The sequence below is a fragment of the Humulus lupulus genome, chromosome 1 (assembly GCF_963169125.1).
Source record: "Humulus lupulus chromosome 1, drHumLupu1.1, whole genome shotgun sequence".
Classification (NCBI taxonomy): Eukaryota; Viridiplantae; Streptophyta; class Magnoliopsida; order Rosales; family Cannabaceae; genus Humulus; species Humulus lupulus.
The window spans coordinates 131,037,554-131,109,642 of record NC_084793.1 but is presented as its reverse complement, the minus strand read 5'-3'; the positions used below and the strand labels follow the sequence as shown (position 1 = coordinate 131,109,642).

General features: G+C 40.5%; 5 protein-coding genes across 7 annotated transcripts; 2 read left to right on the top strand and 3 right to left on the bottom strand.

Moving 5' to 3' along the window:
• The first annotated feature begins 46,635 nt into the window (after positions 1–46,635).
• On the top strand, positions 46,636–48,308 carry LOC133821979 (uncharacterized). Its single transcript, XM_062254168.1, has 2 exons — positions 46,636–47,650; positions 47,745–48,308. The coding sequence occupies exons 1-2, from the start codon at positions 46,754–46,756 to the stop codon at positions 48,306–48,308; spliced, it is 1,461 nt and encodes a 486-aa protein (XP_062110152.1). The 5' UTR covers positions 46,636–46,753.
• Positions 48,309–49,610: 1,302 nt separating this feature from the next.
• LOC133821967 (uncharacterized) lies at positions 49,611–50,084 on the bottom strand. Its single transcript, XM_062254156.1, has one exon. The coding sequence runs from the start codon at positions 50,082–50,084 to the stop codon at positions 49,611–49,613; it is 474 nt and encodes a 157-aa protein (XP_062110140.1).
• Positions 50,085–50,284: 200 nt separating this feature from the next.
• Positions 50,285–53,224, bottom strand: LOC133797902 (uncharacterized). The gene is made up of 2 exons (XM_062236006.1): positions 53,115–53,224; positions 50,285–52,212 (listed from the first exon to the last, which is right to left on the bottom strand). Exons 1-2 carry the CDS (start codon positions 53,116–53,118, stop codon positions 50,315–50,317), a joined length of 1,902 nt encoding a protein of 633 aa, XP_062091990.1. The 5' UTR covers positions 53,119–53,224; the 3' UTR covers positions 50,285–50,314.
• Positions 53,225–53,397: 173 nt separating this feature from the next.
• On the top strand, positions 53,398–57,526 carry LOC133797883 (pentatricopeptide repeat-containing protein At5g39710). 3 transcript variants are annotated; one of them, XM_062235998.1, is made up of 4 exons: positions 53,398–55,925; positions 56,024–56,062; positions 56,477–56,714; positions 56,989–57,526. In XM_062235998.1, exon 1 carries the CDS (start codon positions 53,587–53,589, stop codon positions 55,846–55,848), a length of 2,262 nt encoding a protein of 753 aa, XP_062091982.1. In that variant the 5' UTR covers positions 53,398–53,586; the 3' UTR covers positions 55,849–55,925; positions 56,024–56,062; positions 56,477–56,714; positions 56,989–57,526. The 3 variants fall into 3 exon arrangements, with proteins under 3 accessions (XP_062091982.1, XP_062091973.1, XP_062091965.1); XM_062235989.1 differs by having other exon boundaries at positions 53,398–55,930; XM_062235981.1 differs by having other exon boundaries at positions 53,398–56,062.
• Positions 57,527–58,981: 1,455 nt separating this feature from the next.
• On the bottom strand, positions 58,982–60,977 carry LOC133797876 (protein ANTAGONIST OF LIKE HETEROCHROMATIN PROTEIN 1). Its single transcript, XM_062235968.1, has one exon. It carries the CDS (start codon positions 60,724–60,726, stop codon positions 59,359–59,361), a length of 1,368 nt encoding a protein of 455 aa, XP_062091952.1. The 5' UTR covers positions 60,727–60,977; the 3' UTR covers positions 58,982–59,358.
• Positions 60,978–72,089: the final 11,112 nt, after the last annotated feature.

The following is a 72,089-nucleotide window of genomic DNA, read 5'->3' as shown; positions in this document are numbered from 1 at the left end:
TGAGAAATAGCTTTGGAATTGAAAATGAGTGATGTGTCGAACCATGAAATGAGCCATGAACACATATTGATGCAAAAACTCTTTACATAGCTCCTACTACTGCCACTTGTGTACAACTCCAAGAAAGCCCACTACTGCCACGTATGTACAACTCAAAGAAAATTAGTTGTATTTTTCTCCCTAATATATAAATAAAATGGGTTTTTTCAAAAATATATATTTTTTTGGTGTTTTTTACTTTTGTACGGTCCCTGATTTTTTTTCTTCAAAAATACTACCTTAAGTTTTTAGAAAATACATTTTTAAAGTTTTATATTTATAAAAAAATACGGTATCAATGAAACAACTAAAAAACAACAATAAGACAATAACTAAACATTAACCCTGTTTCTAAAAAAAATTAAAATATATTTGCAAACAACTAAACAACGACACAATAACTATAAATAAACGTCAACAACTAAAAACCAACATGAAAACAACTATACATAAAATCTAAACAGTACAAAAACAACAATAAGACAACAACTAAACATTAACTCACTGCATACTGCACACATTTAAAAATAACAAATGAAGAACAACTAAAAGTCAACCCATTACATACTAACATATTTTTTTTATAAAAAAATATCAAAATATATATGAAACAACTAAACAACAATTAGACATCAACACAACAACAGAACAACTATATATAAACTTAAAACAACTAAAAATCAATGTAAAAACAATTATACATAAATCTAAATAACTAAAAAATAACGTGAAAACAATTATACATAAATTTAAACAACTAAAAAAACACCACAAAAACAACTAACAAACAACCCAATATATATTAAATATAAACTAAAAGTAAAAGTATACTTAAAAAAATTTAAATTAAATTAATAGCATATATACTAAAAACTAAAATAAAAAAAAGTTGATAATATGTCTTATTACTAAATTAACCAACCATGAAAATACTACCAAACATAAGGATTTAGTCAATCACAAGTTACTGTTTCTAGACTATTCTCATACACTCATTCAAGAAGGTGACATTTAGTCAATCACAAGCATCCATAAATTAAAACAGATGAGGCGTGCATGCACGGAACCAATTTAGGCTTTATGATGACAAACTATCCTTATTGGTGAAAGACCATTATTATATAACATATGGACATATTTATTTTATGTACTTTTACATGTAAAAATTATATAATAATAATATACCTATTAAGTAGGAAGAGGCAATTGTTTTTGTTAGCATGCATATATTTTTGTCACATATGGAAAATTATTATTGTGACAACTAATGCATGCATATATCTCACCAAAATATATTTCTACAAGTGTAACCAAATTTTGTTTCTACACGTGTAACAGAGGTTTGCTCCAACTATTATATTTATAAAAAAATCTTCACTTTCATTTCTAGAATAGTAAAATAAAAACTATATGATGTGTAGACAAAACTATATATGACAAGGATGTAGTTGTGGAGACTTATAGACCAAACAATATATGAGAAATTAAAAAAATAAAGAAATTGTATAAATAAAAAGAGGATGTCGTATAAAAGTTAAAATTACCGTGTAAAAGTAAAATTGAAATAGTAAGGCCAAAATTGATATTTTGTGTAAATGTTCCTAAATAAAATTACATATGATACAGTGTATGGTTTAACAGTTTTTTTATTCATGTATATAGGTTTAAAAATAATCTTTTGTGTTTTTTAGTAATTATTTCAGATTGATTTGTAGTTATTTTTATTTTTAGTATATGTGTAGTTATTTTATGGCATTTTTGGGTTATTATCTAGTTGATTTATAATTGAGTATATTTTTTGGGTATATTTTTAATTTATCTTGGATATATCTTGTGTATATATGTAGCCTATATTTTTAGGAAAAAAATTCAAGTTAATTATTAGTTATTTTTTAGTCGATTTTAGGTAGATGTCTAGTTGATTTTAAATTATTTTTCCAATAGTGTATCGTTGCGAGGTTGATGTCTAGTTGATTTTAAGTTGTTTTTTTAACATTGTATTGTTGTGGGGTTAATGTCTAGTTGATTTGTAGTAGTTTTTTTAATTGTATTACAGTTAATAAATATCTAGTTGATTTTCAATTATTTTTTAGTTGATTTAGGGGTTATGTTCAGCTGTTTTGGTGTATGTTTTTAGTTTATTTTTTTATACATTTTAAAATGCAGTGATAAGTTTTTCGAGGTTGTTCTTTTTAGTTTATTTTAGATTGATGCAATGTGTTCGTGTCAAGTTGATTTGCAGTTGATGTCTAGTTATGTTACATCCAAAATTTGAGAATAAATAAATGACCTCGAAATGTAGGCTCGAAAATAGTGAGCTCAAAAATAACAAGTATTAGCAGCATACTTGTATCTACAAGTGTTAGCAGTACACTTATAGGAATTGTCAAGTGGTAATAAATTTGTTATTAGCACTTGAGAATGAGTCGTATTGTTCGAGCCTGAGTTCTAGGCTTGAAGACACCAACCTTCTCTAAGGAATGAGTTCGGTCGAATCACTGGATGAGGAGGAGGCTATAACGAGAACGACATGCTCAAAGTCAGGTCAATCTCAAAAGTGCATCAGCGCAACGATCGCGCTCAGTGACGCGCTTTGCACACAGAAAGACTATTAGGAAATCCCTATTGTCATGGTATATTATGTAATTAATGCATTTATTATATTTATTTCAAATTTATTTGATTGATTGTAACTTCCCTGAATTAGATGAATATATTCTCATAACCAGGTCTATAAATAGCATGGAGCAATTCATTTGTGGACACGCACAAAATTGTACTAGAGAATACTCTGCAAAATTGCTTTCCTTTAAAGCTATGAAAGAGTACTGAGAATAATAGTGACTCGTGGAGTAGGCAGATTTTAAATGTTGAACCACGTAAAAAAACCTCTGAATCCTTCTACTTTTTCTATATTTTTGTTTAGTGCTCTTCCTATTTAAGTTGACGAAAAACGACGTCAATAGTTTGGTGCTCTCGTTGAGAGCATTAAGCAAATCTATGTATTGTTTAATCAAAAACCTCCTGCATACCATCAATGGCCGCCACGAACAACCCTGTAACTAGTGGGCGACCATTGCCACAAATCCCCAAGGAGTGAAATCCTCAGACTAAGAACTAGCCACGGAGGCCTGGGAAGCGGCCCATGGTAGATCAGAGCCCTGATGAGCGAAGTGCATCATCAGGCTCCAGGGGCAACTTGCTCCAACCCCCAGACCCTACAAGGATCTACACTATAATCTTGAAACGTACGTGCCCATCGTGGAATTGGAGAATCGCAGATTACGTAAATAGCTAGCCGAAGCTACACGATGAAACGAGGAATTGGCTAGGGAATTCACTGAAGTACAGGCACCGCCTCAGAGGCCCAGAGGATGGCCCCATGGGAGTATGGCTGCCAGAATGGCTGAGCAAAGGGCCTAACAGGCCCAACTGAGGCCCGGGACAAATACCTACAATGGTCGTCCTGAGGAAATGCTCAAAACGCTGCTAAGGGAAACCCTACGGTAAGTGTAACTGCTGGAATGGGGAATAATCGAGCTCCTCCCGTAGCTCGGAATGATAACCCTGATCCTATCAGGAACAACCCGGAGCCTGTCCGAGCCATTTGCGGACCTTCCAGACCCAATAATGGAAGGCCCCTGCCATCACCAATAAGGCATCCTCCATCGCCAATAAGACACCCCTCTCCAGCTCGAGAGGAACCTTAGCTAGCTCCCAATGGGAACCGGATGGGGGAGCGGGCACCCCAGAGACCTTCTCGAAGTGGGAGCCGAGATAGAAATCATAGGGTTCAACCTAGACCACGGGGTGAACGAGAGGCTCACCGAGGACATAGGGCATCCCAACCAATGAGAATTCATATGTCGAGGTCACAAATGACTAGGGTGACGAGGCAAGCAAAAAACCCACCTCGTAACCATCGAGCCACACAAACAACAACATGAGAGGAATGTCAGCTTCTTTAGTGGAAGTACGAACCTCAACAAATCGGTGAGTGTATAGAACAACGATCCTAGGAATACTGGGAATTATGAGAATGATTATCCTGATCTTCGAGAGCACTTGAATCAAAACCGGGGGCAGGCTAACCGGTCAAACCCAGATTTATGAACACATTTAAATAACCAGAAAATGCCCATGCAGCCAGTACACGAGAATCTGTATAACCCTGTACTGGGGCAGGGAGCTGGAGTTTTCACAAACAATAACCAGCTTCCCCAAATGCAAGCTCAACCTCCAGTGGACTTGGTCCAAGAAAGAATCAACCAACTTGAAAGAGCATTCATTCTCCTTCAAGAAGAAAGAAATAAGGACAAGGCTGGCGACTCCGATGAGGAGCTCGAGCCTTTCGCTCCACACATATCAAACACTCCATTCCCTTAAGAATTCAAGATACCCCACATGGCACCCTTTGACGGGACCTCAGACCCATATATCCATCTGAGTACATTTAACACAATAATAAGTCCTAGCAATGTTGGATACGAGCTTAGGTGCATGCTCTTTCCAACCACACTGACGGGACTAGGAAAAAATTGGTTCGACAAGTTCCGAAGGCACTCGATCTCATCTTGGGAACAACTGGCTAAGGAATTCAAGAAGCAATTCAAGGTCATGGTAGGTGTCAGGTCCGAGGCCTCGGCCTTGACTAATGTTAGACAATAGACGTGAGAGTCATTAAAAAGCTACCTAGAAAGACTTAACATAAAGATGGCATGAGCCTGAAATTTTGATGACAGTGGTCATCTCATGGCAGTACGAGCTGGAGTACTGCCAGGGAGTCCCCTTTGGGGTGACATGCAAAGGAAACCCGTGAGGATAATAACCGAGTTCAATAACAGGGCTCAGAGATTCATCAATGTAGAAGAGGTGAGGTCAGCATTAAAACTGACCCCTCGGCCTATTATAGCCACAACGATGAACGTTAACTAAACCTTAACCTCAGATACGCCCTCAACATCGCGACCCTCAGGAGACAACCTTCAAAAAGGAAGAAAAATGAAGGGAATAACTTAGAGGTGGACGGAAACAAAAAGAAAAAGGGAGATAAATACATATCCATTTACACAGCTTATAGCGAGCTTACAAATACTCGAGAGAACATTTTTATCACAAACGAGAACCAGGTCTCGTTTAGGCAACCTGATCCGATGCAAAATCAAAAGTCGAAAAGGGATACCAATAAATTTTGCAGATTCCATAGGGACATCGATCATACCATCGATGAATGCAAACAACTGAAGGACGAGATCGAAGGTTTGATCTCGAGAGGATATTTTGGGTAGTATGTTAGAAACAAGAATCTGGCCCAAGCTTCAGCTAGACAAAGGGTAGCTCCTACACAGCCTGCCCAATAGAATAAGGCCCCACACGCAAGGGAGGATGACCAACCTCCCCCGATAGATGGGGAGGATGTGGTAACCATTGTCGGAGGACCGCATATAGTTGGGTTGGGCAGAAATGCCCATAAAAGATATGTCAACGAGCTAAAGACGAAGGATGGATCTCCTTAGGAACCTGAACCCCAAGCTCCAAAACAACAGAGGGTTGAAACTCAACTCATTACTTTCATAGAAGAAGAAGCCTCGCATGTCCAATTTCCCCACAATGACCCTTTGGTCATCACATTCCAGCTCGCCAATAAAAGGGTGTGCCAGATCCTGATAGATAACGGGAACTCGGTTAACATCCTTTATAAGGCCACCTTGGAAAAGATGGGACTCTCAATTCAAGACTTGAAAGCCTGTTCGATGAAGTTGTACGGATTTTTAGGAGAAGGAATAGCCAGCATTGGATCTATCGAGCTCTCGGTGACCTTAGGGGACTATCCAGTCTCAATAACCAAGATAATGGACTTCATATTGGTGGACACCTCCTCGCCCTACAATGTACTGCTCGGGAGACCAGCCCTGATTGGGTTGGGGGCAGTTTCGACAATGAGACACTTGGCCATCAAGTTCCCAAAACCTAGCTGCATTGGGACATTGAGGGGAGACCAGCTGGCCACCCAAGAGTGCTATAACATCTCCATGAGAGGGAAGGGCCAAACAAGTGCACAAGCACTTGTTGTCATACGAGAAATAAGTAGGATAGTCTTCGAAGTCAAAGAAGAGATAGACCACATAATAGAAGAGGACAGGGCAGATCTCGGACCAATCGAGGAGCTAAAGGATGTAGAGCTCGATGAAAAGGATACCACTAGGGTGATAAAAATAGGGAAGAACCTCCCAAAGGATGCGAGATCGCAATTAATCCGCTTCCTGAGGGAAAATTAAGATGTGTTCGCATGGTCGCATTCAGACATGATTGGGATCAGCCCAAACATTATAAGCCATGCACCCAACATAGATAAGGGATTCCCTCCAAAGCAACAAAAAAGAAGACTCCTGGACGACGAAAGAAAGAAAGCCTTGAAAGAAGAGGTTGAAAGGCTTAAGGCAAATCGGTTTATCTGAGATGCTTTCTATCCCAATTGGATATCCAATCCAGTGTTAGTTCCAAAGCTCGATTGCAATGATGAACTTGCATTGATTATTCGGACCTCAACAAGGCATGTCCAAATGATTGCTTTCCCCAACCTCGAATTGATCAGCTCATAGATGCTATCGCAGGTCATGACATCATGTCATTCATGGACGCATATTCTGAATATAACCAGATAGCCATGCTTGCACCTCACCATGAACATATGAGATTCATGACCGATAAGGGTTTGTACTGCTACAATGTGATGTCTTTTGGACTCAAGAACGCAAGGGCCACATACCAGAGATTGGTGAATAGGATGTTTGTCGAGAAAATAGGGACAACATGGAGGTTTATATGGATGACATGCTGGTCAAGTCCAAGCATAACTGTAACCATGTTGATGATCTCGTGGAATTCTTTGCTATACTCGGGAAATACAACATGATACTTAACCCACAAAAAAGCTCATTCGGAGTATCCTCGAGAAAGTTTCTCGGATTGATAGTAAATGTTTGAGGCATAAAGGAAAACCCAGATAAGATCAAGGCATTAATTGATATGCCCTCACCTAGAAAACATAAAGATGTCCAGAGTTTGATTGGACGAATGGCAGCCTCAAGTAGGTTCATATTGAAATCTATAGACAGATGTCTTCCATTCTTTAATCTTTCGAGAGGGGGCAAGAAATTTGAATGGTCAGACGAGTGTGAGCTCACATTTCAAGATCTTAAAAAGCACCTTACTGAACCACCAATCTTATCCAAACCAATCATAGGGGAAGTATTGTACTTATATCTCACCAAAACCGAGCACGCCATCAGCGCAGTACTTGTTTGAGAGGATAAGAAAGTACAAAAACCCGCTTACTATGTTAGTAAAAGGTTACTGGGGACAGAGTCAAGATTTCCATTAATGGAGAAGTTGGCCTTGTGCTTGATACATGCATCTCGAAAGCTCCGACCTTACTTCCAGACACATCATGTACACGTGTTGACTAACCAACCATTAAGACAGGTGTTGTCAAAACTTGAGGCGTCTGGAAGACTACTAAATTGGGCGGTCAAACTTAGACAATTCGAGATCACTTATCACCCAAGGACAATAATAAAAAGACAAGCCTTAGCAGATTTCATAGTTGAATGTACGAGAATCACTAACAAGGAAGTCATTACCCCAACCTCCGAGCTGTGGAGACTTTACATCGATGGGTCTTCAAATGAGAACGGATCGGGGGTAGGAATTATTTTGATCACCTCGACTGGGAATCGTTTTCATTCAGCCTTACAGTTTGGCTTCAAGGCCTCGAATAACGAGGTTGAATACGAAGCACTATTAGCATGACTTAGGATAGCTTTTGAGTCAAAGCGAAGGCCATTCACTATTATAGTGATTCCCAATTGGTCGTTAACCAAGTCTTAGGAGAATATCAGGCTCATGGCATTAAAATGGCAACTTACATGGAAAAATTCAAGGAAACATTCGGGAAATTCGAGTTCCATGCCATTGAACAAGTTCCACAAGAGCAAAACTCAAATGCGGATGTTATAGCTAGGCTCGCCACAACCAAAGAAGCTGATGCACTCAATGTGGTGCCAATCGACTTCTTACCAGTCCCAAGCATAGCCAAGCCTGAAGAAGAAGACGTCAACATGATTGACTCGCAACCTACCTGGAAGACCCCCATTAATGACTACCTCAAAACTGGGAGCCTCCCATCAGACCGGAATGAGGCTTGGAAACTTATGTACAAGATACCAAGATACACTATCTTGGAAGGGAAGTTACACAAAAGAGGGTATTTTATGCCACTGCTAAGGTGTGTAACTCCACCCGAAGCCAAAAAAATTTAAGAAGAAATCCATGAAGGATTTTGCGAAGACCACACTGTGGGGCATAGTCTATCAAAAAAGGTGAATAGGCAAGGATACTTCTAGCTTACAGTTAAAGCAGACTCATTCGAATACGTCAAGCCCTGTGACAAGTGTCAACAGTTCGCTTCAATCCCACGGCTCCACCTACTAAGCTCACCATGATGAGCTCTTCGTGGCCATTCGCACTATAGGGAATTGACCTCATAGGATCTTTACCAACAAGAAAAGGGGGAGTGAAATATGTCGTAGTCATTTTTAATTACTTCATAAAGTGGACCGAGGCTAGACCTCTAGCTACTATCACCTCTAAGAAAGTTTTGGATTTCCTGGTGAAAAATATAATTTGTAGATATGAGGTACCAAGGAAAATAGTTTCAGATAACGAGACCTAGTTCGATAGCGAACTGTTTACACAATTTTGTGAAAAGAACGGGATAATCAAAAGTTTTTCCTCCTTAGCTCATCCACAAGCAAATGGCCAGGTCGAAGTAGTTAACAAAACTCTGAAGATTTCTATTAAGAAAAGGCTCGAAGAGGCTAAAGGAAAATGGCCAGAAGAATTACCACAAGTCCTATGGGCATACAGAACGATGGCCCGGACCTCAACAGGACATACCCCCTTCTCCTTAGCTTACGGTTGTGAAGCTATGCTACCTATTGAGGTTGAAATCCCAACAATCAGATACGAGGCATATGACCAGACCTTAAACCAATCTCGGCTCGAAGAAACACTAGATCTAATTGAAGAAAAAGGAGACGAAGCCCAACTTAAGAACGTTGCATACCAGCAAAGGGCTACAAGATACTTCAACAAGAGGGTTCGAGACAGAAAATTTGGATTGGGAGATTTGGTGCTAAGATGCATGTTTTTGGCCACACGAGACCAATCGGCAGGCATGCTCGAGCCTAATTAGGAAGGAGCATACCAAATCGAATTCATTATTCGACCTGTTGTTTATAAATTAGCGAGATTGAATGGAGAATTGGTACCACGAGCTTGGAATGGTGAACATCTATAACCTTATTATCAGTAATGTAGGAATGATGTTTATTCATTTGTAACCAAGATTGTACTTAATTTATGTCAATAAAGCACTGATTTTTATTCAAATTTTGTGTATTTTTATTGTTGTACTTGTTGCAAGCTCTGAAAATTCAATAACCTAAGATTGCAATCATAGGATATTAAGGGGCATAAGTGGTATACAATAATACCATAGGCTCGAAAGTATAATATCAATAAAAATGAAATAAAATTAAACAATTGCAATCAGAGGTCACATCCTGTACATAGCCTGATCGGTAGCCCAATCTTTCTTGGCCTTAAATTCCTCAAGCATGTGTTTATTCTCATCCTTGAGGATCTCGTAAGCGGCACTCTTTTCCTCCTTCAAGTGATCAATCTCAGCCTTAGCAGCGCTCATTTTCGCCTTCAGGCAATTGATCTTAGCCTTAGCGGCATCAAAATTAGCTGTCCTGGTGTCGATCTTGGCCTTCAAGATGTTAACATCAGCCTTGGAAGAAGCGAGCTTGGTCTGGGAAGCTTTGAGGGCATCCTCGGCTTTGACTTGGGCCTCCCAAGCCTCTTGGAGAGATGTCTCAGTGCGGGCTTAGGCCTTCGTGGTTTCCTTGAGCAAACTCTCGGCTTTAGCCTGGGCTCCCTTGTCCCCTTCAGGTCATCCTCGGCATGGATTTGAGCCTGATGGGCATCGTGAACCAAGGCCTCGGCAGCAGCTATTTTCGAGGAAAGAAGGGAGCTTTGGCGTATGACACCAAGAAGGGTCTGAAACACAAAACTGTAATATTTAGAAAAAAAAAAAACAATTGACCAAGAAAGTAAAAGTCAAGTAATGCAGACTTACAAAAACCCTGAGCTCCATAATCTGATCAAAGATAAGTGTGGTGTTCTCTCCCCTCAGAAATTGCCACACATTGGCATCGAGATTGCTACACGATTGGCCTACCCGGGATAGCAAGTCCAAGCATTGGTCGGCTCCTAGGCTCCCAGCCACGTTTTCCAAGAGGTACTCGAGCATATGTGGCTCAACAATGAACTGTTGGACCATGGTCGGAGCCAGGGCACTCACAGGTTTCGGGGCTGAAGGGTTGACAACCTTTTTTCCTTTATCCCCAGCAGGGACTAGGCGAGAAGGAGGAGGAAGGGTAATCTATCCCTGGGGAGATGGCATGGTAATTGGAGGCTTGTTTATGATTGCCTTCGAGGTCACAGGAGTAATGTCCTCGGCCACCTTTGTTGTGTGAGGAGTCTGAGGCTTAGGCTCATTAGAGACAACCTTCGGGGTCGCTAGGGGAGGGTCCTCAGCAACCTTCGCGGCCTTCGATGGAGGGCCACCCTTCTTCGAGGGGGCGCGACCTTGCTTGCTACCTTGGGCCTTAGGAGGCATCCCCAGGATGTTGTCCAAGTCAGAATCCATCTCACCTAAAATGAAAAAAGAACATCAGTTATGTTGAGAAAATAGAAATTATACAAGTTTAATGTTGAAAATGACTAAGTATTAGGAACCTAACTGGAGGACTCATTTGAGCTCGAGCTCAGGGACCACAAAATTCCCCTATCTTCTGATGAGGCTAATGGAGTCCCCTCCCTAAAAGTAGGGGACATACTCGAGAGGTCCTTATAATCATTGGTCCCATATTGGATGGCTACCCCATCCGAAACCTCATTTAAACTATATATCATTTGGTACTTCCTTAACCAGCTATCAAATCTATGAACCTTAAGGTCTACCCCTGACCAGACCATAAAATTGTTCTGGGGATTATTAAATAAAACCATGGTATTTTGTTCATGTCTAAGCAAAGTGGAATACCATTTGGACAGGCCAAGCATGACTTTACCTCCCTCAGTTGAGCTTATTGAGGCCTCGTCTTGTGCTTCATTGCCCGAGTACAAAGGTCTGACGAGCTAAGGTACAGAGTCGCACGAGCTCGAACCCACACGTTTACCTCTGGAGGGGAGCTTGGTCATTGGCACTGGACTTCTTCCCACTTTGCATACATGTGGATTCAAGAGTTGTCTATAGACTCGCCTTCACCAAGGAGGCCACAAAGCCGGAGCTTGTCCTCATGAAGAAGGTAGTTAAGGGATCGCTGACCAAAAGGGAGCTTGAGGATTGCTTCCCTGTGGTCCTTCATGGCCTTTGTAGGCTGGGGCCGATGATCATTGGCTACAAGAAAAGATTGGCTGAGCATTGTGAGCTTGAAATAAAAGAAGAAACCAACGAACCATGACAGGATACTTATGAATCCGGTGGAATGAGTAAAAATGGGAGGGAGCGAAACCATCAGTCCAAAACAAGAAGGTCTTGAAATTTGAAGGAAGGTTGGGATATCCTCGAATAAGTGTCTCTCTGATAACTCAATTTTAGTGTCCCTTTAGGATGTGTTTTTGTGCTAATCTTGAGTCTTTTTTGTTTGTTTTATGCAAGATTACGCTTGTGCTTGTCTTTGTTGTAGGTAGGTGCTATGAATCATGAGCTAAATGTGAAAATAAGAAGAAATGCTGGGAAAATGGAGCTTTTGGTGGTGGTTTGACTCAAATGGTGTTAAGGGTGAGTTACAATAAGTTTTTGATGAAGGAAGGATTTTAAAAGGTCAAAATCTGAAAAAATAGAACAAGAGTTGTGGCATGAGCTTAAGGGTGGTGACTCTAGTAAAGTCAGAGGCTGCATAACCTGTTGATAAGGATTAGGGCCACTACTTGGTCAAGAGAGTCGCGATGCTAGAAGAGTCAGAGGCAAATCCAAAAGGCGCATCAAGACGCGGGCTACGACCTGGGTGAAGAGGGCCTCAACACCTGAAGACCTAACCAGATTCTAAAATGCCTTAAAAAAAGACACGGGTCGCGACCTAAGAAAGGCCAAGTCACGGCCCGCTTTGCCAACAAAGAAGAATTCGGTTTTTTTTTATATAAATTCAAACTTTATGTTTTAAGGAAAATTAGGTCAGATTTTTTTATTACAAATTAGAGAGCAATTCTGATTACCATACTGTTACGGGGATACATTTAAGTATTCGTCCTCCTACTGTAGAGGCGAATAATTTTGAGATAAAACCTTCGATCATTCAGATGGTACAGAATTGTGTACAATTTGGGTGATTACCAAATGAGGATCCGAACCTCCACATCACCAATTTTTTAGAGCTGTGTGCAACATTCAAAATGAACGGGGTGAGTAACGATGCTGTCAGATTATTATTATTCTGTTTTCTTTAAGAGACCGAGCTAAGAGTTGGTTGAATTCATTACAAGCTAACTCTATAGCCACGTGGGAAGACTTGGCTCAGAAATTCCTTTGTAAATATTTTCCTCCTGTGAAGTCAGCCCGATATAGAGGAGAGATTAATAACTTCCATCAGCTGGATGGGAAGTCTTTATACGATGCATGGGAAGAGTTGCAAAGGAAATGCCCACATCATGGAATAGAGAAGTGGTTGTTGGTGCACATGTTTTACAATGGTTTGGGGGGAAATACAAGGACAATTATTGATGCAGCATCGGGAGGAGCATTTATGAGAAAAAGCGCTAATGAAGATTATGAATTACTGGAAGAGATGGCCATGAATAACTACCATTGGCCCCTGAGTGAGAATAAGAAGGTGGCAGGAGGCTTAGAGGTCGATCCTATTGCTTTATTGACTCCTCAAGTGGCATCTCTAACCAAGCAATTACAATAGAAAAGCCTCGCCGCTCAAGTAATGCAAGTACGGAATGTAATGAGTTGTGAGATTTGTGGGGGTCCGCATTCTTATGAGCAATGCCTAAGCACTGCTAGTTGCTCAATAGACATGAACATTTTGCCTTTGGAACAGACACAGGCTATTGGTAACTTTCCAAGACCTGCACACAACACTTACTCAAATACATATACTTCTCCATGGAAGAATCACCCCAACTTGTCTTGGAAAAATAACAAAGGTTTACAACCACGGTATCCATAGTTCCCACCTCAACACCCACCTCATCAACCGACTTATGGACTACACCTCTAGGCCTTATTATGATCCAAACCCACGCCCATCTCATCCACTACCACATCCTCCAATGAACTCACCAACAACTCCACCTGATCAGTTAAATCAATTCATGACAGAGACAAGATCTTCAATCAGGAATTTGGAGACACAAATGGGTCAGTTTGCTAAACTACTTTCTAGTAGATTGCAAGGGAATTTTCCTAGTTCCACAAAGGTCAATCCCAAAGAGCAATGTCAAGTTGTCACTTTGAGGAGTGTGACTAAGTACGATGGGCCTACAGTGGATGACAAGGGAAAGAAGACAGAGGATCAACATACCACTAGTCCAGCACAAGAGGAGGTTGCTGAAGACCTTCCAAAGAAAGAGAAGTTGAATTACACCAAGCCTACACTAAAGATTCCTTATCCTCAATGGTTCCGAAAGGCCAATCTTGACAAAAAATTCTCCAAATTTCTTGAAGTATTTAAGAAACTTCACGTTAACATTCCCTTTGCTGAGGATCTTGAACAAATGCCCAGTTGTGTGAAGTTTATGAAAGAGATATTGTCTAATAAGAGAAAAATGGAGGATTATGAAATTGTGGCATTGACAGAAGAGTGCAATGCAATTATCCAAAAGAAAATTCCTCAAAAGTTAAGAAATCCGGGTAGATTCACTATACCTTGCACCATTGGGAGCTTTCATTGTGAGAAGGCTTTATGTGATTTGGGTGCAAGCATTAATTTAATGTCGTTGTCCATATTTAGAAGACTTGGTTTGGGGGAAGCTAGACCTACTACTATTACTCTTCAATTAGTTGATAGTTCATTAACACATCCCCGAGGTATTATTGAAGACGTTCTTGTCAAAGTGGACGAGTTCATATTTCCTGCTAATTTTATAGTTCTTGATATGGAGGAAGATGAATGAAGCGTCCCAAATTTGCTAATAGGGCTTAGGGCCTTGATTAGCGTGCCTGGAGGGCAATAAGTGATTTATTATTTAAATATGTGAATTTGATGATTATGTGATTAGAAATGCATGTTTAGGTGAAGTAAATATGCACATGGGCCCCATTTGGTTATTAGGGGCATGCTTGTAATTTTAGCCTATTGAGGGCATAAATACAATATTTGTGTATATTGTGATTGTCACCACGTGTGAGTGGTGATATATTTGAGATGCACGATCTGAGACAGTCCTAGGGAGCGGTTTAGCTAGGAAGTCACAACGGGACCCGAAACCCGACTAGAGGCGAGTCGAGGGGTATTCTAGGCATTATACATGTTATTGGGTTATCGGGTCATGAAAATAAATAATTGGAGATATATTTGAAGTTAGAACGTTTAGGAGGGAATATCAGGGATATTTACCATTTTGCCCTCGAGGACATTTTTGGTACCTCGAGCCTTGAAGGTAACTTAAGTGACCTAGGATAAGTAAAACAAAACTTAGGAAACACTCCGAACTTGGTAAATCGACCCAAACACCCTTTTCTCTCTCTCTTATTTTCTCTAAACCTTAGCAAGGGAAACATTGAAGATTAAGCAAGGAAGTTGGGCTCTAAACTTGGGGACTAGCTCAGTTTCAACTTGTGGATTCAAGCAGAGGATAAGGTAAGCTTTGAACTGTGATTTTAGCCTTTAGATTTTGTAATTATTGGCTGAGTTTTTAGCTTTCTTAAGTCTTTGAAGTTGAAGATTGAATTTGGGATTTGATGAGGTTTTAAGCTAGCTTTTTGTTAGGTTGTGTTGATGGGACTATTCTAGAACTACTGTGGTGATTAAATTGAGTTGTTAGATTGATTTTGGGGTAAATTGGCTTGGTTTTAGTTGTGAAAATGGCAGATTTTTCTGGGTTCGAAGGGTCGGGCCACGGCATTTTTCTTGGTGAGTCGCGACCCTCTAGAACGTTTGGGAGGCCAGGAAGAGGGGCGGGTCGCGGCACCCTATAGGTTGGGTCGCGATGCACATAGGCAAAAATGGAGGCTGGGTTTCTGGTTGAGGCGTGCCGCGACATAGGACCTTGGGGCCGCGGTGCTTAGTGGGTTTGTGGACCCCGAGAAGGTTTTAGGCTTGGGATTCTAAAAGTTAAGGCTCGAGATGGATTCTATTACCCAGATTGATAGAATTCAAGGTCCCGGAGATTAGAATTATAACCCAAAGTTATTTAATGGATTAGAACTTGATGAATGGATGTTGTTGATATGTTGTGACTAGGTTTTCAGCGAGGATCAGACTAGAGGATTGTGCTCGGGATACCGAAACTCATGAAGCTTGGGATGCAAGTAAGAAAATTGTTGTACCCATAGAGCAGGGCACGGCCCTATGTGATTGTTTTGTAGAGCATAGCCCTATTAATTATGTTTGTATTTGCTTAAGTATTTGTTAAGCTTATGTTATGTGTTGCATATCTGTAAATGTACGACAAGGGCCGGGAATGGCGAAGGCCGAGTACGGCAAGGGGCCGGGAGCAGCATTAAGCAAGCAGAGTGCAAGTTTCCAGGGTGAGACCCCTATTGGATACCTAGGATATCCTCATGGTGTAGACCGTGAACCCAGGGCCTGGTAAAGCACCTGGGACGGCATGGTCGTTATGTGTTTAGCCTGTTGGAAAATTTGTTATATGCTAAGTGATAGTTATCCATATGTTGATTGCTTGTGTGGAGTTTTCTTGATGGGCTTCGACTCATGGGTGCTCTATGGTGCAGGTAAGGGCAAGGGAAAGGTCGATCAACCATGAGTACGGAGAGCGTGAAGCAGCGTGTACATGTTCGGCCTGCCTGGCTGCCACGACCAGGGGTATTTTTGGGAGATGATGTGTATTAAACCAAAAATTTTCGTTTAGTCGTCTTTAATCTTATTTTGACTTGTAAATATTTTTAAACAGTATTTTGGGATCCCAAATATATAACGCTTTATAATTTCAATGAATGATTACATTTTCAAATTATATGACTTTTATTACAATTTAGCTACACTTTAAACCTAAAACCTCGATTAGCGATGTGTGATGTCTCAAGAAACATTTCAGAGATGTGTGATGTCTATCTTCTTAGACATGGTGGAAAATGGTATAGAGATCTTCATGGATGACTTTTCAGTCTTTGGGGCCTCTTTTGATGGATGTTTGGCTAATTTGGAGAGGGTTTTGAAAAGATGTGAGGAGTCAAATTTAATATTAAATTGGGAGAAATGTCACTTTATGGTGACAAAAGGAATAGTCATGGCCCACAAAATTTCACGCCATGGTATTTAGGTAGATAGGGCCAAGATATCTACAATTGAAAACTTACCTCCACTGGTGTCTGTTAAGGGGGTTCGTAGTTTTTTGGGCCACGCTGGATTTTATAGGAGGTTTATAAAGGACTTTTTGAAGATTTCGAAGCCCGTGTCTACTCTACTTATGAATTGTGTGGTGTTTGACTTTGATGTTGAATGTGTAAGGGCATTTAACATGTTGAAGGATAAATTGGTATCTACTCCTATTGTTGTGTCACCAAATTGGGAACTTCCTTTTGAATTGATGTGCGATGCGAGCGATTATGCAATAGGAGTGCTTATGGGACAGCGAGTTGACAAGGTATTCTGAACGATTTATTATGCTTGTCGAACCTTGAATGACACTCAGTTAAATTATGCAACTACTGAGAAGGAATTACTTGCAATTATATTTGCGTTCGATAAATTCAGGCCATATTTAATTGGTAATAAGATAATTGTTTACACAGATCATTCTGCTATTAAGTACCTTATGACCAAGAAGGATGCTAAACCCTGCTTGATTCGATGGGTCCTATTATTGCAAGAGTTTGATATGGAAATTCGTGACAAAAAGGGGACAGAAAATCTAGTTGCAGATCATTTATCTAGATTGGAAAAAGGAGAAGAGCCTAATGAGAAAGTGGAACAAATTGATGAAAACTTTTCGGATGAACAGTTATTTTCCATTGAAAGTGAAGAAAAGCTACCATGGTTTGCTAATTATGTCAATTTTTTGGTAGCTAAAGTTGCGCCTTCGGACATGTGAAGGCAGCAACTTAAAAAGTTCTATTTGGAAGTCAAGCATTATTATTGGGATGAGCCCATTCTCTTTCGTCATTGTGCAAATCAAGTAATTAGAAGATGTGTCCTGGAAGAGCAGATGATTTCCATTCTTACTCATTGCCATACTTTAGATTGTGGCGGTCACATTGGAGGAACAAGGACAGCAGCAAAGTTTTGCAAAGTGGGTTTTATTGGCCTACGTTATTTATTGATGTTAGTGCCTTTGTCAAGAGTTGTGATCGTTGCCAAAGGACTGGTAACATATCAAGAAGAGATCAAATGTCGATGACTGGAATTCTTGATGTTGAGTTGTTCGATGTGTGGAGAATAGATTTTATGGGGCCTTTCCCGTCATCTTATAATAATAAGTACATTTTGCTTGTAGTAGACTATATTTCTAAATGGGTGGAAGCTGCAGCAACTTCTACCTGTGATGGTAAAGAGGTACTTAAATTCCTTCATAAAAATATTTTTACCCAATTCGGTACTCCAAGAGCAATTATTAGTGATAGAGGAAGTCATTTCTGCAACAAGTCATTCACTGCTATATGTGCTCATTATGGAGTTCATCATCGAAAGGCTTTGTTCTATCATCCACTTGCCAATGGTCAAGCAGAAGTGTCAAATCGGGAGATAAAATGTATTTTGGAGAAGACTGTAAATACATAAAGGAAGAATTGGTCAAAAAAGCTTGATGATTCACTGTGGTCATATCACACAGCCTTCAAGACTTCGATTGGTATGTCACCGCATCGACTGGTGTTTGGAAAGGCATGTCATTTACCAGTGGAACTTGAGCACAGAGCTTACTGGGCAGTAAAAAAGTTAAACATGGATATCTTTATGGGGGGACAGAATAGGCTTCTGGAGTTGAACGAGCTCGATGAATTTCAGAATGAAGCCTATGAGAATGCAAAGATATATAAAGAAAAGTCTAAGGTATTTCATGATAAAAGGATACTTAGGAAGGATTTCCAACCGGGTGACAAGGTGTTATTATTTAATTCTCGATTGAAGCTTTTTCTGAGAAAATTAAAGTTGAGATGGTCAGGACCATACACCGTTGTTGTCTCATTGCCTTATGGAGCGGTGCAAATTCATAGAGAGAAGACGAGACACTTTAAGGTGAATGGTCAGAGATTGAAACACTATTTGGAAGGACCGGTGGAAAAATGCAAGTCTGTGTTGCTTTTGGAACCCCTTTGAATTGGGTGTTCAGCGTCTAGCTAAATGATGTTAACAACAGCGCTGTAGAAGGCATTCCTATAAAAAATAATTTGTTTTTGTTTTAATTCTTAATTAGTTTAACAATTTTATTTAATTTTGTTTTGGATTTGCAAAGATTCATTTTTTTATTATTTATTTAGTTTTTGACTGATATGTATGTAGAAACTATGCAATTCGTGAAAAGGTAGTTTTCAAATTCTTCTGGCAGTCAAGTCGCGGCTTACTCTTATAAGTCGCGACCCTATACAAAGTCAGAGAACTCAAAAAACAAAGGAGGAGGCAGGCCTCGACTTGATTTTATAATTTACGGCCCTAAACAAAGTTAGAGAACTCTGAAAACAAAGGAGGAGGCGAGCCGCGACTTGATCTTATAAGTCGCAGCCCTAAATGAAGTCAATGAGCATGCGGGTTCTGGTAGAAGAGGCAGGCTGCGACTTGCTATTGCTGAGTCACGGTGCCTGCATAGCAGAAATTTGAGATAAAACGAGGTGGGCCGCGACTTTCTATTGCTGAGTCGCGGCACGCCTCCATCAGAATGGGAAAATTCAGTATAAACTCATTTTTTCTCAAGCCATAACCCACATTTCGAATTTTTCCTCCTTCAAACCCAATTTTTTTTTAGAATTTCTCTCATTCTCCCATCTTCATCCTTCTTAAAACCACCATAAAGCCAAACCCACAACTTCATAGAATCATATTCCCTTCTTTCCTTCTTCTAATCCAAACCCTAAATAGTTTTATTTGTGGCATTGAAGACAGGAGGAGTATTTGAAGAGTGGGCAACCTCAACAACTCAAAGGCACGTAAATCTCTAATTTTCTATGTTCTTCAATATCTGGGTTGAAGTAATTTTGTGCTAGATAGACAAGAGATTTTATTGAAATTTTGGGATTAATTATTAGTATATATTGTGTTCTTTGAGTTGGTATTATTGGGGTGTTATTCAGTTGAGGGAAGTAAGAAAAATTAGCATAAGTGCTGCAGAATTTTTGTAGTAGTATTTGGTGCATTGTGTTATTATGGGACCAAGAAAACAACCCGCTAGGGCTGCTTCATCTAAAAATGCAAATCACCCTTCCACATCCCACACACAGCCACCACAACCACAGCCAGCCCCACCACCACCACCACCCCTTCCTCAAGAGTTTGATCATGCTCAATTCATCAGTAAAGATGCATTTGACCATTATCAGAGGTTGTCTCAACGTCAAGTCATTCAAGAACGGGGAATGGAATATGAAGACGAACCATATTCTCAAGAAACATATGAGATAATTCGAGCCGAAATTAAAGGTCGCAATTGGCAAAGTTTTGTCGACCATCAAATGACCAAGGCCAATTGCTACATGGTTTATGAATTTTATGCTAATTTTCCAGTAGCGGTAAATAGGAAGGTCTTTGTGAGAGGGGTATGCGTGGAGTGTCATATTGATAATATTGATGCATTATATGGATTACCGATGTTGTCCCCGGAGGAGGATGAATATTATTAGATGGCCTATTATAGTTAGATCGATTAGACTGATGTGGCTGAAACATTGGGATTCTCGGAGCTAGTTTTGTAATGCAAGATGGACAACCAAAGAATTTAAGAAGGTTTCAAATGAATAAGGTGGCAAAGACTTAGACTCTTTTTGTGAGTGCGAGGCATATGCCCAACACTCACCTATCTGAAGTGGGGACTGATCGGTGTCTTCTTGTCTATGCTATTATGAATGGACTCTCCATGGATATTGGATGAGTAATACACACTAGTATCCATGACTTATGCCAAATTACTACCATTGCTGGTTTGGAGCATGGTTCAATGATTATCAATTTATGTGAGGTGTAGGAGGTGCCTACATATCCCAGTGATATTTATAGGAAAGCAATGGGACCCCTTTCTCGAGCTTCTATGTTTAAATTTAATGCACCATCTTTGGAGCCTCATGCACCACAACCCTGCCAAGTGAGAGTTGAAGAAGAGGGAGATCCTGCTAATGAACCCGCCCATGCCAATGTTACACAAGAAGAACCAAGGCAAGAAAAGGAGGAGAGGAGAGGAGCTTATCCTCAATTTTTAACAATTGAGGCACCACCGGATCCGCACTTGGCCAGATTGGATTACATTATCTGGCAAAACCAACATACCCATAATTATTTGGAGGAGCTTCACGATTATCATTGAGCCCAAGCAGACTGACAAAATGAATTGGTTTACCGATGGTCTAACTAGGAGGAGGACAAGCATTATTTTCCTTATCCACCACCATGACATCCTTTCCAAGACCCACCACCTTTTTGACATAATTTGTAGCAGGTAAGTTTTCTTTCTTTAATTGTTTTTAAACATTTGGGACCATGTTTAGCTTGGTTTGGGAGAGGGAGCGTAATTTCCGCTCATTTTGTTCGTGTTGTTTTGTTGTGTGTTTGTGTGTCTAGTTTCTGTCAACTGTTTGGTTTAGAGCTTTGTATTTGTGTGTAGTGAGACCAACATGAATGATGGTTGACAACAAGTGCCAATGAGAACAAAGTGATTATTATGAGTATAATCCAAAGAAAATGAAATCTGAAAAATCTGTGTGCTCAACTGAACACTCTGTTAGTTCAGTTTAGTTTAGCCAACATTTGATTAATATCTTGTCATGATGTTTTTGATATTGAGTATGTTTTTTGGAATTGGTTGGTGGATTGATGAATGGGAAATGGAAATTATTTTCTACAATTCTAGAACTTGCTTACTGGTTATTGAGGCAAAATAATGTATCATTGTTTAGGAATATGATTTAGGATATCATTTGGACCGTTTGAGCTTTTGTGGCCGACCTAAAATTAATTGATCCTTTGATTAACCCTTTTGAGCTTAACATTGTATCTTTTTGTTCTAAGCCACTATTTAAGCTTAATATTTTAAACTTGGTTAGATATCCGTCCCTAATATACTATGAGCACATGATTGAAAAAAGTTATGGGGATTGATTTGTAATGGGGTTTATTTGTGAATATAGTGGGATTAGAAAATGAAAAGTGCAAAAGATTAGAGAGAGTATATATATATATATAAAGTTCAATAAAAACTACACTCCCAATATGAATATCTAAAAGAAACAAGTTTGGGGGAGTGTAGGTATCATATGCAAAAGAAGAAAAAAAATTATATCTCTCTAAATAAAATCAAGCAAGGGGATTATGGGATTATATATACTATGGGAGTAAAGTCAGTGATTTTTGGTCATGTGCTTAGAGTATAGTGAGCTTAAAAATTAATTTCTCAAATACCTTTACCTAAGCCATCATTGCAAGCCTATATAAGTCCTATTGATTATTATTCATATCATGATTTATATTAGTGGAGAATAGCAAGTAAGTGAGCTTATGGAATTGTTTAGTTTCAATGGACTGATTGGAAAGAATTTGGCTAGCATAACTGATTTTAAATATGTTTATTTAATGATCACGACTTGGTAATCCAAAATGTTAGTAGACTAGTGTGTTGATGGAGTGTGTTGATCAAAATTCTGGATTGCATAAACTGTTGAGTAGTTTTTTGAGAATTATATGATTAGCATTCATGATTTTGAGGCATAAGTGTTGTTGTTGGTATGATTCATGTTGTGTGTGTTGACTGGTGTTGTCTTTGTTGTTAGAGTCTAGGTTTGTTTTGAGTCATTTGTTCGAGGGCAAGCAAAGAGTAAGTTTAGGGGAGTTTGATAACTCCATTTTAGTGTCATTTTAGGATGTGTTTTTGTCGTAATCTTGAGTCTTTTCTGTTTGGTTTGTGCAAGAGTACGCTTGTGTTTGTGTTTGTTGTAGGTAGGTGCTATGAATCATGAGCTAAACGTGAAAATAAGAAGAAATGGTGGGAAATGGAGCTTTTGGTGGTGGTTCGACTCAAATTGGTGTTAAGGATGAGTTACAATAATTTTTTGATGAAGGAAGGATTTCAAAAGGTCAAATTTTGAAAAAATAGAATTAGAGTCGTGGCATGGGCTTAAGGGCTGCGACTCTAGTAAAGTCAGAGGCTGCATAACCTGCTGAGAGAGATTAGGGTCGTGACTTGGTCAAGAGAGTCGCAGCACTAGAAGAGTCAGAGGCAAATCCAGGAGGCGCATCAAGACGCGAGCCGCAACCTGGGTGAAGAGGGTCGCGACGCCTGAAGACCTAACTGGATTCTGAAATGCCTTAAAAAAAGACACGAGCTCCGACCTAAGAAAGGCCAAGTCGCCGCCCGCTTTTCCAACAAAGAACAATTCTTTTATATATATATAAATTTAGACTTTTGGTTTTAAGGATAATTAGGTCAGATTTTTTTATTACGAATTTGGAGAGCAATTCTAATTCCGAGACTTTTTTTCTACAATTTCATATTTTTATTTCTTCTTCAAGCTTTTGGATTTTATGTTTCTGAATAATTATTTTGTTGTTTTAGTCATGTCTGATATGAACTAAGTCCTCTATTTAGCGGTTAATGTAGTCACCTGGATTTCTATTTAATTTTATTATGATGTTCTATTGATTCTTCTTCTTTATTCTAATCTGTATAATGTTTGCCTAATGCTAGTAAATACTTGATCAATATTTGCTTGATTTATGATTTTGATTCAAAATTCGAAACATGCGAATTGAATATGTTATCATTTTATAGACATAGGTTACATATTGGACGAGAGTATCTGTATGACTTGTGTAGCAATTAGGTTTCTCTGCTTAATGTCTGTTGTGTTTAAGTTTATCACAGAGATGTAGAAAATATGCATATAGGTTGAGATCTTATATCTTGAAAAAGAATAAGAATCGATTTTTGTTAACGTGCTATTAGAATAGGAAGAAGAGATTTAGAATTGATTAGTAAAATTAATAGAATGAAAAGTTGATGAAGTTAATACCCTAGATTTTTAATTATTGAATCAATCTTTATTATTGCAAAGTTTATTTCAATTTTAAGTTTTAGTTTAAAAATCACTCTATTTTCGACAATCAAATAGAAATTTAAAAGCAATTATTGGTAATTGGTTGACAGTCCATGTGGGAACAATACTTTACTTACTATTTTATTACTTGAATCGATTGTGTATACTTGGCCATCATATTTTATCGATCAAGTTTTTGGCGTCGTTGCCGAGGACTAATATCCAATATCAAAATTAATTATTTTTTTTTTTTGTTATACTTGTGTTTTTACTTTAAGTACTCATTTGCATTGTGACTATTTTGTGTTTCGAGAATTATTGGTATATGCAAGGAAGTAGACAAAAGGAACTCATACCGATAGATCTTGAAATTGAGAGAACATGCAGACAAAACTGTCTCTCCTTGGGGTATCTCGACAGATAGTAAAACTCGTCTCCACCATGAGCTCGGGAGGGGTTTCTCTTGATGTAGAAGAGATATAGAATCTCCCGTGCCGAAGGCCCATCCCACTTCAGCTCATGGTATAAAGATCTAAGGGTGGCCAAGACCCTATATGAATTAGTCTAGACCTAGAATGGGGCGATGCCAACATAGTCCGTGAAGTTTTGGAAGTAGTCCTTCAGGGGCAGCAAGGCCCCAGCTCGCATATGCTCGCGACTCCAAGCTACGAGCTTAACTTTCCTCTCAGGATTGTTTTTGCTAGGGGCGAAGCAGCTCCTCTCGCCAGAGCTGGCAGGCCGGCACACCAACTTGCTGGATAGCTTTAACCTAGGACAGGATAATAACTCTGAAATATGTCAGGTTGAGATGATGGAACTCTGGTAATGTTCGGCCTCAAAGAAAGAACTCTCTAAGGCCGAGATGGAAAGAGATTTGGGGGTTGTGGACGATTGATCTGATGAACCCTCTATGAGGCTGAATGAGAGTGTGTCGGGGGCTAGGCTATGGTGACTGTAAGCTTAGGATCTAGTGGGATTGGCCGAATCTCAGGGTCCAGATCGGGATACAATGCAACTTGAAGCCTCTTTCTCTTCCTCTCTTCAACCTCATTGATCTGACGTCAAAAATAGGCTTGGATATCCTCTCGCTCGAGCTGTTCCTTGTGCTCATGAATTAGTCGTTAATTTTGCGTGAATGATGATTCAGGTTGAGGAGATGGTGGGTGGTAAGGAATGGCAAGCTCGGGCCCCCACCGATCCTCTGAAGAATGCGACAACTAACAAGAAAGAAAAATTTGAGGGACCATTATAAAAAAGGAAGTGGAAAAGATTAAGATCTTGATAACTCAAGTTCGCAAACTCGAGATAACGAGATCGCCTTAATTGAGCCTAAAGGCTCGAAATGGCAAGATTAACTCAAATGCCAACACCGAACTATTATAAAGTTTGGGACGTCGAGAGTGTACCCATGCGAGAGTGGGGCGGTTACTATTAGTTTAAGAGTATTGTGAATTTCTAGGAAAAAGTGGGTAGTTACCCCAAAACAGAGATATTATCAGGATACGTGCATTAAAATCCAAATCTATAACCCTTTTTCTTAAGCTACACGAAACCTATAGCCTATACCCCATAACATAAAAAGGTTTCATTTTTATCCGTTTCACTGAAATTTTCTGCCTAAAACATGTTTCTGATCCATACAAGCCTATACAATAAAAAACTATCTAGTGCAAAAGAGATGTCAGGAATCTGGTAGAAACCAAAATAACGTTCTTACACACAGAGGAAATGCATAATATATATATATGAAGATCAGAGAACATACACAATGTGGACAGTGGGTGCGAAGAAATCGTCGATTGGAGAAGGGGTAGCAGGAACGATCCCACGGAGCCGAAGGTGGTAAGAGTACTTTGCTTCTTTGGTTTGGTAAACATGCAAAGAGGTCTATAGTTCGTGTTTCTTTTTCTGAAAGCTAAAGATGCAAAGGTGAATAAAGTGAGGAATAAGAAAGAGTATATATAGGCCAGAGGAATTGTAAACGACAAACAAACCTGAGCCCTTGATCTGAGCTAAATGTGATCCAAGGGACCACGTTTGACTCCATAAAGTTGGCAGAAAAAAGGTAATATGAAAGGACGTGTGTAGGTAAAAGGTACTCAAGTACTCTCGATAAGCAATCCCCCAATGACACGTGTCCACACTCGAGTGTGGTAGGTGGGCACGTTTTCTGAAAGTGAATTTCAAAAGTTTCCTTCTCAGAAGATTCGAACCAACACTTTTGTGGGGGCAAAATGTTAAATCCAATTTCGAGAATAAATAAATGACCTCGAAATGTAGGCTTGAAAAGAGTGAGCTCAAAAATAACAAGTATTAGCAGTTGTTATCCCTGTTTTCCACCCGTGACACGTGGCATGACCCAATGGGTCCGTGGACCCTCTTAAGAGGTCCGGGTCCATCCTGAACCTAGTAAATGGGGAAGGATGAAACCCCAGATAGTCCAAGCACCATCAAGCCCAACAACATGCAATGGGCGCAAGCATAACAAAGGAATTGGGACTAAAATGTAGTTCTGACTCCTCTTCCTAGTCCCGAAGAACCTACATCCTCCGGGATGCCAATTGAGGTGGCAAACTAATCGGTCGATGGAGATAGACCTTATCAAGAATCCAGGGGAGATACTCAGTGTCACGATGTCCATCTTGACAAATGAACCCGAGTCCAGGTGAACGAACCAGGATTCTGGTAACTGAACCGGCACACTAGTAAATGAACCCAGACCAGACTTCTGGATAGGGCATGCCTAGCTTCCCCAATGCTAACCTGTCCCTGTGAAATCCGGCAGTTGGTCTCCTTAACTAACCTGTAGAAGAGGGTGTGCACGGAACGTACACTGTTCCTAGGAAACACTACTGCCACTACTCTGACAGATCCTGTCCCCGGGATCCTCTTGGAAGCCCATGCGGATCAGTCCGTGTGGACGTAGAATGGGTAGTTGTAAGGCTTGGCCGCACCTGAGCCAGCCCAATGAGCCCAGATTAACTACATCTTATTATGTAACATTCTTTGTATTATGGCTCCATTAGCGAGCAAACTATAATTACATCCTTATTGGGCCTGGATTAATCCGACCCAAGCCCACTGTGCTTGACTACCTATAAATAGGGCTAGTTGTGCACTATAGCAAGGATCCCAGATTTTTCTCTTGTAAGAAAATACTCTGCTAAAACATGTAGAAAACTCCATTGTCATAACTTTCTAAAGCCTAATATTATTGACTCGTGGACTAAGGCTCATTAACGCCCCAACCACGTAAAAATTCTTATTGTTTATCCCTAATTCTTTCTTTTCAGCTTTTACTTCTTAATATCTCTCTAGTTTCCAAAAAACTCGGTAAACATTTTAGTGCTTTCATTGAGAGCTGAAGGAAGCTTGAATCAATCTCGATCATCTGTGAAAATGGTGAACACTAGGCATACCGTGTTTGATCCTGCTCACCAGCAACAACAAGACAATGGAGAACCATTGCCCAACCAACCGTTTCCTCAAGACCAACCCGAGGAGACGCCTTATTAGGGGCCTCTGCCCAACGATTCCCAGAACTTCAGAGATGGGGGTAACTACGACGAAGGCTATTACGAGGAAGATGAAAGAGAATATGAGGATCACAAGGCCGAAAAACCTCGTTGATCCTAACGAGTAGATTGTGGATCCTGAACAGGAGGATCCAGAGGTGGTCCGCCTAAGACAACAGGTCCTGGATCAAGAAGCCAGGATAGCTGAACAAAAAGAAGCCACCCACCAAATGCAAGAGTCCCTCCAGGCTCTTCAGGCCTTTATTGCTGCCCAAGGATTGGTAGCCAATCCTTCAGTCGTTCCTCCTCTAGGAACGCAACCGCCTGTCCCACCTATCAGGACTGACATACCCAATGACGCTAGCCCTATTCCTCCTCCGAGACCATCCCTGCATCCCAGAGTCGACCCATTGAATCCTGCTCATGGGAAAGGAAAAGCCAAAATGGTCGATCCTATTGGAAAAACAAATCCTAGAAGAAAGGTCATCCCATTCCAAGAACTGGGGATAACCGAGGGCAATTCCCTAGGAAAGAAACGATGAATCATGTCCCAAGACGGGATCATTCAAATGATCTGGAGAGGAAGCGCTTGGAGGGTATTAAGCCTCAGAACGTCCCTAGACAAGACGAACGGGAGCGACACTTTTATCCCAGCACCTTCGTGAACAATGATCACGGAGGGTGAAAATGCAGAGAAGAGCCAGAAGCAATCAATTCGGGAGATGATACTTCCCAAGTAGACTTGCGTGATGGCCTCAATGCCCAAAAGGAGAGGGCCCACAAGGAAAAGATTCACCCCCCGAGGAGACGACTTGAGGAATAACCTCAATGGCAGGAGGAATGAGAGAGTCCCCCTAGACGATGGAATGGTTAGACAGGTCATGGAACAGTTGGTTGCTCTTAAAAAATTCACGGACCGCTTGGTTCGGAAACAAGAAGGCGGAGGTTTCGATTCCGAAGAAGAAGAAAAGGATCCATGCGCCAAGCACATACTGGATGTTGTGCTACCAAAGGGGTTCAAGAGGTCGGACCTACCTGCCCATATCGGGAACACGGACCCTAGAGATCACTTGTCCCGCTACCATCACCTAATGATTGTAGCTCACGACTGTGCCAATGGCAAGTGCCTATGTTTCTCAATCACTCTAGCAGGACCCGCAGAAGAGTGGTGGAAAAGACTTAAGGCGGGAATAATCTAGTCTTGTTCCGGATTGCAGTCAGCATTCCGTAAATAGTTCGTGGCTGCAATAAAGTTGGACATGCAAGTTAGTGCGCTAGCTAATGTCAAGCAACATCCCACAGAAACCCTTAGGGCTTACATCCAATGCTTTACGGAGGAAGCCTCAAAAACTAAGGTGGATGGAGGATAGCGCCTGGTGGCTCTCCAGTCCGAGATTAGAGCTGGGTCCCCACTTTAGGACTACATACAGCGCAGCAAGGCGGCCGCTGGGACCCTTGGGATGCCATTCATGACCCCAACAGTCTATGGGCCCACTTAAACGGGGTATGCTCCAACTTCATCAGCCCCATTTTCTGGGTATGAAGTGGCACCCACTGGGTACAGTGCCCAACCGCCTCAAGCCGGAGGAGCTATGGCAAGCGTAAACCCTTCCCGGGGAAAGAGATTATGCAAGAGTAAGAACCAATCCAAGCCATCAAAGAAGGGAAAAAAGGGGTACGAGCCCCAATACATGGAATATACCAACCTGGTGGACACCCGAGAAAAAATCTACCTGGCAACAGGCAACGTAGTCCATTACCGGAAACCAGCCCCCATGTTTAAAGGGGGAAAGAATTTGAGGGACACCAACAAAAGGTGCACTTACCACACAGACGTGGGCCACACGACCGAAGAATGCCATCAGCTGAAGGATGAGATCGAGAATCTGATCAGATTGAGGCATCTCAACCAATGTGTCAGAATGCCAACAGGGGTTCCGGGACTGCCAGCAGCTCTTGGACAACCTATGGCCCCATGTGCACCTGGATCGTATGGACCTCCTCAAGGAGGGTACGCTACAGGTTTAGGAGCACAGGCCCCCCAGGGGGCCCCAATAGTGCAAGCACCTGGACCTGGAATGCCATATCCTCCTGGAACCGTGCCTCCATGGGTAGATGGCCACGTGGCCACCATATCAAAAGGCCTGCATCTAGGAGGGCCATCCCGGAATGATCAGGAAAGATGCCTTAACAAGCTTGATCACGACCATGAGGTATGCGCCTTGGTCCAAACTTCAGCCCAACACCCGAAGTTGATGAACCTGCCCATCATGTTCACGGAAGAGGATGCCCAAAACGTTCATTTCCCGCATCATGACCCCTTGGTCATTGTTGCCCAAATCGCCAACAAAAGGGTATCCCGAGTGTTGGTAGATGATGGGAGCTCTGTCAATGTACTGTTCAAGCGGGCCTTCACAGTGATTGGATTGACAAAGGCAGATCTGGCTTCATGCCCAACATAGATCTACAACTTCAATGGGGATTCATTGCTCCCGATGGGTAAGATTCAACTACCCATGATGTTGTAGAACGAGATTCAGGGCTCGTTCAAAAATTGCACTTTCGTAGTGGTGGACTGTCCAACTGCATACAATGTATTTTTTGGTTGTCCCGCTTTAGTCGATTTCAGCGCCATCACCTCCATCCGCCATCTCTGCATGAATTTCCAATGCGATAATGGAGGAGTGGAAACTGTGCGGGGAGATCAAAAAAGCGCCCGAAAGTGCTATCACGTCTCCGAATAGCCTTTGAAGAGGAAAATGTTGATCCAATCCCACCACCCCAACCAACACGGAGGGTGGTATGGGAGGAGGATGAATTGGATCTACGGATAGAAGCGGATGGGGCATTAGAACCCATGGAGGAGGTGTGCATTGATGACACCGACCCGACCAAAGTAATCTGAGTCAGAAGAAACCTGAACTCGTAGGTCAGGGCTGCCATAATCGCCCAAGTGAAAGAGAACCAGGATGTCCTGGCCTGGTCTCATTCAGATATGATCGGGATCGACCGCAACGTCATATGTCACTCCCTAAACATTGACAAAAATGCAACTCCAATCTGGCAGAAGCTGAGACCCCTAGGGGCAGAGAGGACAGAAGCCCTCATGTTAGAAGTCGAGAAGTTGTCCTCGATCAACTTCATTCGGAGGCACTGTATCTTGTCTGGCTTTCTAATCCGGTGTTTGTACCGAAGCCAAACGGGACGTGGATGACTTGCATCAACTTCACCAATCTTAACAAGGCCTGCCCGAAAGATTGCTTCCCTCTACCCCTGATTGACCGGATGGTAGATGCTACATCCAGGTACGAGTTGTTTAGTTTCATGGATGCCTACTCTGGCTACAACCAGATCTCAATGCATGTAGTAGACCAGGAATACACCAGCTTCCAGATGGACAAAGGAGTATATTGCTACATCGTCATGCCCTTCGGGCTTAAGAACGCTAGGGCCACCTATAAAAGGTTGGTCAATAGGATGTTCTGGAACCAACTGGGAAGAACATGGAAGTCTATATAGATGACATGTTGGTCAAATCCAAGACCTCGGTCAAACACGTGGATGACCTGGCAGAAGCATTTTCCATCATTTGGAAATATGGGATGAAGCTGAACCCCAAAAAGTGCGCCTTTGTCGTGACATCTGGGAAGTTTCTGGGTTTCATAGGAAGCTCGATGAGAATAGAAGCCAACCCGGACAAGATCAAAGCGTGGATTGAGATGCCCTCACCACGAAAGCACAAAGACGTTCAAAGCTTGACGAGAAGAATAGCAGCTTTGAGCCGCTTCATCTCGAAGTCCATAGACAAGTGCATCTCATTCTTCAATATACTTCGCGGAAGCCAGAGGTTTGAATGGACGACTAAGTGTGAAGATCCTTCCAAAAATTGAAGCAACATTTGGCTAAAGCACCAATCTTGTCGGAACCAGTGGATGGGGAGCCATTGTACCTTTATTTGGCAGTGTCGGAACATGCCATCAGCGCCGCTTTTGTAACGTCCTGCATTTTCGGGTACCTTTAAACGACTCGGGTCGGGATTTTTCCCCCGAGTTAAGAATATTATTTTAAATAATATTATATTTTTTTTGTAAGTATTCCATGAGTTATTGCTAGCCAAAATATGAATTTTGTGATTTTAAAAGTCAAGATAAGACTTTCGGTCCTGGACCGACACAAAAACCCTGATCAGGTAAAAATCTCGGAAAATAAAATGAAAAATCATGGCAATTATATTTTGGGCATAAAATACATTCATAAAAGTTAAAGTTTGGTAAAAAATAATAAACCTAAAAGAAAATGGAAATTTTAGGGCATTTTGTGTTAAATGCCTAATTTTACCGAAATGGGGAATTTTATTCCATGAATGGACCTTAGGTTAAATTTTACTATGTGATTAATTAAATTAAATGTGAGAGACATTTAATTTAATTAATTAATGTTAAGTTTGGTGATTAAAACTTAATAAGAGTGGAAAAAAAAAGGTGTCAAAAGCCAATTTGGACTTTTCTTCTTATGAAACCTTTATTAACCTTTAATAAAAAAAAAATTTAAAAATAATGAAATGATCATATATGGCAAAGGGTGGCCGGCCATGTGGTGTTTTAGAGTGGTGTGAACCCAATTTTATAAAGTTTAACTCCCATTTTAATTAAGAAGTCAAGTGGGCAAGTGGGTAGAAAAGCACTCAAGTGTTTTGTGATATTTTGAAGAGTTGTGTGAGCCATTCTAACCCCCAAATCCGACCACTCTCCCTCTCTCATTCACTCTCATCTGATTTTTTAAGACCATTCAAAGTGTTCTCTCAATATTCAACCTCAAGAACACCAAGGAAAACTTGGAGGCTAAGTCTTGGTCTAGGAAGTATTTTCCCTAAGGTAAACTTTCACTAATCTAGGTTTTTGTAAAGTTTTAAGCATAGAGTTTCAAATAGCTAATTGAATATGTTGTTGGGGGAAGTTTGTTAGGGTTTTTGAAAGGTTTTGAAGGAGTCAAAGCTTATAGGAAGGTCCAAACCTTAAGCAAGAACACCAAAGAGGTAAAAAGTTTACTTTTGATGAGTTTGTTGTAGGGTTTTTAGTTTTAAGAATTATTTTGTATATCTAATGCTTAGAGTTTCTTGTTGATGATGTAATAAGGTTATGGTAGTTTTTTAATAATTTTTATGATGCATGTGTATTGATTTTTTTTAAAATGGGAACCAAAACCCCCAAGGGTTTTGTAGGATACTCTAAAACAAAACATGTTTTAAGCTGTGACTTCCAAGGGGTCAAGCAGCCACTGTATATTGTTTTTGTAAAATTAAATTGTACTGTGATGTTGTTGAGATTGAGTACATAAAATTGAGCTTTTGAAACACTAAAAAATGTTTAGAAATGAGTAAGTTATGCTATTTCAAAGATTAGGTAAAAAACTGTTTTTTTGTATTCTTATTTTCGGAACCAAGTTTGGACAGCCACTGTATAGGGAAAATGAACCCAGTTTTTTCTAAAATTTTGTGGACATATTTCTGGCATAACCTATTAGTCCACTGTAAAATTTGGTAAGAAAATATTAAACGGTTTGAAAGTTATTAACTGTCAAAGTTTGGAAAAAATAAGGACTTGAAAATAAGGTCATTTTTACCTCATTGTTGGAAAATGATTTCACCAATCAAAAATGCTCATTTTGACCTAAGATTTTACAAAGACCTAAATGGCATAACAAAAATGGAATTGGGAAATTTTGGTAACAATTGGGTAAGTAAATTTCAAGTTATGAACTAACGAAGTATGTAGTTAAAAATGTGAAAAATAGGTTTTTCACACTTAGTGTAAAAATGAGATTTTGGAACATAAGGTAAAAAGTAAAATTTTGTTTATTTCAAGATATAAATTGGTAAGTCTTGAAATCATATTTTCACTAAAATTATCCCTTTGAGTTTAAATGAATTATTTTTCTAGTAAGTAAAATTGATTAATTGCTTTTGGGAAAATTAATTAGTCAAGATGAGAAATTTATAACGGTTTTCCTAATTAAGACAAATTAGACAATTTTCTTAAAACGGTTTTTAGATATTAAAACCTTAAGAAAAATAAAAGGAAAATTTAAAGAGTTTATTTTCTTTAAAAATAATTAAGGAATTTATGTGTATTTTCTGGATATAATACCGGCTAAAATCTTACATATTTTAACCGACTAGTCGAAAGTGCGGGTTAATAGTGATACCTTGAAAGAGTAAGATTTTTAGCGGGTTGTGGGGAAATACCATTGTGATACCCGAGCCTAGGTATCGAGACCTTAGGATAGGTCTCCCCGAGACTTAGGGCTTAGTCTCGAATATTTTGTATAACTTTCCTTAATAGGTTTAAAACCAAATAAGGATTATAAATCCTTACAAATGACTTTTATTAAAATGACCAAAATAATAATAATGAATTATTAGTGCCATAATTAATCCGAGTATACTGTATGGATAACTACAGTATTGGCTAAGCGTAACTGGACTGAACGTTGGAGGGTGAAAACCTGCTGAGCGCTAAGGACTCCAAGTAAGTCAAATTATATTGTATGGCTGCAACATGAAATGATTATTGTCTTGTATGTTAGTATAGGGATACATGCATATATATAGGCTGTCATAGAAAGTTGCTTAGAGACGTTAGTCTAGTGAGTGCTGATTTAGAAAATATGAACGGTAGAAGTCCGTCATATCCTAGACGGTTGATCCCCGTCACACTGCTTGATTTTATTTATGTCCGGTTCATTACCGCGACGAGTGGCCATGAGATGAGGATAAGCTGGTTAAACCTAGGGGCGCCAAGATAAATGGGACCTAGGGGCCCTCATGCTTACTTAATCATTGGACGGTTAGAATCCGAGCAAGTGCTCTGATAAGTTATTCCCGAATAGCAGCCGTGAATATTGGCCATTCCGTGAGAGTGCCTAGAGATACTAGGGGTTGCCAAGATTGAGTGAGGTTGAACACCCTAGGGGCAGCTGCTCACCAGCACCACTGATTAACATAGAAGTCTCCGAAAAATCGTGTAAATTGGATTACACTCTTGAATATGTAGCGATGCCCTAGGTAACACGATAGTTACCATTGATGAGAATATTTATTGGCTAGATCTTAGTGTGGGGACTCAGTTCTCTTTTACAGATTAGCAATTATGTTGGAGGGTGCGTTACGCATGAATTGTTGGAAATTGTCGAGCGTTGGTCTCGAATTATGTGGTGATATAATATATCTGCTTGCTCTGGGATTTTCTGAGTGCAGGGATATAATTGTTGATAAGATGTAGTTGTGATATAATATATCTGCTTGCTCTGGGATTTTCTGAGTGCAGGGATATAATTGTTGGTAAGATATAGTTGTGATATAATATATCTGCTTGTTCTGGGATTTTCTGAGTGCATGATTTTTTATCTAGTTACGAATTAATTTATCATTGGTTATCAGGCATGACCATAAGTTTGCCAGGACGCTTTAGCGTTCTTGAAATTGATTGTTTAGGGTCTGGATGGGTCCGGAACCCTAATTCTCTACATGCTTTGTTTGAAAGTTGATCTTACTAAGCGTTTTCGCTTACCTAGTTGTTTCATGTTGTAGGTAAGAGCAAGGGCAAGGCAGAGCAGTGAGCGCTGGAGTCTTCCTTGCAAATGTACATGTGGACCGACCTTTTGGGAAGCCTTTTTATTTTTGGAAATGTTGTGTAATTTTCCTAAACTAGGCTCACTCTAATCTTTATAAAACATGTTTGTAACTAAATGTTAAGTATGGCCATACGACTTTTTAAAAAGTTTTTTTTTTCTATGGGTTTTTGAGGCATTTTGTTAAATGAAAACATTTATATTTCCGCATTATCGAGTCTTGAAAATCCGGGTCGTTACAGCTTTAGTGCAAGAAGAGGGAAAGGTCCAGCTCCCAGTCTATTACGTAAGCAAAAGATTGCTAGACGCGAAGTCCAGATACCCATTAATCAAGAAGCTGACATTTTTCTTACTGACCGCCTCCAAGAAGCTAAGACCTTACTTTCAGACCCATGTCGTTAAGGTACTGACAAACCATCGCCTACGAGAAGTACTACAGAAACCTGAATCATCGGGGAGACTCTTGAAATGGGCCATGTAGCTTAGCCAGTTTGACATAGCATATGTCCCCAGGAATTCTATCAAGAGATAGGCCCTGGACGACTTCATCTTAGAATGCATTGGGATAACTGAAGATGAAGAACCCGTCGACCCCATAATGCATTTGTGGAAAATCTTCATTGATGGAGCCTCAAATGAAAATGGGGTCAGGGCCAGGATCATCTTGATATCCCCTCAAGGTCACCAGTTGGAAAGTGCCCTACGCTTCCAATTCGAAGCGTCAAGCTGAGCATGAGGCCATGCTTACTGGACTACACTTGGCCCGTGAGGTAGGAGCAGCAAATATAGAAGTCCACAGTGACTCCAACCTGGTGGTCAGATAGATTTTGGGGGAATACCAAACGAAGAGGGTGAAGATGGCCGCCTATGTGACACAAACCTGGGAGTTACTCCAATCTTTCAAGAAATACTTCATCCACCAGATCCCCAGGGAACAAAATGTGTTTGCAGACACATTGGAAAATTTTGCCACGGATGTTGAAGCAGAACTCTCCGGGGTGATCCCTATCAACCATCTACTTGTGCCTAGTATTCAAGCCCCCACAATAATCAACGCCATTGATTACTCTATGTCTTGGATGGGCCCTCTCATCCAGCACTTAACCACTGGGAATGGCCCGCGGATAGGGTTGCCGCCAGGAAACTTCAGTACCAGGCTCCCAAATACATCATGATGGATGGCAAACTCTATCGCAGGGGGTTGTCCATTTCCTATCTTCGATGCATATCCGGGACAGAAATGAGTGCAATCATGCACAAAGTGCGTGAAGGTTTTTGCAGGGATCACACATCCAGACTCAGCTTATCCAAGAAAATCCTAAAGCAAGGATATTTCTGGCCAACGATGAAGAAGGATTGTGTTTATTATGTCTACAAATGTGAACAGTGCCAAAGGTATGCGAAGATCCCGCGAGTCCCTCCAGTGAAAATAACCCTCATGACCAGTCCCTAGCCTTTCACAGTGTGGGGAATCGATTTAGTAGGATCGCTCCCGACATGGAAGGGTGGAGTAAATACACCATTGTAGTTGTCGACTATTACACCAAGTGGGTCGAAGCAGAACAAATGAGCACCATCACCTCCAAAAAGGCCCTGGACTTCATCATCAACAACATTGTGTGCCAATACAACCTCCCTCACAAAATCATGTCCGACAACAAGAAGCAATTTGATTGCATCCACTTCACCGACTTCTGTGAAAGACATGGCATCTTCAAAAGCTTCTCCGCAGTCGCAAGGCCTCAAGAAAATAGGCAAACAGAGGCTGTGAACAAGATTTTGAAGGGAACACTAAAGAAAATGCTCCTAGCCTGCAAGAGCAAGTGGCCGAAAGAGTTGCCCCGCGTCCTATGGGCCTACCAGACCATAGAAAGAACGTTGACCGAACATACTCCCTATTCAATGGTGTATGAATGTGAAGCAATCATCTAGTAGAAACAACGGTCCCATCTCACAGACGAGACACATACGATCCCGTCTGGAACCACTCCTTACTCCAAGAATCCCTAGATCTCATCGAAGAGATCCGGGAGGAATCACAGGCGCAACTGAAGATGTATCAAGGAAAGATCGCTAGGCACTTCAATTCTAAAGTTAAGAGCTGGAGGTTCAAAACCAGTGATCTAGTCCTTAGTAAAGTCCTCCCTGCAACTCAAGATCCATAAGTGGGGGTTCTGGGACCAAACTGGGAAGGACCCTATGAAATCCAAAATGAAATATGTCTGGGAACACATCGCTTAAGGCGTCTAGATGGAATGAAGGTCCTAAGGGCCTGGAACGCAGAACACCTCCGCCGGTACTAACAGTAGTCGGGAGGATCCAATTTTGTTCTTTTCTAACATTTTTTATGTACGCCCCAGTGCTATTTCTTTTTTAATGGAAATGGTGTATACAAAGCATGTAAGGAAAGAAAAGTTTGCGACTGTCTTCATTTTCTACACAAACAAGTGACCTAAGACTACACTCTTCGGTCACGTAGGGGGTAAGGCCATCTATACAAGTCCAGGAATAAAGACAAAAAAGAATGCAAAGCTCAGAGCTTAGTCTTGGTCTGGAATCGTATCGACTGGGGTGCAAAACCCAACTCCTAACAAAAAAGGATGCAAGGGTCAAAGGCCAGTCCAAACCCAGACCTATTTGCTTCGAGGGTTAAAAACCCAACCCCTAAAAATTGGTCTAGACCTAACGTGGTCCCAGATAACCAAATCCCTAGTCATGTCTTCCTTACAATGGCCCAGAACCATTGCAACGTGAATTTTAAGTTTAAATTGGTTAAAGTTAGACTTATAACTGGCCCAGGCCATTGGAACCTGAACCTTAGTGTTGAAATAAGCTAATCAATTAATCTCTGATGGTCCAGACCATTGAAACCTAAACACCAGAGTCAGGATAAATAAATCGGATGACAGTTATTAACTCCTTAACGGTCCAGGCCTTTGGGAACCTGAAACTCGGGTTCAGAACGAGTTAATTTATTAAGTCATATCTAAATCAAATCTCTAATGTTCCAGGTCGTTGGAACCTAAACCATAGAGTCGAGATAAACCAACTAAGTTATATTAGTTAAGTCCAAAACAGTCCAGACCGTCAAGACCCGAACGTGGTTCTCAGGACAGGTTAAATACCTTCTACAATATTCAACTTGGATTCATACAAAGTGATCAAACACTTAGTGAATTTAGAAGAAAAAAAAATGAATATAAAGTGGGAACCATTATGTAGAGAAAAATCAATATATAACAATATGGATGATAAAAAATTTCTTGGATGCATCCGCGTCCATAAATGTAATACAACTACAAAAATAGAAAGGAAGCCCTAACTAAAGTACAGAGGACCAGGCCTAGGCTTCGTTCTGATCCGGGACATCTGGAGCATTCTCACCCTATTCATCCCCAGCTAGGATTGCCACATTATCTTTCTCCTTGGCTTCGAATTCAGCCCTCTTTGCAGCCGGATCCGGATAGAGGAGGAGATTCATGTTCTTGTCTTGGAGCCAGGCCATGTAAATGGACTCATCGAAAGTGACTACCAACATCTCGTTAGCCTACTCCTTCTCCAGGCGAGCCTCCTCGCTTCGCTTCATCTCAAGCTGAATCATGCCCTCCAAAGCCTAGTTTCGGGACTCAAGGTTTGCTACCTTCTCCCGCTCCTGGCAAAGTTAGACCTCAGCCGCCTCCAGAAGGGCTTTGATCGAAGCCTCGAAGCCACAAACACGACATAGGTCTGCCTCTAGGTTGTCCACCAACTTCTTATGTTCGGCGTCCTTCCTGGACAAAGATTCCTCGTGCTGAGCCCGAACCCATGCGTCCTCCTCACGCTCAGTCTTAATCCGACTAGCCTCCCTAGCAGCTTCCCATTGATTAACGGCCCCCTCCAGCTCCATTTGGGTCGTCTCCAGCTTCACCGCCATCTCGGGCACCAAATATGCATTCTTATGGGCCAGCAAGGCATCCTGGAACAAATCAATGTTAGAAATTTACAAGGAAACATGATGGTAAAATAAAAGACTAGACGGGCATATGGCTTACTACGGTGGCCTGAGAAATGAAAAGGGCATCCTGGCTAGCCAAGGTGGCATATCGCTTGAGCTGAAGATTGGACATGGTAGCCCCCACCTAGGCCAACAAATTCACAGCAAGCGGAGCCATGTCCTACCCCAACTTAGGCCAAAACTCGATCTCGGCTACAAGTCGGTCCACGATCTGTTGGGGAGCATTGAAGGCCTACGGATGTTCGACAAACTCCACCTTCCGCTGGATGGTCAAAGCCTAGTACACCTCCCGTTTGTCCTGATTATCATCCCAAGCCTGGGACACCATTTTAATCCTCTCCTTCTGGAGGACCAGGTCCCTTTCCTCGGGAAGGACTGGGTTGACGGGAAGCCCTGGAGCCTTCGGGGCCTCTTGAGTAACAATGAGGCTTTCCCCGGAAGAATGCTCCTCAGCTAGGGCTGGATCCATGGTCTTGTTCCTCTTGGCCTGCTTCAAAGACCCTGTGGCAACTGAGTCCGCTTTCCTCTTGGCCGCCCCTTCTCCTTCGGAAGGCTCCTGCTCTAAACTAATAACTTGGAGAGGAGCAGGCTAGGGCGAGAACCGTTTCGACATGTGCCACCGAGATGGAACTTGTAGCTGGACCCCTCTCAGAAGCTTCCCAGACTGGCTCTGAATCCCCGAGGATCAGCTACATAATTTTCTTTTTGCCTGGGCCCTTGGTGGCCATCTTCGCCGAAGCCTTGGTTGTGACCGCGCTGGCCTCGATCATCTCCTTCATCTTGGCCACAAGGTTGGACATCTTCGAATCACCTGAGAAAGACAGAAAAAGAAAACTGATTAGTAAAATACATGAATGGGGATAAAAGTAAAAAATAAAAGAACATTTAAGTCTAAAGTCCTTCGAGACCCACCCTTATCTAAGGAACGGGCACAAATCAACTCCCCTAGGGCGAAAGAGTGAATTCATTCCCCCATGTCATCCAGGTCCAAAAAGCTACCGTATTGGAGGAACCAGGACAAGTACATGAGGGTCAACGTGTCTATCACAATGGGGCAAGGAAGCCCCACGATGCTAACAGTCCTGGTCAAATAACTTCGGTACCATTGCCTATTCCTAACTAAGCCCTCAAAATGAGGAGCATAAGTTAAAATCGGAGGTGATTTACCTTGCCCCAAAATGCTAGCTCTGAGAGCTCTGGTGTTAGGCTGCCTCCCCTCGAGAAGGGTGTTCAGTTCTTCAGACTCGGCCCTCTCCGCCTGACGGGCCTGCTCCTTCTTTATTTTTTTCGCGTCCGCCTTGGCCACGGGCTCCACTGCTTCGATGTAGATGAGGGCCAGCTCCTCCCTCAGGGCGAGATCCCTCTCGCATTGTAGCCCCCAGAAGCTGGGGGCATCTATCGACTGGTTGGTGGCAATCAACCTGACCAGTCGAAGATTCTCTGTAGTTACGAAGCTCCCCACGTCCAGCTCCTCGGCACTCAGAGTGGCATATAATTTTTTTCGCTCCAAGATTGATTCGATGAGTTAGGTCTTAGCATATGGACCTATTTTCTAGGATTGTGAGTATCCAATAAACAAAACTAAAGGCTAGATAGAAAGTGGAGAAGGATAACTTACCCACACGCTGGAAGTCCAGCACCAAAGCGGGGTTCTTCTCTAGGAGGAACCCGGATGTCATGAACCAATAGTGTCTGACATTTGGAGGGTGTTTCCATGTGTTGAATAGAGTCAGACTGATGTCGCAATCTTTCAGTTTGTAAAACCCGTCCCGCGTCTTGTCTTTTGAGTTCAATTGCAGCTCCAGTTTGTAAAAATACAACACTTCTGTGGGAATGGGCACCATGATCTTCTTCGACGTGCAGAATATGCACCATCCCATGAGCAATTTGTACGCCTGGGGGAAAAGCTAAAAGGGCACGATCCCCACAAACTTGAGGAATCGTGCGAAGTAGTTGTGGAGCGGGAGAGTATCTCCTGCGCTAATATGGCCTATGCTCCAGGGCCCGAACATGTCCACGCTAGTATGGGCCTTCTCCTCTTTTCGGGCCAGTCGGTTGTAAAAAAATCCGGGAGTCGCCTCTACTCCAAGGGCTTTCTCCAGCTGGTGTAACATCCGATAATTCCATAATTCATTCTTCTCCCCGTCCATTTCCCACATGTTTCCAGTGGGATGTTTGGACCCCTCTAGGACTACAAGGCCCACCTGGACAATGTCTTCAGCGTATAAAGTCACACCGTGACTCATGATCAAGGACCTGGAAGTGACAAAAAAAATGAGAACCAAGTAGTTAGCACCAAAACTGAAGAAAACTGGTTGAGGAACGGAGGTTCTCCTAAAAATTCTTGGAGAGGTCCCCTCTGGACCCAGATTCGGGATCAATAGAGATCCCAAGATCTTGAGTCGGGAACTAAAGGTCAAAGGTTTTTCTAACTCACCCAAAACAGTCTTAAGGCATCCGAATTGATCCAGGACAACCAGACTAATATTAGTTATCATCTAGAAAATCTATGGTTCATGCCTACCACAATCTTACTTAGAATCACCCTACACGGTGGTCACGGCCCTAATAGTTTTATGGTCACAGAAATAACGTGAATAAAAACAACTAAAAGGGAACAAAAAGATGAGAAAATGGCCAGAAAACTTTCTGTGAGGTACTGGATTTGAGATTCATAAAGTTTCAGGCGACAAAGTCGGTAGAATCTTAGTCTTAAATCTGAGAAGATGATGCAGCAGTTCATCTGCTGGTTGAACCGGATAAAGTTGTCTGCTGGTTGAACGGAAAAAGATCTCGTTGGAAATAGGTGGACTCGAAGGTGTATCAATCGCCGGAGAATCTCGTCAATAATGGTGGACATACGGAGCTCTCTCTGCTCTTTAGTTTGAATGTATGGGATGAGTAAAGTTTGGAAATGATCATGTCGAGGTATTTATAGGGTAAAAATCCACTATTTGATCCAACGGTCCACAGTGGGGATCCCAAGATTATCCCCATCCGACGGTCCCAGATGATGCATGGACATTAATCCACGATCCGCATTTACCTCATCCAACTGTCCATTTTAAAAATCTTGAGACTATCCCTATCCAATGGTTCTGGATGGTGCAGAAGCATTAAACAGCCTACTCGAGTACCCAATAAACCTTTTTCGTACAGACGGGACGTCTCGAGAATTAGGCTGACACCCATTGGTCACCTAGGCAATCAAAAGATTATTTCCAGATCTTTAGGGTGTGAGTGGGGCAGACGCACCATCAACCTGAAAAAAAAAAAAAAAATTGGTGATATTTTTCATTTTCAATGATAAAAATCCTGATTGAGTTTGAATTTAATTATCTTAAAATTATGAATAATTTTTAAGCTTTGTTTTTAATTATAGGGTCAATTTTGCTTGTAACAAAAATTACTTTTTTCATAACAAAAACATTCTTATTTCCTATAAGTTTAAGTGAAAAATAATTTTAATGAAAACCTATTTTCTAAAAGCAAAATTGACAATTTAATTAATTACATAAGCTTAACTTTTATTCATAATAATTTTTTAGATTTATTTTCATTGTGCAATTTTTGAGAAAATCATTTTTATATCACCAATAAAAAAAATATGTGTATTTTAATTTTTCTTTTGCTTGAGAACTAGCAAAACTTTAAGTTTGGGGGTGTGATAACTTTACAAAATAGAGTTATTTTACCATATTTTATATGATAATTGTTTCTTAGTTCTTGAGTTTTTAATTAACTTATTAAGTTTTTTATGTAATTTTTAATTTATTAGTCTTACTGTAGTTTTCTAGATTTTTATATGTTTTTATAGATATTTTATTATAATATGTTGTAATTTAATTATATGAAATTTGTATTGTTAAGATAGAAGTTAAAAATGTAATTCTTTTGAACTTAAATGCTATATTAAATTAAGTTATAATCAATATTTTCAAATAATTAATATGATTTATTTATAATTGAAAATATTTGAATGTTATTTAATTTATTTTTATCTTGTATGAATTATATTGTACTTTTGGAAAAAAAAAAGTAAAGAAATCAAAAGTGATATTTGTGAAGAAAGAAAAAATGGCATTGGCATTTTCCCAATTGGGCCTGCCACCTTTGGCCCACGTGCACCTCCAAGCAATCTCTCCCAGCCATACGGGTCCAAGCAGCTCTCCACCAGCACTTCTCAGTCGTGACCCCAGCTTGCTGCCTTCATCACATATCACATGGCTGAAGCTCAATTATGCCCAACATTTGCCACCTGTCCACGCCAGCACCAACACTTCACACATCCCCAGCCGTGCTTCTCTTCAATTTGGGCCAGCTCTCCACCACATACCATTCGGCCCAGTCACAAAACCCAGCCGAAACCACCTGCCACCAACACCATCAGCCACCTCTTGAGCCCATCATTTTGCTTTTTGTCCCTATGACAAAATTGCCAACTTTTTACCCTTTTGTATACACATTTTCACCACAACATCATCATTACACCCTATATTTTACCTCTACATACCATATTTATTTTATTTAATTAATCTAATCAATTTAATTAATTTAAATTGATTATTTTAATAACCTCACTTTGGCTATAAATATGGAGTTTCAAGACCATTTTAGGGTGCTTAATTTTTTGTTACTATCTTCCTTTCTCCCATTTTCTCTCTACCATCCTCTCTTCCATTTTGGGTTTTTCAAGAGCATTTTGCAAGTATGTATGTCATTTATTTTGTAATTTATACTCTAGTTATGTGCTTCTAATCTTTTTCATAAGATTATTAAGATCATGATGAAGCAACTTCTAACTAGGTAATATTTATGTTGTATGTTGATTTCCCTTGTAATGCAACAAGTTTATGGATTTTTCTTCTTCATATATGTCTTTCATCTTTAATATCTCATATTTTGGATTGTTAGATAATATGCACTTTGTTCTTCATTTTGCAAAAACATAATATTCTTTGTGTAAGATGTGTCATTAAATTGTACACATCCATGCTTAGAACAAAAATATTATGTTTTGCCTTATAAATAATGTTCATTGATTTATTTGTTATTTCATTAGATTGATTTACACTAAATGCTTTGAAATTATAATTTTGAAAAGTGAAGAAAAATCCTATCTTTTTAGAAGTAATTTGTGCTTAAAATTATAAATCTATTTTGAAAATGATAGTTTGATTTATTTTAACTATCACTAAAACTTGGGAATCAATATACTAATAAATATTATTAAACTTACATTTTGTGGATTCTAGTATCTTAATAAAATTTTTTTAACACTTATTTTCAAATCATTATTGGTTTATTTTTATTCTCTTAAATAGCTTTATTTTTCAATCTTTTATTTTATGTTCATAACATTAAAACTCATCAATCTTTGGAGCTAAGTTAGAATTTAATACTTTTGATTTAAAATAGTTTTCTCTTTTCGATTTTAGACAACTCATTTGGGTTCGACATCCTTGCTTACACGATCACTATTCTATATGAACGATTCGTGCGCTTGCGATTTATAAATTTTTAAACATACCCGTTTTGGGTCCATCATTGATTTAAAAAAAAAAATTGACACTGTAGTTTTTTTAAATAAAAAACTTTAAAAATAATACTTTTGAAAATTTAATTTAGTAAAATTGAAAAAGAAAAATTAGGGATGGTAAAAATAATATAAAAATGTGTATTTATAAAAAAGCCTCAAGTAAAATGACTAAAATATCCACTTTAATTCTATCAATTCAATTTTGGGATTAGTAAGTATACGTCAATTCTAATTAAATTAAAATTATATTTTCTTCTATATAATTGAATATTTATAATCTTTTAAAATTAGATTATTTTTAAAACAATACAAAAAATATTAACATATTGAAAAAACTATATAATATTAAATTAATTTTAAAAATATATTTATATTATATAATTTTTTCAATATGTAATTTTTATTGTATTCTTATAAAAATAATACAATTTTGAATGTTTATAAATATTCTCTTTAAATATTTTGAGGTGTAAATATAACTTTTTATTTTTATAATATTTAATTTTTATTTTTAAAAATAATATTTTACATAAAGGGATATTGGCATTGATAGATAAATACTTAAGTTTGTAAGTGTGACAGATAATATACTTAAGTATTTATCTATTTATAAAGTTCATATTATATTGTTGTCATGGTTTTTCGTCAATAATAGATTAAGAAATCCAATAAGAAAGATATTAATGCTCTTTTCTAAACCGTAATGAATTATATGAACAACTTTTCACACTCACAATTTTACGTGGTTCATTGGTTAAAATCCACCTAGTCTACGAGACAATATTACTAATCTCTTACAATTTCTGCAGAGTTTCTGTATTACAAAAAGTCGTCCCTTTTCCTATCCATTATTCTTGATATTTATAGTAAATATTCTTGGACAGGTTTAGGTAACCGTGTATATAAATATGGTAAATAATTATTCAAAATAATTCCTATTTACATAGGGATACGATTGACAATGGAAATTCCTCCTATTATTTCAGGCAATAAATATGTAATACAACCTGGGCATTAATGAGCGTATAAGGGACCTCCAAGTCTTTTGGGATCCTTTACTGTGTGTCATGACCAGATTTCTACGAGTTGAACATCTTCATCGAGCTGGTGATCGAAGAGTGTACGAACTTTAGTTCAGAGTAAGTTTAGAGCATCCTAAAGGCAATCTGGCCATTGTATGTCTCAAACTGGATTATTGTTCTGAGAGACGATCTAGAGATTATCCACATGTCGCTCTACCAAGTCCTAACTCGAACTGCTCACATCAACCTTAGCTAGATGTTTTACTCATTTGCTTTTTCTATGTATTTATCTGACAACAATAACCCTAGCTGAATGATTGAATTTGGATACAACATAAGGGAATGTAATTTTATTTTTTATTATAGTAAATAAAATAATAGTAATTAATTATTTTCAATTTAGTCATTTCTTTTTAGAAGGGAAATTTTAGACAGTATGTGTAATAACATACTTAATTTTTTTTAAATGCCACCATAAAATAATCTCTCATATATATGCCATTTTAAAATTTTGGACAAAAATACCCATATCAATCGAGGCCCCTCACCTTCTCTCTTCCCAGCCAAACCAAACTCTTTCCTCTTCGCAGCCAAACCAAATTCTTCCCTCTTCCCAGCCAAACTCTTTCATTTCTATCTCATTATTTTCTCTCGGGTCACATTCTCACCATCTCAGGCGAAGCTCTCTCTCTCCCCACAGTCGTCGTTGCCACCGTCTTCTCCATCTCCGGCCACGGTAAGGTAAGACATTCGGTTTTCATGTGTTTTTTTAAAAAAAAAATTGAATCGTAATGTATAAATCGATGAAATGGGTTTGATTGTTAATCTTTATTTTGCAAAAAATGTAGCTTAAAATGGGTTTGATTCTATGTGCATTCTGCAAATTCTGCAAAAAATTTGTGGGTCGATGTTCTTTCGATTCCACATCGATGCTCCATCGATACTCCATCGATGCTCCATCGATGACATACAGTGAGTAATCGATGCTCCATCGATTCTCCATCGATGGTATATCGATGCCATGTCGATTCTTTCATAATCGATGGTTTATCGATACCACATCGATGCATAATCGATACTGAAGTATAATCGATGCCACATCGATGCCACATCGATGCTGAACATATATGGCATCGATTCGACATCGATACACCATCGATACACCATCGAAAATAACATCTCAATTAGATGTTCGCATCAGCATCGACATGGCATCGATGGAGCATCGATGTGGACTCGAAAGGCTGCATCGATGTACCATCGAAAGGCCATCGAAAGGCCATCGATGGTATATCGATGCTACATCGATTCTACATCGATGCCATGTCGATACTGATGCATAATCGATGGCAAACGATGGTTTATCGATGCCACATCGATGCCATATGATGCTGAACATATATGGCATCGATTCCATGCTCCATCGATGCTATTTCGATGGTACATCGATCCCATTTCGATGACAACAACAGATTGAGTATTTTTTATAAATTCAACTAATTCTTTTTTTTTTTTGTGGATATTTTGCAGATGCCACCCAAACGTATCCCACCACTTGAGATCCCTATGGAGGATCATTATGTTGGTCGTATGACCTATAGGGGTTCCGGGAGGTTAACAAAATTGAAGAAAAGATTTGAGGAGCATGGATTGTTGGGGAGGGTGAATGAGTCTGTTTTTGGACCATTCTTCATAGCCCCTCCCTTTTCGTTCTCTGGGGCATTGGTTCACACACTACTTTTGCGGAAGGTCAAGTCTCCACGTGGCGATGAGGTGCACTTCTTGATGGGCCCAAACTTATGTAAGTTTGGGGTGCACGAGTTTGCCATTATCACCGGCCTGAGCTGCTCCTGTCCACCACTTGCCGTTGACATTGAACCTCACATTACTTCCTCCCGCCTAGTTGATACATATTTCAGTGTGGAACCCGAGAAAGACATTCGGTTCAGTATCTTGGAACGAGCTTTTAGTATGTGCGATGTACCTGATGATTTGTACAAGCTCGGTTTGGTTTACTTTGTGGAGGGGATACTATTGGGCGCTGAGAACGACAATGCTATTTGGCGAGATTCATTGTCGATGGTTGAGGATTTAGATTATTTTGAGAAGTATCCATGGGGATCCCTTTCATTCGATACAACTGTGAAACAATTCAATAGAGATATGAAAGCGATTGGTGGTACAATACCAGGTAAGAAGGCGAAGAAGATCACTGAGGTGGAGTCTTCTAAGGGTTTTAAGGTGGAGGCAAAGTACACTTGCAAGGGGTATCCACCATCCTTGCAATATTGGGCGTACGAGACGATTCTTGATTTACAGAAGGAATACGCCAAGCCCTGTGGATTCAAGTTCCCTAGGATGCTACAGTGGGAGAGCATAGGCCAGCCGAAGCATTTGCATTTGAAGGATGTACTTGCGAGGAGACATGTAAGTTACAATACATTTAAATAATTCAAGAAATTTTGAATTATACTAATCAACTTATGTCATTTCTAATTTGATTGTTGTGTTTCCATTACAGTTGTCATGCATTTCTATCCTAAGGCCTCGACCAAATGAGCGAGACTTCTTTGATGTTGTATATCAGAGGACAGAGGGGGATGCTCCTAGGTATGCGATGCTGCAGAATATGATCCAGCCTGCACCAGAGGATGGAAGACCTTACGATCCTGAGGCAGAGGCTGTTGCGGTGGCTGAGATAGCCGTTGAGGCTGGCATATTTGTGGAGGATGCCCCGACAGAGTCTGCTCCAGATACTAGTACAGAACCTACTTCTGCTCCTGCTCCTGCTCCTGCTCCTAGGGCTTATGAGGAGGTGTTGGGTGAGATAGCCAGACTATCAGGTGCAGTGGACGATGTTAAGGCCACTCTAGGTATCGTCCTGAAAAATCAAGAAGTCATATTAGAGAAGCTGGCAACACTAGGTGGTATACCTACTCCTGCACCTACTCCTGCACATACTCATGCACCCACTCCAACTGATGATGTAGAGTACGACATTCTCCCCTCATGTTACGAGCCTTCTGTTGGAGAAGCCACACCTTCTCAGCCAGTGCAGACGGTCTTAGGTACGACTAATCCATGAGTTTTTTTTTGTTTTAAAAAGATTAGATACTAATTGCTCCTTTACAGGTAAGCGTACTAGACAGAGACTAGTAAGGTACGAGGACTATACTCCAGCAGCCAAGAAACCAAAGTTCAAGGACCCAGTTACGATCCTTCCTTTAAAGGTGTTGGATCAAGATATGTTGACAACTTTTAACCGATGGGTACTCGGTGAGATTGATAACAGCAGACCGAGGAAGTTGGAATGTTGTGATGGGACCCCTGTTTGGTTCTTGAAGTTGAAGGTGGCAAAAGAATGGTTGGCAGAAACTGTAAGTCTCTTATGTTTGTTAGAACATTTATCTCATTTTAACAATCCACTCTTCCTTAACGTTGCTCTATTTATTTGCAGCATCTCGACGCTGCGAATTATCTTATACGGAGACATCTTTTTGAGTTGCCGAAGACGTACCCCGTGAAAGCCACCGTACTTGATTCATCATTTGCACAATATATTCTTGCCAGATACGAGGAATTCAAGAAAAATGGCAGGACTTACCAATGGGACTCGGACATTCTTGATTTCCTGAAAGGAGATGCCAAAAAGTACAAGAAGCCTTGGGGTGATTGCAACGAGGTCTACTTCCACTGGTGCATGGAAAATCGGCACTGGGTCCTTTGCGAAATAAATTTCGCTGATTGGATGATCACTGTATTTGACTCAGATCATTCTAACTTTAGCCATAATAAGTTGTTTGAGTTGATGGAGCCTTGGACTAGGATGCTTCCATCTTTACTCAACGCTTCTGGTATGTTTAAAGGACACCCCAAGTTGAAAATAGCTAGACCAAAGATCACCGTTCCAAACTTTGATTGGCGGCGCATGTCCACTGATATTGTCCCACAGTCTAGAACCAGGTAGACGTACTAAATTCAGATTTTCAATAATGTTCTCCTTTAATTTTCAATACACTCACAATAAAGATTTCTTGGTTTCAGCAGAGATTGCGGTGTATTCGCCATCAAACACTTGGAGTTCATTCTTGGAGACATTCCCTTATCATATGCCATCGAGGACAACATTCAGTACTTCATGGATAAATTATGCATCGACATTTTTTATGAGAATGTGTACCCTTGATGTTAGAACATTTATTTTGATTTCGATGACACACAATAGTATATTTCTCCTTAGTATTGTATATAAAAAATGTCGTTTCGATTAACAAAGTCCATTAATACACAAATATAAAGAGTAACAAAGTCCATCAATACACAAATAAAAAGAGTAACAAAGACCATTAGTACCCAAATAAAAAGTTTAACATTGATGCCATAAATTTCAAACACGAACTTTACAAGTTGCCCTATTATGGCCTAGACCTCCACAAGTGATGCACTTGCGTGGAGCAACCAATTTATCTCCATTGGAAGGATGGCGTTTCATCTTAGGCCTACCTTGTTTCTTCTTTGGACGACCAACCGGGTTTTTCTGCGCAGGTGTTCTCACTGTTATTGTCATAATGTCATGTGGAACAATCCACTCTTCCTCGTTACCAGTAGGATATATAGATTCTGTGTAAGAGGACCTCCATGTCTCAATTTTATAGTAATCTGAACACAACGAATAAAAGTTCACCCCTCGCTTAAGGGATCCAGATAGTGCATGAGCACATGGGATACCAATAATCTGAAACACGCCGCATGTGCATGTCTTATTCAGGAGGTCGACTTCACCATTCAGCTCACCATCTAACACATGGAACTCATGCCTCCCTATTGCATAAGGAATCAAGAATCGAGCTTTCTCAGCCATATCCACCAAAATTTTCTCATAAGTCGGTGCAAGAGTGGTAGTTGTCTTCTCGCTAGTTTCTCTCCTATTACAGAACCAAGACTATAGTGTGAAGCGAATAAATTCGACGAATGTAGTTATCGGAAAGCTCCTAGCGTCCCGGGTCTTATTGTTGAAACTTTCAGCGTAATTGCTTGTCATTATATTATACCTAGTATCCAAGAAAACTAAAATTTAATAGTAACATACATTTAGAAGATTTCATAAATTAAAATACAATTGACAATGACATACCTATTTCCAGGAAAGTAAGCACGGGACCACTTATCAAAACCCATTCCTTCTAGGTATTGAGCAATGGCTGGGTCTTTTGATTTGATTTTTTTGAAGTTAGCGTGGAACTCGAATTTCCTAAAAGCATATGCCGCATTATACATCAACACATGACAATGATCAGTCTTGAATTTAGCAACCACATTCATACTAATGTGGTGGTAGCAAGCACCGTGATAGGCATCGGGGAAAATAGTTTCCAAGGCATGTGTAATACTTGCATGCCTGTCAGATACAAACGCCAGGTCCTCGACTTCCCCAATCGCTTCTTTTAGCTTTGACATGAAATACTTCCAAGAATCATGATTCTCACTATCCACAATACCAAATGCAACTGGATATAGATGGTTATTTGCATCCAGCGCGACTGCACATAACATCTGCCCACCGTATTTTGTCTTTAAAAAGGTATCGTCCACACATAACACAGGACGACATGTACGAAACCCTCTTCTACTAACTCCGAGTGAGAAAAAGCAATATTTGAATCGATCTTCCTCAGTGACAAAATCTGTCAACGTCCCGGGATTTTTCTGTTGAAGCATGAACAGGTACGATGGTAACTTCTGGTAGGATGCTTCCAGTGTCCCTCTGACATAAGAAAGAGCCTTCTCTCGGCATCTCCAAGCTTTTCCATATGACAACTCAATGCCATAATCATTCTTAATGTCCTCTCTTATGTTGTTTGCCATGTACGCATTCGATCCAGTCTGATATTTTTTCTTTATGCAATGACCAATAACCCAAGGTGCAGCTTGGCGATGGCCTTTATGTCGGAGGTCAAGTGAGCAAGTGTGTTTGTTGGTGAAACGAGTTATCTCGAACATATCAGATTTAGGAATTCTCTTCCCCCTCAATCTCCACCCACAATCAGGATCCTTGCAAGTGATATACCAAACTTCAGTACCTGACTTCTTCACCACAAACTCGAAGTTCTGCTTCATTGCATACAAGTGTGCCTTCGTCTTCAACTCTAACTTGTTCTCAAAAACTTTCCCAACTTTTATTACTCCACAACTCACCCCAGATAACGTGGGGATAACATAAGAGGGGCATGGGATATCTTCAGCAGTATACGCTGGAGAACTCCATCTATTTCCATCATCTTGTGTAGTTGGACGACTGCTCTCTGATCCAGCAGTCCTCCGTCCTTGGCTTTCTTGACGACTTGGCAATGGTCGTACATTTAAATTATCTACTTGAACCACATGTAGCATCGACAACTGATCCTCTGAGTTATCATCAGAACTACTGCACCCCTCAACTCTTTCATCATCATCACCAAAAAGGGCAACTGGATCGTCATTGACATAAGGCTCATACTCATACCCATCATCATGCGGGAGATTTGTTGGGGGAAAAAAAGTTTCATTATGACTAGGACCTCCCATGCATACACTTGGCCCAGTAGCTGTTTGTGGAATAGCCGTGCATGATTGATTATGATTTTCCATATTAACACTCGCTCTAGGAGATGGATCAATAAGAGCAATGTTCTTTGCAATCGAATTAACGCATAAAGGAACCCGATGTTTTAAGGACTTTGAATTTTCAAGAATAAGAGCACTAACTCCTTCATCATCTGTGATTTCAATGGGATCTACACTAAAATCATTGCATGTAAACGACACTTCCAACTTTAAGTCAAACAATGACCTATCCACTTTCAACTTTGAATACAACTTCTCCAATAATTCTATGTAACCAACATCAATTGGTACATGTATTATAGTGTTCGAACCAGCTTTGAAATTCCATTTTTCTCCTTTCTGTTCCCAAACACCGTTGTAAGAAACAATTATATTAACTCTGGAACCTGCAAATTTACAAAAAAAAAACATAAGAAAATTATAAAAATAAAGTGTAATCTATGAAGAATCGATGGTAAATCGATGCCTATGAAAATCTGTATTGTAGTTCAAAATCGATGCCACATCGATGGCATTTCGATGCATCCTCGATGCTGATGGTTGCCATTTCGATGCGATACCATTTCGATGCCACATCGATGCCTTACCGACGCTGAACCAAATAAACATATATGGCATCGATTCAACATCGATACATCATTGATACCACCATCGATACATCATTGATACCAACATCGAAATTATATATTTGCCTCAGTATCGAAATGGCATCGATGTACCATCGAAATATCATCGATGCCATATATGTTTATTTGGTTCAGCGTCGATGTTACATCGATGCCACATCGATGCTACATCGACGCTGAACCAAATAAACATATATGGCATCGATGGCATTTCGATACACCATCGATATTACATCGATACTAACGTCGAAATTCGCCTCAGTATCGATATGGCATCGATGTAGAATCGATGTGGCATCGATGCTGATGGTTACCCTATGTATGCGATTCAATTTCGATGTAATATCGATGCCACATCGATGCCATATCGATGCCATATCGACGCTGAACCAAATCAACATATATGACATCGATTCAATATCGATACACCATCGATATTACATCGAAAATATCATCTAATTTAGATGTTCGCATTAGCATCGACATGGAATCGATGGGGAATCGATGGAGCATCGATGTACTATCGATTTTGGAAATCTCAGATCCGAAGAACAGTTCAAAAGTTGCAGAAAAAAATACAAACTCAACTGCGGAACAGTTCGAATCTAATATCTAACTATGACATTTCATATTCATAAGTAAATTAATGAAATGATACTTACCCATGATTTTTTCTCTTAAAAACGCCAAGAAACTTCCAATTCGTTCCACCTCCGAGCTGTGAAAAAATGGCTGTAAATGAGGGATGAGAGAAAGAAATAGAGAGAGTGAAGTGTTAAATTTGAGTGAAGAGGAGAGGAGGGTATTTGTGTCCAAAATATAAGAGGGGCATAATATGGAGAGAATTTTTATGTTGTCATTTAAAAAAAATTAAATATATTAAGATGGGTAAAATTTCCCTTTTAGAATGAACAACAATCTAAAATATATATATTTTAAAAGTACATATTCTTCTCATGGTTTTCTACGAACAATATTGTCTTTTCATTGTCTTTTTTGTTCATGCCGTTTTCAGCCGCCCTCGTTATTTTTCACATAACTACCCGCCAGTCGCGAACTTGGCAGAAAATGCTCTTCTTCTTCTTCTCAGGACTGGTTCTGTACTGATAGACCCTGACCCGTGAAATTACAGAAATGTCCCTAAGGAATCCAAATATTCTCCGAATACCCTCAGTCCACTGTTCTACCTCCGATGCTCAACTCGCAATCAAAGCAATCCAATATCTCAAACGCCACCCTTACCAGCTTGACTCTCTCTCTTCCGATTTTACCCCTGATGCAGCCTCCTATTTACTCCTCAAGTCCCAATTGGACAAAACCCTAATCTTGAGCTTCCTCGACTGGGCTCGGACCCGCCAGTTCTTCACCTTCCGCTGCAAGTGCCTCGCCCTCCACATCCTCACCCGCTTCAAGCTTTACAAGACCGCCCAAGCCCTCGCTGAGGACGTGGCCGTCAATACCATCACCGAAGATGAAGGTGGAAATTTGGTCTTTGACTGTCTCAGTGAGTCTTTCCAGCTCTGCAATTCGAGCTCCGCAGTTTTCGACTTGGTGGTCAAGTCCTACTGCCACTTGAAACTGACTAGCAAGGCTATCAACATCGTTAACTTGGCCAAGTCTCGTGGTTTTATGCCTGGTGTTTTGTCGTATAATGCTATTATAGACTCCATAATCAGGTCCAGAGGGTCGGTTAAAAGTGCGGAGGAGGTGTTTATTGAGATGGTTAAAAATGGGGTCTCGCCAAATGTGTTCACTTACAACATTCTGATTCGGGGTTTTTCTGGGGCTGGGAATATGGATATTGCTTTGCATTTTTTCGCCGAAATGGAGAAAAATGGGTGTTTGCCAAATGTTGTTACATATAATACCTTGATTGATGGATATTGTAAAATGAATAAGTTGGATGAGGCTTTTGGGTTGTTAAGGTCGATGGCTTTGAAGGGTTTGGAGCCAAATTTGATTTCCTATAATGTGTTAATCAATGGTCTGTGTCGACATGGGAGGTTGAAGGAGACAGGGAAGTTTCTTGAGGAGATGAAAAGGAAGGGTTATGTGCCTGACGAGGTTACTTACAACACTCTCGTTGGTGGATATTGCAAGGACAATAATTTTCACCAAGCTCTTATTTTACATGCTGAGATGGTTAGGAATGGTTTGTCTCCAAATGTTGTTACTTATACAGCATTGATAAGTAGTATGTGTAAGGCTAGAAATTTGAATCGAGCATTAGTGTTTTTTGATCAGATGCGGGTTAGAGGACTTTATCCTAACGAGAGAACTTACACAACATTGATTGATGGTTTCTCCCAACAAGGGTTCTTAGATGAAGCTTACAGGTTTCTGAAAGAGATGACTTCGATGGGATTCTCACCTTCGATTGTGACTTATAATGCCATTATTAATGGCCACTGCATTTTAGGAAAGATGGAAGAAGCCATGGGAGTCATGCGAAACATGGTGGAGAAGGGATTGATTCCAGATGTGATAAGTTATAGTACTATTATATCTGGGTTTTGCAGGCATCAGGAATTGGAGAAGGCATTTCAAACGAAGTTGGAGATGGTTGAGAAGGGTATATCTCCAGATTCTATCACCTATTCATCACTTATTCAAGGTTTTTGTCAGCAGAGGAAACTTGATGAAGCTTGCAATCTATTTCAAGAGATGGTTAGTAAGGGTTTGTCTCCTGATGAATTCACATACACGACCTTGATCAATGCTTATTGTGTAGAAGGGGATTTGAACAGAGCCCTTAAAGTACATGATGAAATGGTGGGAAAGGGTTTTCTCCCTGATGTTGTTACCTACAGTGTGCTTATCAATGGACTTAACAAACAAGCTCGGACAAAGGAAGCAAAGAGGCTTTTGCTTAAGCTGTTCTATGATGAGGCTGTGCCAAATGATGTCACTTATAGTACGCTAATAGAAAATTGCTGTAGTACTGAATTTAGAAGTGTCGTAGCTCTTGTAAAGGGATTTTGTATGAAAGGTTTGATGGACGAAGCAGATCGAGTTTTTGAGACGATGGTTACAAGGAATTACAAGCCCGACGAGTCAGTTTACAATGTCATTATACATGGTCATTGTCGGGGTGGAAATGTTGAAAAGGCATATAACCTGTACAAGGAAATGTTAAATTTTTGTTTTGTTCCTCATACAGTGACTTTAATAGCACTAATTAAAGCTCTTTTCACTGAAGAGATGAACAACGAACTAAATCAAGTGATAACTAAAATACTGAGAAGCTGTCGGCTTACTGATGCCGAGCTCGCAAAATTACTTGTTGAAATCAACCAGAAGGAAGGAAATATGGATGCAGTTTTCAATGTGCTTGCTGACATGGCCAAGGATGGCCTTCTTCCAAACAGTGGCCTCAGCGCGTATGCTGGAGGATAAGAATAATGTAATTTTTAAGTTTTAACCGAGAGTTAATTATGATGGCCTTTGACCAAGGAGAACATGAAGATGGTAGGGTGAGGTACAGAATACACTTATGTTGTTTATTGACAGATACCTTTGCCGATGCTTTGGCAACTCATATCAACGAGCATTTCTTCCATCTCATTTGCAGATTGAAATACGTGTGGAGTTCATTATTCATCATTTTCTGGTATGTCGTGATGATTATCATTAACTTTGTGTACTCTCAGATGTTTAGATGATACATCAGATTTCAGTGAATGTTCTTTGATTTTGGTTTGGATTTGTATAACATATGTTGTTGCCTTGTCTATACAGGTAGAAACCTTTCTAAGCTGATTAATTACTTTGGTCTCGTTTTCAAATCTATATTATGCTTCAATAAGTTTAACATTTCACTGGGGACCATCCTACTGATTTCTCTTTAAATACCGTCCCCGGTGTTTGTTTTCTGCAAAATCGTGATCTCAACTTCTCCAGATAGTTATTCCTCGCTTATTCCCGACTCTATGACGTCAAATTTTGTTGTGTATATTGTAGTACCAGTTCTATCATTAGGTTCTTCATGATGAAAGTGCACTAACTGTCGGTCCTTTTATTTCAGTTTACAAATGATTTTCTGTGACTGGCATCACGATTTTATCAAAGGGATCCCAGTCCTACGGAAACTTTGTTCATATTGATGAGATCAAGCAGGAGTTAAAAGTTTTTCTCAGTTTTGACATATGCTGAGCCAAAATGAGATGTTGAGAATGGAGTCTCCAAACTCATATGCTGTTATAGGAATGGTCATGTTTAGCACTGATTCCAAAGAACATGGATGCCTTGAGCTAAAAACGAAAGTAAGTAGAATATTAATGGGGGCCTCTACGGCTCTAACTTTATGGTGGCTACATTTTCTTAGATCACGCATGCAATGGATTAACAATACTCATTTTATGGTTGAAATTTTGTCTTATACGAGTTAAAAGGTCAAGTAGGCATTTTGTATTATATATTCTTAGTTTCTTCTAACATAGATAATGTTGATTCTTAGTGTTTTTAGATCTTTTAACTTCGTTTTATGAGATTTTGATTTTTAAGCTACAATGCATTTTATGTGGAGTAAATTGGCAGATTTCATGCAAGTCGTGGATAGATGATTGATGAGATACAAGAGATTTAGAAGAACTTTGGCAGTATTTTGGAGTCCCTAAACCAGAGACTCGAGGCTGGAGCGGAGGAAAACCTAGGCTGGGACCTAGGAATTGGAGAGAATCAAATTCGCGTCTATGCCGAGATGGTGAATATTCCTGCCTGTAGCCTAAGAGGTTTCCAGGCTTTGAGGTTGCAACGATGAAGATTGCAGGCCGCGGCCAACTCCCGTGTTTTATCGCGATAATGTGCTGAGGCTGTGGCAGTGAGTATCCCAGATTGTGGCCTACACCGTTTTTTAGATTTTAAATTTTAATTCTAAATATAATTAAAGGGGACTATAAAAGAGAAATTAGGAGAAATTTCAAAATAACTTTTAATTGCGTTTTTTAGAGACTTAAACTCAGATAGTCCTGGAGAGAGGAGGATTGATCATTATTATCATTAATATTCTAGTTTTTTTTTTCTTCTTCCTTAAACTCTATTATTTTAATTGTGATGTTAATTATGTTTGAGATTATGACGTAGTTTCTTTCTAGTTAAGGGTTTTTCAAAACTCTAAAAATGAGTTCTTGATTTATTCTTTCTATTCCTTGGTATTATATTTTTGCTTAATCTTATGATTATTGTTTTGAACTTGTTTATATGGCCAGTAAATAAGATTTTATTTTAATCTGCTATTATCTTAGGGCTTCTATTCACCTAATTGTTTAGAATTTTAGGTTTTTGTGATATTTTGCAATTAAGGGTAATGTCAAAGACATATTTAATTGTGACGAATAATATAACCTAGATATAGGTTTGTTGCTTAGATTAACTCAAGTCCATTGAAATTAGTGCTTTTATTAAATTAAATATACGGGCATTTCTATTAGATGAATTTGTTAAGAGTGCTTTACTTTAAGAAAGTATATTAAGGAGATTTGGGATAATAAATGCTTGTGTTATTTTGGGATAGGAAACAGTATTAGTCATTGTTAATTTTGAATGAATATGGAAGATGGTGAATAACTCTTTAACTTTTTCTACTAAATTGTTATTATGAGTGCAATTGCTTTGTTCATCATTTTATGTTATTTTAATTTCAAAGTTTAAAATACCTTTTTAATTTTTAATTTTGAATAATGAATTAACAGCAGTTCTCATTTTTTTTGAATAGTTCTGACAAGTTGAGTATAATTAAATTTGGTATCACATTCGACACGAAAATATATATATTTATATATAATATGTATACTGGAGTCACTCCTTAGAGACTCAAGCCACTCAACATCTTTCTTCCATCGGTGAGTTCGCAAGAGACAGAAAATCAGCTTTTATAAGTGTTGATCATGTAGCTCATCAGTACACTATTCTTTCCATGATTTATTGTGCTTAAAGTTTGTGTATCCGGCAAACGCGAAAAAAGAAGCATATGGCCATACTCGATGGATTTTCACTTTCCAATATAACTCAGATAAATGAAAACAAGTATTCCTAAATCAAGACAAACCCAGAATAGAGTAAGCCAAACACCAGAAGTAACAAGAGATTGGAGTAAAAGATGCTTCATCATCATAACTCCGACATCAAATCATACTCTATTTAGTATAAGCATGAAATCCATTTATTGTCAAAAAATCAAATATCCAAAAAAAGGTTAATTTGAGTTAAATTAACTCAAACAAACACCCAACAAGAAGAAACAACACAAGACTTTCGAAGGCCACATGTCACAACTAAAGGCCGGGGAATAAATGGAGGAGAGGCAACAGAAAAAAACATCAAGTCAACTAAAATTGAAATACTGAATCGCTGCACGTTAAGCTATTCCCTCGTATCCCAAAATTTGCTTTCAATTTCATCAATAAAATCAAGAAGTCGGTATTTAAAGAGAGCATCAAGACACCTTAATGTGCAGGAAAAAGTATTCAAATCAAAATATTACTGTGCCTGTCTTGTTGATCAGTTTAATGATTATTGAAGTCCCCTGATATAGTCGACCCAATCGTTTGGATTAGATAGTATTGATTACAGCCTTGATACTTGGAGAATTTCTAACCCACAGAAACTTCATTTGCTATTAAATATAAAATAGGAGACTGAAACCAAGCATTCCAGAGATAAAAAAGTGACATGAATACAGCATTTTGAAGACAATGGTCGTGGATTTCCACTCTTTCCAATTCACGATTTGGGGTAATCTTTGAATACCATTTTCTAGTTAGTTGGTCATACAGTCTAAACAGTAGTCATTGCAAGTTAACATCTCCTAAACATCTAGTTTAAAAACCTACTCACAATAAGTAATAGCAAGAAGAAGTATACATGTTTAACTTCATACGGGAAAATAGATGCCTCACATTCAAAATCCTATCTTGATGAAAGCCTTTGGTGCAAGTCCTCAGCCATTGCCTGCCTCAAGCTCTCCCCAAAGTAATAATACGACTTCTCGCTGTCTAGCACCCTGGGCGGGCCTCCATTCTCATCAGGCTCCTTCCAAAGCTCCGGTTCCGGCTCTTTGGCAATCTGACACAAATTATGCAAAACACAACAAGCCACAATCGTCTGCGGCGCATGATTAAGACCGACATTCAAGTCCTGAAGAATTTTCCACCTCCCTTTGAGCAACCCAATTGCATCAACCACCACAGACCGGCCTTTCATAAGCATCCCATCAAACAAGTTCTGCGCTGGCGTGCCCATCCCACTCGGTGAAAATGGAGTCAGCAAGAAAGGCATCATGGGATAGCACCAGTCCCCAACGATGTAAGGCCGAACAGGATGACCTCGGACACTAATAGCCTTGTCCCAAACAATGTCACCTGAAGTCAGCCGATTGTACAGAAGACTGTCCCGAAAATGGGCAGCGTCATCGGTCCCCCCTGGAGCCTTAACGCAAACGTCCCAGAAGATTCTCTTATGGTCAGCCACCACCTGAAGTTGAACAGAGTGATACCCATATCGACATTTGTAATTCCCAGACAAATTCTGGTCATGGGGAAGCTTATGAAGCTTAATTGGGCTCCCATCAATGGCACCACACATGTTGGGAAGCGAAGTCAGCTCTTCGAAAGCTTGAGTCGTCTCAATAAGCCTGCGGCGGCTGACTGGGATCTTGATGAATTCCGGGTAGAGCTTGGTAGCAAGGAGGCGAGTAACCATGTTAGTAATCTTGGAAACAAGATAGGGCTCAAGAGAATACCTAGCAGCAACGGTTTTCGCGGACCAGCCATGGGAGAGGCGAGAAAGCACCATGGCGACGGCGTAATCAGAAGGAAGTGAGAGATTGGAGAGAGCAATATAGGGCTTAAGCTTCTCGACAACGGTTGTGAAGACCGGATAGGAGAGGCCGTACATGGAACGCCACTGGGCATCTCGGAGAGGGGCCTCAAGGGACCAGATGTGCTCGGTGGAGAGGGCTCGAAAGGCGGAGACGGAGTAGTCGGAGGCGGCGGCGGCAGATTTTCCGGCGGAGGAAGAGGGAGGGGGATTTGCTGAGGACTTGGCGGGGGAGGGGCGAGAGGAGGCGATGTAGGAGAGGACAGAGGCGATGGTGAAAAAGAGGAGTGGAGCTGCGGAGGAAGAGGTGAGGAGAGAGGTGGGGGAGGAAGAAGAGGAGGAAGCGGCGGAGGCGGAGGTGGGGGAGGAGAGAGAATCGGAGAGTAAAGATGTGGTTGGGTCGAGGGAGTTCTGGAGATGTAGGAGATTGGAGAGCATGAGTAAGAAGGACTGATCCATCTTCTTCGAGAATTTTGAATCTGCAAAACTTGATGAGAAATTGAAAGTGGTTGAAGGCGGAGATGAGAGGGGTTATTGTCAGGCCGCCTCCGGAGGAGGGATTTTTCCTTGTTTCTCCTCCTTTGGGCGTTGGTTCAGGACACTACCCATCAGGCAGGGTTTGTAAATTGGATCAACCCTATATCTCCGGCGGCCGGATCCACTCACATTATTTATAGAGATTTTTTCAATAGTATAGGAAAAAGAAATGATCTTAATAATAATAATAAAAAAAAAATTGCAATTTTATTATGTTTTTTTATTTTATTTTTTTTAGAAAAAAAATATCAGTGTATGAAAATTGAAAATAGTTACTAGGTGAATATTTTTCTTTTCATTTAAGAATAATCAAATACTAAATTTTTTGTAATGTGTTAAAAACGTTCTTGGAAACCAAATTCTCATTACTACAATTAAAAAAAAATGAAGGAGAAATAGGATTTATCCCTCGAAATTCTTGTAGAGTTTTGTCACCAATTTTTTTGTGGGGCCAAAATTCATTTCAACTATAGCAACTATTAAAAATGTATCAATTTTATTGTATCTCGTTCATTTTTTTAACTAGATTACTAATGTAGCATTGATGTGTGCTATTTGAGAATCTAGACGAAAACTATATACATAGATAGTAGTTTAATGACAAATTATAAAAATATATATCTGCATTCTTAAAGTTAATTTTTATATATTTAGCAGCAATGAACTCGATTTCAGCAAGCTTCAATTCTTTAAATAGGTCATCATACTAGTTTCGATAAATTGGTTACTCATTTTTTAAACCATATACTATTTTTTTTAAATCATTAAAAAAAAAATGTAGCATTTATGGAGTCAAATACAAATCTAATGATGGTATTTTAAGCTTTAAACAAGTTTCAATGCACCTACAATTGTAGATGGCCAAAACACTCTCTTGTGCATAGTTTTAGCATGCCAAAAATGATGTATAGTGTAGTCAAAACCTCTAGTACAAAAAAGACTAGCAAAGCTCGACTAGGAGGTAGGAGTTCACCTGCTCAGACATGGTTATGACCAGGGAATCATAGATTTTTGCAACTGAAATATATGTGAAGAAGGTGCTTGGGTGGAAAGTAGTGCTCGACCAGATATTTTAGGCAAGAGAAGATACAGGATCAAGAGCAATGATCTTGTAATTGTTTGTGAAAGGATCATAGCCATGTGTCACTTAAATTTGAATGTCAACTCTTATATATTAAGAAATCGAATTAGGATATTTATTGAAAGGTAGTTAGTAACTAATCAGAAATTAGAGAGACTAGTTGTAAAGAGTCCCCTATAGATAGAAGAGTCACGATGTAACAGAGAGAAGAACCTTTTGTATGCCAAAACGTTGTAAAACTCTTGACTAAGGATAAATGCAACAAAATACTATAATAGATTGGCCAGTTTGTTTAGGGTTGAACCACTATAAACCTTTCTTTTCATCAGTCAATTTTAAAAAATATATAACTTATTATCATTTTCATATAAACTTGTCGTTGACAAAATTTATCATCAATACACTGTCATTGAACTACCGTGCACAACAGCAACCAAGGTAGTGCCATTGCATACCAATGAGTATGGGAGGTGTGTGACGTGGGCTTTGAAGTCCATGCCACAATGAGTTCAATGGTGATGGCAGTGGCCTCCACCTCCATCTATAGTGACAAGATGAGGGTTGAGAACACCCAACTATAGCAACATTCGTTTGTAAACCATAGCAGTGTTGAGAATTTATGGAGTACAAAATTTAAATTAACAATGAATAAATATAATTAACTCAATAATAGAAACCCTAGAGACTAATCAAGAACCACATGTCACTGTACGGTCCCGTACGGAAGGCCCAGATGTTGCCTCGCCTGCACCCAGGCGATGCGTCGCCAGTTTGGTCATTTCAGGTCTAGGCGACACAACGCCTATGGACCTGACTTGACTCCTCACAACTTGCCTCAAATCATCTCCAAATGCTCCCAAACTTTTTGGGTACTCTTATACACTCCAAATAAACACTTTGGACCTAAAAAGATAATTTATAAATGTCTATACCAAATGCCAACTCTCACATTTTGATTTTAGTGAAATCGTTATGGTTTTTATACCTCTTGCCTAACAAATTTCACCATGTATTTAACCAATCATAACGATCTCCCACTTGGTTAAATACATATTCAATCCTCTAGACAAACGATATTGGTGCATAAAATAAAGTACATTTTGTTAGGATTAATGCCTTAAAAGTATGTCAAGACATTTTATTGAATTAAATAGAAGAACGATTTTATTATATTTGAATACTATAATTATTGTTTGAATTAATTATATGATAATATCAAGAAAATTCTTTTTTCATTAATGAGAATATGATCTTGTATTAGTACGAGAGAATTAAGATCATATATAATGAATAAAATAATGAGTAACATATTAAAGTATTAAATTTTTAATGAATAGTTACTAGTGCGGTTTACTAAGTGTTGATCTGTGAATGTAATGACCCAATTATTTCTAAGATCTTGGACCATTAAAACCACTAGACATAGCTACCACTTTTGGAGAAAACATACATAAGAAATAATCATAACTTTATTAAAACTCCAAAATAAATATTGTGCAAATTACAAAATAAGATATAAAATATGGTATGGGTACCCATTGTTTGATAAAACATAACTTTAAATCAATTGCTCAAAAACTAAATGCGGAATTTCAAAAGAAACATAATTCAAAAGACTAAAATAAATGTCATCCTCGATCGACACGCAGTCCATTCATTCCATTCATCCTCAACACACAAGCCAAGCTGCCAAGAATCCTTCTGCCTTCCATAATCATTTTCCTGCATCACACTAAAAAATAAAGGAGTGAGCCTAATGCCCAGCAAGGAAAATCTATTAAAACATACATCATAATTTATAAGCATAAGACTATATCATATATTATAAAAACATATGACTATCAAAAACATATATCATATAGGACTACAATGGCCATCATACTTCTTGGGGCTTGCTAGCTAAGCAAGTCATATGCCCATAAATTTGTGGGACTTGTTATCTAAATAAGTCATATGCCCATAAATTTGTGGGGCTTGTTATCTAAACAAGTTATATGCCCAAGGACTATAAAGCATATTATACATATACATATCATAACATATAAGCACATAAAATCTATCCTATTTTCCTTACCAAAAGCCGAGATATTTGGGAACAAGAACGGGATTAGAAAGTCCTATAAACCAATAGTAAAATGGTGAGAATCTCTAAAGAATAAAGATGAAATGAGAACTAAACCATCAAGAAGAAACTTACCAAGAAGAACCTTAAGTTTCAAGAACTTAAATACCTAATCATGAATTGTTGACGGTCAGAACTTGTCAACCAAGTTAAGTTAGAAAAATAGAATTGCAGAGATTATCGAAAGAAAAACTTTAAAGATCTAATTGGAAACTCAAAGAACACTTGCAGAAGAAAAATGATGAACTGAAATTGTATTTCTTATGGTGTAGTGCTACAGTATTTTTTCCCAACCCCCAACAGTGTTGAAGAAGGGTTCCCTTTATGGTGGGCTCTAATGACCCTTGATATAGTGTGGTCCAGGGGACCAGATGGTACACAAGTACATTCTCAAGAGAGTGGTATCAGGTGTAGTGGTGTTGGGAGAGTGGTGGTCGGCTTTGTTGCATGTCAGAGACGTGGAGGTGGTGCTGCCATTCCTCGTACTACTCCTAACCGCCACTACTTGTCGGGTACAGGTGTCAAGTTTGTCCCTTAATCCTTGCAGGCATGTACGTACCTATTTAGAGGTACCTTGTTTGTATTCTTTGCCTCTTGTGGACCACCTTGAATGACATATCTGATTTGCCTCCTTGTAAGTGGTCCCTACTGGCTAATTGAATAGAGTGCACTTCGTTGGTGGCCCCAACCTCACCAAGTGACGTAGGGCCATTTCAACGAGGTGGGTATAGCATTTCATAAGGCTAGTGAGGTCTCGTGAGGACGTGAGGAAGTCCTAGCACCATGTGCACCCGCGAGGCGTAGGGTGTCATATACACCTTCGAAGCAACATGGGCGCGAGGCGCGAGGCACTATGGGCGTGCGAGATGGACGGGCCTCATGGGACGCCTGGGCATGCGAGGCGTGTGTGTGCCACCGGGGGCGTGCGAGACAGATGGGCCTTGCGAGATGCCTGGGCACGCGAGATGTTCATGTGTGGCCTCGCGAGACCCTAGGCACGCGAGGTGGAGGGGCCTCGCAAGACGCCTGGTGCGCGAGGCGTTCAAGTGTGGCCTCGCAAGATGCTGGGCACGCGAGGCGGAGGGGCCTCGCGAGACGCCTGGTGCGCGAGGCGTTCAGGTGTGGCCTCGCAAGACGCTGGGCACGTGAGGCGGAGGGGCCTCGTGAGACGCCTGGTACGTGAGGCATTCATGTGTGGCCTCACGAGACGCTGGGCACGCGAGGCGGAGGGGCCTCGCGGGACGCCTGACACGCAAGGCACCCGTGGGCCTCCGGGGTGGTGTGGCCTCACGAAATTTGTAACGACCCAATTTCGCTAATAAGGCTTAAGGGCCTTGATTAGCGTGCCAGGAGGGCATGATGGGATTTATGTGTGACTTTGATGAGTTAAATGCATGATTATGATTTAAAGCATGTTATATGACTAGTTGTTTATCTGAGATGCATGACTATGTATATTAGTATGCATGTAGGCCCGAATCGTGTTAGAAGGGCATAATTGTAATTTGGCCATGTTGGGCATAACTGTATTGATATGTGATGATTGTTGAGACCACAGTGGTATGTGGACGTATCTGTGATTTGTGACTCGAGGCGATCCCAGTGAGCAGGCTAGCGGAAAGTCATGACGGGAATTTATACCCGGCTCGGGGCGAGCCTGGGGGTATAAGCAGGAATTTAGAGAATAGATTGAGATTAATTTTGATGATGGGGAGTATTTATTTGGTGGTTTATCAGGTGTTAGAAAGCAACGGGAAAATATTAGAGACACTTGAGGATTAGCGGGAATTGGGTAAAATGACTAAAATGGCCCTACTTGGATAAAAGGGTTAGAATTTATGGGGAGGGCATTTTGGTCATTTGGCTTTTTGGAGATAGATTAAATAAGGCTTTACACTTAGTGGGATTTATAGAGAAGTGTTGGCTGTGGAGAGAAAGAAAGAAAATAAAGAAAAAGGAAAGAAAGAAAAGAGAGAAAAACAGAGGGTTTTCCTAATGGGGCGGTTTGTGCATTCTTGCACCATTCCTCTCCATTTTTCTTGGGGAAAAGCTCGGTGGAGAGCTAGGATAGGCTGAGCATCAAGGATCTTGGGTTAGACTTGAAGATTTGGCAAGGATTAGCAAGAACACATCAACTTTTGAGGTAAGTTTTTAGAGATTTCAGTTTAAGGGTTTTGATGGTTTGAGCTGTGTTTTGAGCTGAGTTGATGGGAATTTTAGGGAATTTCTGAGCAAGCTTTGAGGGAGAGCAAGCTATGGAGGCCTAGGGTTGAATCAAGGTCGAAATTTGCATCAATGGTAAGAATTCTAAGCCTTTAACTTTGTTGTTGATTGAATTTCTGGGTTTAGGGTTGTTCATGGTGAATTTTGAGATTTGGGTTGAATGTGCTTGAGTTTTGAGTTCTTAGGATGCTTGGGATGAGTGTGAGGTGTTAATAAGCTTGATTTTGGGTTTGGAAAAGGTTTGGACAAGTTTGGGGTTGAATTGGTTGAAGGAAATCGCAAGATGCGATTTTCGGGTTCTGTTGGGCTGCAACTAGCGCTACAACGCTAGTCAGTGGGCACTGTAGCGCTAGCCCCTATTCTGGGGGGTGTGTTCTGCTTGTAGCGCTACAGCGCCCTCTTTATAGCACTGTAGCGCTGCACTGTTCACAGAGGTGGATTTTTGGGTTTTTGATGAGGGATTTTGACCTAGGGTTCGAGGCTCGATTCCGCCACTTTGTTTTGGGGATTTAGGACTTCCCGGGGGCTCGGGATTGGTCCCGAGGCTAGGTATTTGGACTTGGGGTTCGGTGTTGACTTTGACCTATGTTTGTGCCTAGGTGTGCGCTAAGGCTCGAGTGGGATCGTGCTCAAGGAGTCAGGTGATCTAAGCTATTGAAGGGAAAGGTAAGAAAACTATAACACCCGTAGGATAGGGCGTGGGCCCATAGTGTGATTGCGGGGCACGGCCCTATATTGCATGATGAGATGATTGCAGGGCACGGCCCTATATTGCATTACATGTTAGGGTGTAGATTTAAATGAATTGATATTTGTTTGAATGTTGTTTGATTTATGCTATATGTGATTATAGTGAAATGAACGGCTATGGCCGAGGGCGGCAAGGCCGAGAACGGCAGCGGGGCCGGAAGTAACACTTAGCACATGGGATGCTTATGGTCAGGGTAGGACCCAGGGGATACGTGTGATATCCCTACGGTGAGGACCGAGACCCCAGGCTTCGGTAAGGCTTCTGGGGCGGCATGGCCGTGTTTGCTTAGTCTACTGGTTGACTCGATTATTTGTGGATTATCTGATATGATTAACTGTATATTTTGCATATGTTATGAACTGCATGAGTTTTCTTGCTGGGCTTCGACTCACGGGTGCTCCGTGTTGCAGGTAAGGGCAAAGACTGAGTCAACCAACCATGAGTACGGAGAGCGTGAAGCGACGCGTACATGTTTGGCCTGCCCGACTGCTTTGGTTGGGGGTTTATTCGAAAATGGCTGTAATAATCTATGATTTTTATAACTGATCAATTGTAAACTTATTTTAAGAAGTAAATAGTTTTCAAACCTTATTTTGGGATCCCAAATGTTTAATACTAGAAGTTTTATTGAAACAACGCGTTTTTCTAAGATTACAACCTTAACTTTTAATTAGTCACACTTTTGTTTCAAAACCTCGGTTAGCGAGTTCATTGCACACTGTTTTGTCTTAAAACTCACTTAGTAACGGCTCTAAGGAAGTAGGGCGTTACAAAATTCCTGGGCGCACGAGGCGTCTGATGTGCATGCCACCCTTACGAGGCGCGAGGCCATCTGGGCAGCTGCATGAGATGCTTGGCCATACGGGCAGACGTGCGAGGCGATGGTGGCTCGGGGCCACCGCAACTCAGCCATACATTTGGATGTTCATGGGACCTGAGCATGTACTTTGGGTCTTTTACAAGCACAAAATATTGAGCATCCACACTTGCCCCCCAGTCTAGGAGAGGACCTTTAATTCTTCTCTTTAATTCTTATAAATAGGCCCCCATGCCAAGCCTATTATTTACACTCCATCTTCTTAGCTTAGTGGTATTTAGACCTTTGCTCCTTTCAAGAGGTAAGGGGTTCAATCCCCCACCACCTCACTTTTATTATAGTTTCCTCCTTTGTTTATATATATATATATTTGGGCTAATTTTTGGTATGTCTATACCTCTTCATATATTTGGAGGCTAACACATCTTTTCTGTTTATTTTTGCAGACGCGCACTTTCGACCATTTGGCTCTTTTTGACCGCGATGGTACTTTTGGCCCCCAACCTCCTTTTGACCACGACAGCGTCTCATTTTTCCTGCTTGAGGTATATTCTCTTTTTCCCTTGTTTTCATTGGGTCAATATTAGCACCACTCGGAATGGGGTACTTTGGCCTGAGCCTGTCGTGAGTTAGTTTTAAGGCATGCCCCTTTATTCACACCCCGTGGCGGGTCATTTAGAGTGTTTGTGCCTAGAAGTTTTGAGCCCATTCCTTTGTGTTTTGTAGCAATCCTCTCATTTATACGTGAACCCCTTTTTGCTTTTGGGACGAGGTATCATGGCAAGTGACGGCCCGTTCAGCATACCTCCGGGGGTTGAGTTTGATGACTTGTCTTCAGACTCAGAGTCCCCTGAGGAAAACCCTTACCAAGACTATGACTCCTTAAGGCAGGCCCATATTTGTCATCTTGAGCACATGGCTGCACTTGGGCATAAAATTTGGGTGGTGGAGAGTGAAATTGACTCGGTGTTGAGAAGAGATGGAGCACCTTTCCCCCTGACCTTAGTGACCACATAGCGAGCCTTAAGGTGACCCTTTTAGACTTGCAGGGGGAGTTGGAGTTTATGGAGGGACATCTTCCGCCTGAGCCCTCTAGCCCATCTTCGCCTAATGACTGTCATGGGGCCGGTTCTGCTTCTCTTCAGCCCTTGTTTTCGATCCTCCCTAGCTTAGCGCTTCCGCAGCCGGTGCCCCGGTGGAAGACTCTTGCTAGGAAGAGAAAATGGAAGGTAAAGTGTTCTGTCTCTTCCTCACCTTTTTCTTTTGGTTTAGCAGATATGCCGAAGGGACGACGACAGGTATCCATCAATGAACAGGATGATGCCCCTTTATTGGCATCCTCCCTGGTGTTCCACGTGTCAGAAAATAAACTGAGGGAAATTGTGAAGCACTACCGTGTTCCTCCGGAGTACGCCTTATACACCCCTTCGGACAACTGTCGGGCTGACTGCCCTAGTCTCGGCTTCGTGGCCCTTAGCGAGCACATCCTGAAGGCGGGTGGTACCATCCCATTACACCCGTTCTTCGTTGCGATCCTCAACTACTTTGACCTTGCTCCACTTCAGCTGGCACCCAACAGTTGGCTGACCTTGAGCTGCCTTTTTATCATGTGTGCGGAACTTGCCAAACGTGCTCCTACGGTGCTAGAGGTGCACTTCCTGTACAATCTCATGCCCTCTCCCAAGTCCAAGGGCTTCTATTACCTGCAAAAATCCAATAATGAGGTCCCTTTGAAAGAAGGCTCAGTGTCCAACCCGGGGTCCTAGAAGTAGGACTTTTTCTTCGTGAAGGGCCCTCTTTCTGTTCGCGAGCACTTCCATTCTGCTCCCAGTAAGTACCTCGAGCCACCTTTTCTCCTCTTTTTTCTTTTTGCCGAAACTTATTGTTTTATAACTTATGATTGTGTCAACAATGGTGTGGATCATGCAGAGCAGTTCGCCATACCCGAGGTTGTTGGGTTGGAAGCGGACGCCGTGAAGGATCTTATCAACGCTGACCCTGCCGTGAAAAAGGCCGTACCTATTCACTATGGAAAATCTTAACCTTCACCGGCTGTCCCCGGTTTCAGATCCCAGGTTGCTGTGGACAAATCCTGGGTCAAAGAGGATGAAGGCTGCATCAACTGAGCCTTGCCCGGGTGAAGGTGAGGCTGAGGATGTGCCGAAGGAAGTCCCCCTTGGACATGGGCGACCTTACCAGCTATCCTCGTCTCCTGGGGGATGTCCTCCCTTTGTCCCTTCCGACCTGGACATGGTTTCCCAATCCCAAGGTTAACATGCCATATGGGGGCATTTTGTTTGCCCCGACCCCGTGGACTTTGACGCTTTTACTCAGGCTCCCCACGACCCTGGTCCGTCGGGGGCTTATTTTCCCAATCTTCCTACACCCCCTCCTGATCTACCGGGGGCTCATTTTCCCAATTTTCCTACGCCCCCTCCTGTTTCGGTGAGCAGGACGTCTGTCCTTACCTAGCCAGGTGCCCTTGACTTGGAAGGGGTGCCCTGGGTGAATCGCATGGCGACCTCTTACGGGCGGCGGTATATCCAAATCGCCTCAGACCTCCCCAAAGCTAATTGGAATGGTCTTGGGAGTTTCGCCCTGTCGGACCTTGGGGAGACTCTGACGCGCACTACTGCTTGGGTGAGTTCATGCATCTTGTGTTGGCCTTATTATTATTATTATATTTTTTTTGTTACTTATCATTGTTGTTTTTATCTTTCTTGTGCAGGCCTATACTGTGGCTCAGCGGTTTACCGACTCGACTCACAATCTTTCCGCGTTGAGTACCGAGAGGGACCGTCTTACGGCCGGGGTCCAGGAGCTCGAGAGAGAGCTTGAGGAAACCAAGTCTAAGCTAAAAAAGGCTCGGGCAAAAATTTTTTTCCTTGTCAAAAAGGAAGAAGAAGGTGGTTGTTAAGGCCATGATGCTGCAGGAAAGGGTTACTAGCCTAGAGGGCGAACTCCAGGGTGCCCAGGCTACCGCGACTGCGTCGCAGGAGAGGGTCGCTTCCCTAGAGGCCGAACTTGAGGTTGCCAAAGCTGATGTAGCAGCATCGTAGGAGAGGGTTGCCTCTTTAGAGGCGGACAGGGCAGCCACTGAGTATAGGTCTATAGAGCGCGCCCTCTATGGCGTATGGAGGCAGGATCCCAACTTCGATTTCTCCTCCTTTGGCGAGCATGCCATTGCCCGGGCGACTGGGTGGAACGCCCAGGGCAGGAGGCCCTGAGATCGTTATTTCATAATCCTTGCCAGTTAGCCCGCTGTGGGTGTATGCTCATTTGAGCCTTGTTATGCTTGTAATAATTTTTTTTTTTTGAACCTTGCCATGTTACCAAGACTCTTTTTTAATATATACATATGCGATTATTCATTTCTTATTCCTCTGTGTTTGAGGTCTTTTTGAGCCTGTATGATGGGGTTTGGTAGGTTCCCCTATTTTATTTATCAGGCTAGAGGTCCTTTGGAGCCCATGCAAAAGGGTTCAATGGGTCCTTTTTTGGTGCCCCTTGACTATTTCTATAAGGATATTTCGACCCCTTGGGTTCTAGCTATCCTTTTATACATTTTTGCACGCGCTTATTATTTTTTGGGAGAAGCGTCATTCTCGTCATTGTTCTTAGTACTATTTTTGCAAGGGCCTCTTTTAGGACCCTTTTTGGCTAGACGGCTTGGTGGCCGCTCTAGGCTTATTGAACCTTTTGGCCTCCTTGATGTTCGTAAGGGTAGCTAATCCTTGTGAACTTCAGGAGATGCCTTGCAAGATCTCCTCCCTGTTTGTTAGGGTTCACCACGAATTGCATTCTTTTTTTTTTAAAAGAATTATGTTTAAGGCCCTGATGCAAGGGGTCCTTTTTAGGATCCTCCTGATAGAGGGTCCTTTTTAGGATTCTCCTGATAGGGGGTCCTTTTTAGGATACTCCTGCTTGCTGTATTCTTTTCCCTTCGTGGGCCACTATTCCCCCCCAAGTGTCTAGTGAAGTTTATCTCGGCGGGCACTTCGATTGATGCTCACATAAAGGAGAAAAATAGCATTCGAAGATGTGAACAGTTTTATTCATAGTAGGCAGGTTACAATGATATGTCTATATATAAAAAAGGGTTACATCTAATTGGGAGGTTACCTAGGTAGCCTCTTTGATTCTTACTCACTAAGCTAACATAACAAGGAACACACTAAACATAGGTCCTCTTTGCACCTGGTGCCGAAGCCTCACTGGTAGCATTTCTTGAGGTGTTCCGTAACTCGTGGGTCCAACTCGTGTGGGTTGCGCCTTCATACACAACCATTTC

Excerpts from the sequence above, each read along its gene's own strand:
- LOC133797876 (XM_062235968.1), bottom strand. The coding sequence starts at position 60,726 with ATGGATCAGTCCTTCTTACTCATGCTCTCCAATCTCCTACATCTCCAG.
- LOC133821979 (XM_062254168.1), top strand. The coding sequence starts at position 46,754 with ATGCCACCCAAACGTATCCCACCACTTGAGATCCCTATGGAGGATCAT. Across the intron at positions 47,651-47,744 it reads ATGTACTTGCGAGGAGACAT|TTGTCATGCATTTCTATCCT; the intron begins GTAAGTTACAAT and ends TTTCCATTACAG.
- LOC133821967 (XM_062254156.1), bottom strand. The coding sequence starts at position 50,084 with ATGGCTGAGAAAGCTCGATTCTTGATTCCTTATGCAATAGGGAGGCAT.
- LOC133797883 (XM_062235998.1), top strand. The coding sequence starts at position 53,587 with ATGTCCCTAAGGAATCCAAATATTCTCCGAATACCCTCAGTCCACTGT.